The following is a 72089-nucleotide window of genomic DNA, read 5'->3' as shown; positions in this document are numbered from 1 at the left end:
GCCCTACTTTCTTGCCTATAAAGGCAACATCTCTTGCATTGAAAGGCAGACGGAAGAGACCCAAGAGAGATTTTTGGGAGCTGAAATCCAGAAAACAAAAAAGATTGCTACTGTTCCATTGAAATCGAGCTCTATACTTTGATTTTTCATTTCTGAAATAAATATTTGTTTCATCCTTGGTCCGGGCTTTGAATGGCTTGAAGTTTAGTTAGTGAGGGTAGATCTTGGTGTTTATCTAGTTGAGTAGGCGTTGGAGACTGGTTTCAACTTGGTAGGACTGCATTTTTGGGTTCAAATTGGGAATTTACTGTGCCATTGGATTTAGAACTGATTTTGCGTCTTCATCACTGAATCTGGGCTATTCTATTGCTGTTGTTAATTGCTGCTGAAATATCAATTGCTGATCCTTCATTGTTTACTTGTTTCCTTCAATTTCAGGTACTCATCCCCACTTTCAAATGTATGAAAATGGATAAATATGAAGGCTGATTCTTGTGGATAAGAGATTTGTATTAATGCAGTAGTCTATTTAACTATTCTGCACTTTCAAAATGGCCAGCTTAGTTTAGTTCATTTGTATTTCGTTTTGTTTGCTTTGAATCTGGGTTGTTGTAGTGATATGGGTTGGATAATTCATTATGAGGTTAAACGTGCATAAGAGATCATGTTGAGTGCCTGGCATTGTTGCCAGTTGTATAGGTCTCTAGAATTGAATCCTTATCCAATAGTGCACCAGTATATGCTCAGCATAAATTTAAATTTGAGCATGGATCTTTTATTTAAATCCTGAACATGCATCAATTTTTTTAGTTTGGTTAGAAATTGGTACTATGCATCACATGATTCAAGTTAGTTTGTGCATAGTGATTCGGCTTTGAGTTAACAATTGCAATAACGTGCTAGTTTGATTTCCGCCTGGGTTCTTGAGTGTTAAAAACAACTGTGAATCGCACAGATTTAAAAATTCAAAACTGGAGTTCAGCGGTCTGTTTACATTCACTCCCTCAAGGGCTAGTGTCGATATTTTGATTTCATGTATGGTATGTATGAATTGTGATTCAAATTCAAGTCGCTTCAGATTATGCTTTCAACGTCTTGGGTCATTCCCTGGTATTGGGCTGCGAATCCGTATGAATAATGCGGATCAGGTTTTCTCTTTGCCACGGCAGGCTGGGCCCCACGTCTAGCCCAATTCGACTTTCAGCTGTAACCTTTTCTAAAATTAATTGTATCATTGGCCTATATAATTGATAGTCCTTCAGTTAATTAATTAGAACTTTAGTTATGGCTAGTGCTATTTAAACCCTTAGTTAGGATAGGAATTAAACCCTAACAGACGTTAATAGTTCGATAAATTGAGGCATGTCAAGCCAAACGAAATCCTAAATGCTTGGCATCCATTTAGTTTTCCTTAAAATACTTAGAATTCGAGACGCTCCATTTAGCAAATTTCCATGGCTCTCGCAAAGCTGAAACGCGTAGTTGCTTCAGGCGCATATTTTAATAATATTATCTTCCTAAACTCGGGTGTGTATTTCATGCGACCCAAATCCAAATCCTAAAACGTTGAATAAAATGTATTTCGGATTGCGGGTGCATTTCATGTAGCGCGATTCAAAGGCATATTTTAAACGACGTTCAATCTTCTTTAAAATCGATTAAAAGCGGTTAAAAGGTTAAAATTTGCACATAGGTACATAATTGTTTAAAATCAGATAATTAAGCTGAATATAACAGTTAAGCGACCGTGCTAGAACCACGGAACTCGGGAATGCCTAACACCTTCTCCCGGGTTAATAGAATTCCTTACTCGGATTTCTGGTTCGCGGACTGTTAAATAGAGTCAAGCTTTTCCTTTATTCGGGATTCAACCGGTGACTTGGGACACCATAAATCTCCCAAGTGGCGACTCTGAATTTTAAAAAATAAATCCCGTTTCGATTGTCCTTTAATTGGAAAAACTCTCTTATACACCTCTTCCCGAGGGTGTAGTTAAAAAGGGAGGTGTGACATATCACTCCTAATTTAACTCAACAAAATTAATTCTACCTAACTTTTGCTGCTACTGTGTTGTATTCCATGTATTCGCACGATTGTATTTATAAATACAGTGAGGTAATCAAGAAATAAGGTGTATACCGTTCTATTCAATTCATCTGTATACATTGTATGCAATTCACAAATATCATTATTCACTATTATACATTGTGTTCAATTCACCGTATTCAAACAACAACAAAAATCACAAAATACAGTGATATTTGGATGTATTTAAAAAATACAAACCTTCAGAATACATAAATACAGGCGAAAAATAATATATTTATATAAAAATAAAATATATTTGAGTGTATTTGTACAGAATACAATGTAATTATATAATTGCATGTGACTAAAATAGTAAAGAAAAGAAGAAAGTTCACCGGAGATGGCTTTTTCGGCCAAGCAAAATATTATATACATTGTATTAAAATTAAAAATGGAGACAAACAAAAACTCGGTCCTCAAATATTCTCCGGCGTAGCCATGACCAGATCTGTTTGCCTAAGAGGATGAGCCAATAGTAGATGATGATGTTGACGATTCTGAGACGATCAAAATTGAGTGCATTAGTGGCTATACCTCGTATAACCCTCTTCGGAGTTTCTGAATGAGCCACTGAAGGCGAAATTTAAAGCTTCTTCCTTAAAACCTAACAATGGTGAAAATTAAAAAAAAAAGTGAAGAGAAAAAGGAGAATGGCGGAGTAATTTGGCATGAACTAGCCAAAAGCTTTACCAATTATCACAAACTTTTGGAGCAAAAACGTTGAGGATCAATTAAGAGAAATTTGTTCCTACAATTTTATTGTGAGAGAGAGATAATGAGAGAGATAGAAGAAAAATCTTGTTGTGATTTGAGAGAGAACGTGTAACTGAAAGAAAGAGAGAGAAAATATATGAATAGCATATTTCACTCCTATATGGTAGTGTATACAATAAATACCTATTTTGCTATAAAATATAAAAGGTAGCTATGGATAATAATATTTGTCACGACCCCAAAACTAACCTGATCGTGATGGCGCCTATCATGGAACTAGGTCAGCCGACACATTTCCAAGATAATTCGACATTTTATAATAAATATGTTTTTAAGCTATTAATTAATAAAACTTCATAAGTCTAAATAACAAAGTGCGGAAGAAAACAAAAGCCCAACATCGGAGTGTCACAAATCACGAGCATTTACTAAGGATTATCCGATAACAACTAAGACTATTACAGTCTAGAAACACTAATATAGTTTAAAGGGAAATAGGAGGGAGAAGAGCAAGGTTGCGATCGCCATGCAACTACCTTGCCGACTCCGAAATATCCGCGATGGATGAAAGATCAGCGCTTGGTATCACGTCCAGCAACCCCTGGATTTGCACACAAGGTGCAGGGAATAATGTGAGTACGCCAACTCAGTAAGTAATAAAGGTAAATAAAGACTGAGCAGTAAAAAACACATAAATTCACGTCATAAAATCTCAGTAAGTACAACGTGCTTTCAAATCAGTACATAAGTCAAATCATCTCGTTTAAAAATTTTAATTTCGGTAAAAATCATTTGAAAATATTTTTCAATAGTTTCAATAGATGTTCAATGAAATCTAGAGTAAAAGTGATGAAAATCGTAAACAGCCCCTCGGGCAAAACATGAACCATAAACCGCCCCTCGGGCATAATATCACTCAGAATCAGCCACTCTGCAAACCTCACAATCACTCATATACCGCCCCTCGGGCACAACATGAATCAACAACAGCCCCACGGGCTAAACATCATATCACTCACTCAGGGTACACGCGCTCACTGGGGGTGTACAGACTTTGGAGGGGCTCCTACAGCCCAAGCGCTATAACAAGCCACCTCGTGGCATAAATCAATCAGGCCCTCGGCCTCTCATAATCATAAATCAGTAAAAACATGTTGCGGCGCGCAGCCCGATCCCATAATATCCTCACAATACAGGCCCTCGGCCTCACTCGGTCAGAAACTTCTCAAGCCACTCAAGCTATCAGTAAAATAGAGTGCTCAGCCCAAAATATCATTTTATGCATCAAAACGGGGTAATAAATATTGAGTTATAAAATCAGTAAAATATAACCTGACTGGGTACAGATCTTAAGTCCAAAACAGTGAGGAAATAAAAAGAAAAGGCCCCTAAGGGTCCAAACAGCTTGACACAAGGCCCAAATATGGCATTCAGCCTAAATTATAGAAATTCTTTCTAAACGTATATGTATCATATAGTATCCAGTCAAATACGCAACTTATAGTTGCTATGGGATGGACCAAGTCACAATCCCCAACAGTGCACGCCCACATGCTCGTCATCTAGCATGTGCGTCACCTCAAAATAGTGATACGATGTGAAATCCGGGGTTTCATACCCTCAGGATAAGATTTACAATCATTACTTACCTCGAATCGGTCAAATTCCTATTCCGCAATGCCTTGCCTCTGGAATCGGCCTCCAAACACCTCGAATCTAATCAAAAAGCAATACAGTATGATCAATATAAGCCAAGGGATCAATTCCAAATGAAAAACTATCAACTTATACCAAAATCTCGAAATTCACCCAAACCCGGCCCCCGGGCCCACGTCTCGGAATCCGACAAAATTTACAAAACTAGAAACTCCTTTCACTCACGAGTCTATACATATCAAATTCATCAAAATCCGACCTCAAATGGTCCCTCAAAGCCCCAAATCAAACACTCCAAAACTCAAACCCTAACCCCTTCGACTTCACCCCAAATTCCTACTAACTTCATGATTAAACAGTAGGAAAATCATCATAAACACAAGTAATAAGGCCCAAGTAACTTACCCAACTGATAACCCTCCTCTTGAAAATCACTGCCCAAAGCTCAACACCCGTCTTAAAAAATGGAGGAAATAGGCAAAAATTCGCGAAGAAACCCTTTTATAAATTCTGCCCAATATTTTCTGCATCTGTGGTCCAATCAACCGCACCTGCGGTTTCCACTTAAACGCCCAAGACTGCATTTACGCCCCAGGCACCTCACCTGCGGTCCCGCAGATACATCCAGCACACCGCATCTGTGGTTTCTCCTCTTGGCCCTCAAGTCCGCATCTATGGCTTCCACATCGCATTTGCAACCTCGCACCTACGGTCTCCAATCCGCAGGTGCAGAAATAACAGAAGCAACAACTTCAGCTGTACCAACTAAATTTCCAACTCTTCCGTTAACCATCCAAATTCATCACGAGACCCTCGGGACCTCAACCGAAAATACCAACAAGTCACATATCAGAATTCAAACTTATTCAAACCTTCGAAACACTCAAAAAAACATCAAAACACCAAATCACCCTCGAATTCAAGCCTAAGAACTTCCAAATTCCGCAAACGATGCCGAAACCTATCAAATCAACTCCGATTGATCTGAAATTTTGCATATATGTCACAAATGACACTATGGACTCACTCCAATTTTCAGAATTCCATTCCGACCCCGATATCAAGAATTTCACTACCGATCGAAAAACGCCAAATTTTTAATTTTGCCAATTCAAGCCTAAATCTATCTTGGACCTCCAAACTACATTCCAAACACGCTCCTAAGTCCAAAATCACCTAACGGAGCTAACCGAACCGTCGGAATTCACATCCTAGACTTCTACACATAAGTCAACATCCGGTTGACTTTTCCAACTTAAGCTTCTAAATAAGAGACTAAGTGTTTCATTCCACTCCAAAATCACTTCGGACGCGAACCAACCAACACGATATGAAGAAATATAGTTGAACAACACATAAAAAAGCAGAAATGGAGGAAACGGTATAACTCATGAAATAACCGTCCGAATCGTTACAATATTTTAAAATAATTTTGGTTTATAATAGGGTATAACAACTTGCTATAGGAGGTAAAATACTACTATGGTGTTGGGAGACTCACTTATTCATAAGAGCGGCAGCTAGGGGTTGATTCTCTGTATCTTAGAGATGAATAGTAGGTTATGGAGAAAGGGAATTCATTTTCGACAACCGGCGAGACAAATTGTGGTTGTTACAAATCCCCTTCCGCAAAAGAGAAAATGTAGGTCTCCTAATCTAGTATTACTACACATGCAATTTCGATTAACAGGTTTATTAGTATAACTTTTCCCTGCAGAAAGCTGACGATGAAAATACCTTAATAATAATACTAAGTAAATAAATAATACAGTAGATACAATAATAACAATAACAATAATAATAATAATAATAATAATAATAATAATAATAATAACAATAATCGATTTACCTAAATGACAGTTTAAGAGTATTACGTATAGTACACGTTCAAGAAAGCCAACCCTTTTTCTTACTCCTATAAATAATTTATGATTTTTTTTTCTGGAACAATGAAAAGATTTCCTATTGATATTTACTATATATAATCTGTATAATCTAAAAATTGAAAGTTTAAAATATCATCAGCATCACAAATACAATATTCCTCATCTATTCTCGGGTTTAATAGAGAAACTATATATGGCATTTTAACTTTGTTTATACGGTTGACTTCACATGGCACAACTTTGCACGCCACCATGTGGAAACTCGAGAATACTCTATACTAATCACAAATAATTTTGTTAGATATTTGTACTAATTAGTGCAATAAAATAAAAATTAAATGATCATTCAAGAAATTAACCCCAAAATATATAATCGCTCCTGGTTGAGTTTGTAATTAAATTGTAAGGTAAAATAGATTAAGGGAAAAAGGTTATATGAAGCAAAAAAGAAATAAAACAACTCTAAACTTTGATTTCTAGTCACGTCTGAACTTTGGATACGAACCCCTTAATATTATGAAACACAAAAATAGCCAAAACATAAAAAAAAGAGAAAGCATTTGCTATTTGATTTGCTCATATTGTGAGTAGAGAATAAAAAAGAATAGCATTCAGGAAAGCAATGTTGACTTAATGCACTTGCCATTTCAATAGGGCTTCAATAATGTCATCATATCAATCAATCATCTCAATAATGTCTTGAATCGGCACTGCGCTGCGTAGAAAGAAGGAGCACTTATTTTAAATATGCTTTAGTTCTGATTCATACACTTAAGCTTGGCGCCCAGTTCAATTGGGGTAAGATATTATTATCAATTAGCCATCTTGCCAACCAACTGTATGCTTCTTGTGTCAAATGAGCTCCATCCCAGCTGATGTAAGTACTCGGGTCAACACACACTGAGACTCCTGGATCACCACACTTAATATGTATATCAAAATTATAGTCTCCTCCTGTTCCACAACAAGCTTTCTGTAGAGAGTTTTTCTCAAATCCTGAAAAGAAAGTTTGTAAATGCATTTACTTTCTTATATAAACACATAAGAATGAGGAGTATGTATTTTGAGCATCACTTACCAAGACTGGCAGCATTTTGTAAAAGCCAGAGATAGGCATTGTAGTAGTCACCATAAATGAGTGTAATGTTTGGGTACTCTTTCTTTAGGTCTAGAATGGCTTGTCGCAAATGATCATTGAAGAAGATTATTAAATTATTGAAATCTTTCAGGCAATGGTGCTCATCGTAAGCACTTGAGTTGTCCGTCATGAATATGGTTAGGGCAATTGGAAAACAACCACCTGGGAAATTGCCAGGAACTACAATTTGAGTAGCCCCTAAACTAATGACCCTCTGAAAGAGGTAAACATATAATTAGGTAATATGTATATAAAGTGATACAAATCTCACATCAACAAAATATGGGAGAGATGATAGGTATATAAGTAATTAAACATTAAATACCCGTAGAAAATAAAAAACTCACTCTAACACCATGAATGATGGCCTCAACAACTTCTGGCACCATTCTTTGCGTCTCTTCCATCGTTTTACCTTCCAATAAGCTAAAGATGAATTCATTTCCTCCTATACCTCCAACTAGGAAAAGAGCCTTCTCCAATTTGTCTGGGCGATCTAGCAAGCAAGAACGACAAAAAATATTCATCAATTCAACTTCCGTTAGAATATTAGATTATTAATAGTTACACATTTCCTAGGAACTAGGAAGTAATTGGCAAATTAAGTACCAGTATAGCCGTTCGTTTGGAAATGAGAAGACATCCAATCAAGTTGTACGCTTAATGAACTATTGGTTGATAGATTAACCATCTTCTCATTTTCCAGAATTTCAACTGGTAAAGCAGTAGCTCCTGCTACTGCAAAATCTGCACCATGTCTAAAATTTGCAGTTTGATCCTTGATTGGATTCAGGAGAGGAAGACCAGACTCCAGCGCTGTGTTGAAAAAGAAAAGAAAGCATATATATATAGCACAATCATCAGTACTCTTCACACCTATTTAAAAGGAAAAAGACATTACGAATTTAAAATATACTATCCCCTGGAAGTTGGAAGTTGGAATTTGGAACCATCTCTATTCTACTAATTCTACATCCGACAAAAGGCATATATGTGGCTGATTAACGTATATATATTTGTTAGAGCAGGTTGTCTGATTTATTTTCTAGACTAAGATAAATCTGAAAAAACACGAATGAAGTATCAAACCTATGAAATCAATCATGAGCATGCCATTAGAACAACGTCCAGTTGTTTTTTTCTGGGAAAAATTCATTCCATACGGAAGTCTTGCACATGCAGTACGAGCTCCACAAATGCTCTCTCTGATGCAATTGCCTGTATCTGCAAGTGAGTCACCGAACTGATATATTTTATCAAATTTGCAATTAATCAATCGTGGTTTTTGAAGCATTAGTACTTCTTGATCAGCATCACTTTTCTGTTCAAGAACCACCAAACTGATCAAAGAAATAACTAGAAGATGAAGCGCTGCTCTTATTATCGGTGCCATGGCCAAACTTTTGAAAAAGGAACCGAAACTTCAGCGTAATATATTCAGACAACAAATTGTTGGAAAAAAAGAAAATCGACAATAAATTTATAAGTATTGTTTTTCCTGCAAAAAGCTCTCAATGAAAATATTAGTAATAATAATAATAATAATACAAATAATAATAGTAACTACGAACCCTCGGGTAGGGATAAGGTCTACGTACATATTACCCTCTTCAGATTCCACTTGTAGAATTATATTGGGTCTTCGACGTTGTTGTAGTAACTACGAAATAATAACGAAAATTGCGGACCTAATACCAGCTAGATTTCATTGAATTATCACATGGCACAACTTTTCACGGCCATCACGTTGAGCACAATTCAACGAATACTCTGTCCTGTTCAGGTAATCTAATTTTTTAATATTGTGATGAATTAAAAGATTTCTATGTGAGAGACAAGAAAACAGAACGTTGCAAGGAGGCTAATAATAAAATGAAATCAATTATTTCTCCAGTTGACTACAGGAGGAATATTAGGGGTGTACAAAGGAAACCAACAAACCGCACCAACTCGATAATTCGAGTCAAACCGAGAAAAAAAAATCCGACTATGGTTTGGTTTGATTTGGTTTGGTGTTGGAAAAAAAAAATCCGACCATAATTGGTTTGGTTTTGTTTTAACTAAAAAAAGTCGAACCGAAACCAAACTAACCCGATATTATATATATAGAAATTTTAGATATATTTAATATATAAATGTATTTATTGTGATGTAATTTATAAATATTTCTTAAAAAATTTCATAATTTTATCTTTTAAGGTATTGTTTCAAGGTTGGACTTAGAACTTTTGAATATTTAGCCATTAATATTAGTAAATTAAATAATGCTAACAAAAGCCCAAACCAAAATCAAATCAATACTAATGTTAACAAAAGACATTCAATTTAATATTACGAATGTATTGAATATCTATTTTTTGTTTTGCAATAATTTAGATAAAAATGCATAACCTATTTTTATTTTTGTTTAGCGTTTATTCATGTAATTAATACTCCCTTATTAGTCTATTTATTCAACGTGACTTAGTACCTTTAGATTATATTTATTTTTATTATGGCTTTTTAATTAGCAATTGTCACGACCCATTTTTTGAACAAGCCGGGACCGGCACTCGATCACTAAACATGACCGAGCAGACCATCTCTGGTTATCAAATCTATTATAATCTCAAACTTTATATGCCACAAGGCACTACTGTAACCAAATACTTTTAAATGATTTAAATATCTAAAATAAGCCAATTTCAAAACTTTATTCGTAGTAACCAATAAAATGCTGCTAAGTTATTATCAAAAATATCTGAATCTTAACCCAACGACTATGTCTATGAAACCTCTACCGATAAACTGACGCATTGCTCAGGACATGAGATTTTCTGGCCAGTTCTCTAAGTAACAAAGAAATAACTAAATAAAGATGACTCTAAGGAATACTCCACGAACAAAAGCGGAGCTCACCAATAGCACTGGAAGAGAAGGAAGTCCTAACTCGTAGCCTGCTCGCCTGCAAATCCGGTTCCTACGTTGTACCGCAGACCAACGTAGGTTCCCAAAAGAGAATGTCAATACCATCCATTGTACTCAGTGAGTCTCAACAACAGGGGGCAAAACTTTAATAACATATACATTATGAGCAAAGGTTCTAAAGGCATGTAAAACATAAAGCTTATAAGAATAATTCTAAAATAATTGCATAATAGCAGCTCATGAATATTCTAAAAGAAATTCTTTTCTTTTTCTTACTCATAAAAAAAATACTTCACTTTATACTTTGGGAGTTCCAACTATCCTGACTTAATTCTGTCTTAGTCACCGTGTGATCGGCACGGGTTCGATTCCAACCTGATCGAATAGGCCCAATCCACGAGGTGTCACTCGCTTCATGGTTCTCAGCGCCCATGTCTCATACCTTAGCATGGCTAATTAAATTCTCAGCAACGAGACCCTCGGCTCGTGTGCTCCCTACTTTGGCACAAGTAGTTTCAGGAAGTCAACGCCTTGGTCAGGACCCTAGGCCTGGACGATGACCCCTTCTCAAAATAAAGGATACTCCCCAAAAAAAATTTCTTTCTAAAACTTCTTCTTGTGACTTTTCAAGTCTAAATCTTTTATACATACTCATACTGGTATCCTTAAATGTAAGGCATGACATAAGAATGAAATAAACATTCAAAAGTATTTATAAAGGTTCTTGATCCTTCATGAGTTTTCAACATGAAAATGGCATATAAGAATAACATAAAAATCTGAAATTTATGCACATAGATCCAAATAATCATCTAAATTTTAGCTAGAAAATAATTTTAAGCTAATAGGTACTTACTACTCCCATTAAGTATATACTCTTTTATGCAATTCATCAAACACTTTGTGTACGTGCTTTTGTGAGTTAAACCACTTTAGTAAAGGGTTATATCAACTCACCTCAAAACTTCTCGAGCCAATATGTAGACCCCAGTCTAATTGACACCAGTCAAACAATCGATTCTAAACTAGTGCATATTAATCAATTTTAAAGTTTCACTTATTATTGATATAGAGGAAAAAGAAGATTAACTATTCTATTCTTACCTACTACTACTTTAGGATAATTGAGAATAGGAAATTCTATGTACCTGATTTCAAGATTTAGTGATTTATGAAGAATCCTATAATTTTTCGTGAAATTTCTGCTGCCTCTCGTAGTACCGTGTGCCTGTTTCTCTGTTTTCTGATCTCTAAGGCATAAGCCCTTTTCTTTGTTCCCTTCAAACCTTTTAGCTTGAGTCACGTGACTCTCTTTTGCTTAATTCTCTTTTTTTATTTTTTGTCTGTATAAGGCTTCAAGCCTTTGTTTACAACAGCCCTTTTATGGGCTTTAGGGTAATTATATTTTTGACTTAACTAACATTTAATTATACTTACTTTTAATAATTAATAACATTAAAATTATTAATATTTCCCTAATTGTACATCCAATTATTTATAAATAGGGAAGTAACTCAAAATTAATCACAAGGGGTTTAGTCCGTAATAGAAGTAGAATTTAAGATTATAAAAAAATAAATAATTAAATTCTATATTTCGCGTGTCTTGAAACTTTTATATATTTGAGGAGTGTTACAGCAATATTTATATTACATAATTTTATTGTCTTTATTGTTGAATATTTTAGGATAATGCCATGACACATCTCGTATTTTGTATTATTTTCTTGGAAAATACTTTATATAGTTGCATCTTATTAGGATTAAAGAAATATTTTGAGCATACGTTATATGTTTTGTTCTACGAAGATTTTACCGGGAAAAAAACCGAAAAAATCCGAATAACCCGAAAAAACGAGATTGAATAACTCGAGCTTTATTGGTTTGGTTTGGTCTTTAGATTTAATAACCCGACACAATTGGTTTGGTTTGGTAATTGTAAAATCCGAACCAACCCGGCCTATGTACACCCCTAATGAATACGTTACTTCTGGAATTCGCTCATATCGAATTGTCCAAAAACTCATCAACCTGTCCGAAGGATGATGAAGGCGATGCCACAATTGAGGGAACCGCTCTCCTACTCTTTTTTAGATAAGAATGCGAAAGACCGAAATTAATAAAAGGAATATAATAAAGAAAGAAAGAAACTTCAAATTGAAGAAAGGAACTGTATGAGGTAAACTTGGTTTATAATAGATGATTGAATGATAGCATGACACGTGAAATCGAAGATAGGTGAAAGGCGAGTCAAGTAACAACCAGTATCGGGAATAACAACTGCAATCGATATCGGGTAAATCCCGAAGGGAGCGTAGTCAACGGGAGCAGATCGAGTGTTTGCCATCGGATAACATTCAACGAGAGAATACTCTCTAACATTAAATGAGCAACCGTTATAAAGAATATTTGCATTCATGGTCTACCGTTACATATTCATCAATGACCCCTTTATTATCATTTAAATGAGGTTTGATCCTAGGATCTTGTTTCCCTAAGTATAGCTATAAATAGTAGGCTCAACAGCCATTGTAAGACAGGAAATTCTTGGTATTTTACTTTCGCTCTCAATAAAACAACTTTATTTGCTCTTTTACATTGCTTTCATTCCTGTCCTCGGAGACATTGCGCTCGAAACCAGGTTTATCTTCTTCAATTTCAATTGCTAATTCTTATTTTTAATCTTATTTCTTTATTATTTTGGGATCAAGTCAGTTCACTTGTCTACAAAATCACGTAATAAATTTAATTATACTGTTTTACGAGTAAACAAGAGCACAACTATATAATTCAGACAGAAGGACAAAAAAAGAGAAAATTAAAAAGCTTGCAAAAGGGTTTTCTTTAATTTATTTATTTGCCGCATAATTTTCTCAAAATAAACAAAAAAGAATAGATAAAAATATATTACTTTCACATTTTAACTACTAAATTTAAAAGGCAGTGACCTCCCAAATTTGCAACCATTTGCCAACCCGATAAATAAATTTAGAATCTTAGCCATTTGAACATTCCAACTCATATATTTGTGAACTTTAAACCAAAAAAAAAAAAAAGTTTGGTATTTCAATTTGGCTAACTGTTGTCTTTCCGAAGACCAACTAGTTTTCTTCTAGATAGATTCCACCCATTCTAATTCATGACAATTGCTTCTCTCCACACTGCTCTATACAGAAAGAAATGAGAAGGTTATTCTAATAGACGTTCTATTGATGCACTTTGCCAAGAAAAAGAAAACTAAATTAAACATGGCATTTAAAATGGGGTAACATGTCATCAATTAGCCATCTTTCAATCAAAATATGTTTATTGCATGGGGCATTCTTTCACGGCAGAGCTACATGTATTGAAGGAAGTTTAATTAAATTTTTTTTTTTCCAAAGTTTATTACATTTTACGAGTTTTATTTTTTAGATAGAATAAGCTGATCTTCAAGAGCGGCGCTGATCTGGAAAAAAAAAATTGGTCGAAAAACAATCAATTTATCGAAAGTAAAAATTGTAAGTGGACAAATTTAGATATTTCAAGTAATGGTACTCATCGTACACGGTTGAATTATTAGTCGAAAAGGTTGTTACCAAATTTGGCATACAACCAATTGGGAATTTCCAGGAGTAACAATTCGAGCAACCCCAAAACCAATAACCATCTGATAGAGATAATGAAGTAATTAATACTCCAAAAATACGTATATTATGTATTTATTGATGAAATACAAATATTGATGAGTACACGTAAATTTTAATCCTCTCGAATATTTGTGGAAGGCATTTAAACATCTTTAGTAAGTTTCACATACTAAAAATAGAGGAAATGTAAAACATACTTTAACACCATTGATAATATGGTCTGAACAACTCTAAGCTCCTCCATTGATTTACCTTGCAATAAACCATAATTAAACTCATTTCCTCCTATTTGTCCAACCAAGAAAAGTGCCTTCTTTAAGTCTTCTGAGCAATCTAACCAAAAAAACGAAAATAAATAAGTTCAAAAAAAACCATTAGATTGTAATCAATTAATTCCTTTTAAATATAACCTTAACTCTCTTTTTTTTTTCTTCTTTTTTTTCTAATACGGTAGTGTTCGAATTAATTTAACTATTTTATCTCTTCTTACCATTAGTTTTATCAAGTAACTGCTCACCAATGATTAGACAAATATCATCAGCTATTTCTCCTTTTCCCTATTAAACTCTAAATAAAACATCATTGCACCATTGCTTCCATATGCCAACCTCCAATTAATGATTGGACTCGCCTGCATATACACAAAATTTCACATCCATTGGCACAAGGATTTTGTCGGACCTAGGCATTTGAAATTCTCTCAGTACTTTGTTGAATACATCTGCTTTGTTACATTAATTAGATAGAACCCAATGATATCGCATCCATAAACCAAATGAAACTTTTTAAAATGCAGTTCCACGGAGAGGAGTGCTCATGCACGTAGCATTAAATGGAAGTTACAACAATTTTATTGATTAAAATGGCATGAATGTCAGAACTCCTACACTACATAGCAGAACTGTTTTCTACAAGCACTAGAGCTCTTATTTCCAGACTCGTATCCTCGGAACCACCTGTTTTACAGTGTTAAAAGGGTGAACTGAACAAGGCACCAAAAGAGTGTTGCGTCTTGCTTCAAATGACTTAGGGCGTTCTACTTGAAAACACTGTGACATCTAGCACTAAAGATGACATGAACTACTACAATTTTACAACTTCCCTACTTGGGTGGCGAGATGATTGGCTTAAGGAATGGTATGCCCACTGTGGTGGTTCCAGCCATGCAGTGTGACCCGTGGAGTGACACCGGGAGGTACCTCAAAGGAAATGGTTACTGTCATCACTTCACCTGGTACCAGTGAGAAATAGTTGTCGGAGTAATGAACAGGAAGGATACGTGTGTCTTCACCTTTCTTGTGCTCCTTCTTTGACGCATGAACAGAGAAATGAAGAAAGAAAGCAACTCCTTTTTCTGTTCCATTAACTTCAGAAACCTTCGCCTTGCTGTGCTCCCTTGAAAGGTTCCTCCTAATCTTCTCGTACAAATTGATTTCATGTTTCTCCCCATCCAAAAGGTGAAAAGGTTCTGATGAATCCGATTCATCACAGCTACCATTTCTTCTGATGAAGTTATTTCTATACAGTGGAGTGTTAGAATCTGGCTTCTTTGATGTGTTCTGGATATGCATGTGCATTTCATAGGTCGATCCTTTTATAAAGGTTAGCGAAGTTATCTTGAGGGGTGGTCTTTTCTCCCTGAATGGTTCCAACAGCTTGTAATCACCACCGGAAAGGTGCAACCAGTAAAAGTTCCTAGAGTATATGCGATAATCGGACACATCATAGAGTTTGAGAAGAAGAAAGTAAACTGGCTTTGGATTCTTTGACTTAGGATACTTCATCTCAAACGTAGATAGAGTTTTTTTGGGTGGCACAGTAAGTTTTTCAGAGGTTTTATAGTATGGACATTCGCCTTCCAAATCCCAAACTGAGGCTTCTATAGCAACGTTAGAAAGTTCCTCTGACGTAGTGTTCACAACCTGTAGACAGTTAGAAAAATAATCATGAAAACAGTAAAATTCCTCCATTTTCCATTTTTTGGTGCAAACGTTGCACATTTAAGTCTGGTAATACATAATGGATGTGGAAGAAATAATAACTATTAGATTTCTTTCCCCGTCTGAAGAAATAAGCAGAAGGAATAGTTCCAAAGAAAAAGTCTGAACAATGCCACATAGTTCAGGTTCTGAATTCTTTTTGTTTTTTTTTAAGGTAAAGTTCAGGTCTAGCCTACTAAAATTCAAGTTTATTATTAAAGCTCAAGTATATCCACTTCTATTTGAAGCCAAATTATCAGATTTATCCTAACAGTGCTAGGCAAATGATTACCTCTATAGAATATTTAGCCAGATTAAGCTGAACATGAATTGGTTCTGCCGCAGAGCGGCAACCGTAGAATCCTGCTGTTTGGTCGTGGAGATGATCATAAAACTGGCCTCTTAGACCAGTCCATGGGTTTTGAGTTTTCCATATCAAAACACCTGTATATTTGCTCCACATTTGGGAAGTCCAGCCTTCTAAAAGAGCTCTGTACTGAACATAGTTAACAAGCTGTGCCTGATAAGATTTATAGAACACGTCAAATGCAGAAACAATAAAAGAGAATTAATGAGAGCGAATATGCACATCAGTGGAACATTTCACTCACCTTGAGACAAAAATCATCCAGATCTTTCGGCGTCCCGTATGATAATATCTGGTCATGAACCTTTCCTGGTTTGGAATATGGAATGTATTTATGGTAATTCCATATGGGATTAGGGACTTCTTCAATGTAGCCATTTGATAATTTTTTGAACAAAGGAATTTGCCATCCTTCGGGAGGCATAGTTGCTCTAATAGTAGCTGCTACTGGCATCCCCACGTTACCGACCTCTGGGTTAAAGCCATATTTGTAGTAGTCATGCTTGAAGAAGTCCTCAGGGTTCTGAATTTCATAAGGACCATCAGTGAAGTCCCCTTTTCCATCTGCGAACCCATCCCACATAGACCCCTGAATATAAACTCTAGTACCATCTAGATATTGACTTGGGTCCTTCAAAACGGGAGTAATTGCCGAGGTGTCACTGTCGTTTGACTTCATAAAATATGGATGGAGTTGTAGATCATTCTTCAAAGCAGCATTGATGTCAGGTGGTGGAACTTGTTCATTTCCCCCAACCCACAAGGCAAGACTAGGATGGTTCCTCAAAAGCTTAATGGTATCCCTTGCACAAAGCAAGAACAATTCATGGTCAAGTGGGCCATTTGGGTTTGACACAGGGTCACCTCGTCCATCACAGTCTCCAGTAATCCAGAACTCTTGCCAAACCTGCAAAATAATGAGATTTCATATTATCATCCTCTTTTGTTCCTATTCTATAGGAGGATACTTTATATCCGAGTAACTCCAGTTATAACGTTTTAAAGGGTATTTGAAGCAGATACCAATTTTGTGTATTCTATCCACTTTGCAAGGAATTCATCACACTGAATAAACGTAGCAAGTTTATATATTAAAAGCAAGCAATCTGTGATGACCCAAAAGGTCATCTCGTGTTTAGAACCCAATTCGGGGTTCCGAGGCCTTCAAACCCTCATCATACTTCTCCTCGATTTGCGTGCGCAGTCCGGGCGCATTTCCGGAAAGCCTTTATGTGAAAAATTTGAGAAAATAATAATTTTTGTCTTTAAAAGTGATTTTAGTTGACTTCGGTCAACATTTTGAGTGAACGGACCCGGACTCGTGTTTTGACGGTCCCGTAGGGTCCGTAGTAAAATATGGGACTTGGGCGTATGCCCGAATTCCAATTCCGAGGTCCCTAGCCCGAGAAATGAATTCTTGATGAAAATTGTTAAACTGAAATTATAATGGTTTTGTGAAAATGGTTAATAGTCGATCTTGTTGGTATCGGGCCCGTATTTTGGTTACGGAGTCCGGTACAGGTTTAATATGGTAGTTAAGTCATGTCTGTAAAATTTGGTGAGAAATGGGACTGATTTGACGTGATTCGGACGTTTGGTCGAGAAAATAGAACTATTGAACTTTCTTGAAAATTTCATGCAATTTCATGCTAAATTCGTAGTTCTAGGCGTTATTTTAGCGATTTGACTGAGCGAGCAACGTATGATGTTTTAAGACTTGTGTGCATGTTTGGTTTGGAGCCCTGAGGGCTCGGGTGAGTTTGGGGTAGGCTGTGGGATGTTTTGGACTTAGAAAATCTGGTGTGAGAGTGTTGTATTTAGTGTCTGTTGCATTGTGCTTCACAATCGCGTAGTCACTCTCGCGATCGCGAAGGGGAAACTGGGCTGGGGGAGGACTTCATTCTATGCGAAAGCGAGAACCGGGCCGCGAACGCGGAGCATTGGGGGGAATTGCTCTCCGCTAACGCGACCGGTCGACCGCGAACGCGTAGCTTTAGGAGGGTTGGTCAGGGGACCTGGGGAAATCCTATGCGAACGCGAGCCCCGTATCGCGAACGCGAAGGTAGGGCGGGCTAAACCTTCGCGAATGCGTAGCCTTTCCCGCGATCACGTAAGTCCTTAGGAGGCTGCTCTTCGTGAACGCGATAGTGCTCACGCAATCGCGATGAGCACTGTCGCCCAACACTTAAAACAAAAGGAGAAACGGGAATGGGCCATTATTTCATATTTTTTCAAAAAACTAGAAGGCATAGAGGCGATTTTCAAAAGACAAGTTCTTCCCCAAAGTGTTGGTAAATGATTCTAAACTACTTTCTTTCAATTATCCAGTGCATTTCATCAATTTTCAACTAAAAATCTAGGGTTTTCATGATGGAAATTGGGGGTTTGGGTAGAATTACGAATTTTTGCATAATTGGAATTTAGACCTCGATTTGGGGTCGGATTCTGAAACTAATTACATATTTGGGCTCGTAGATCAATGGGTGAATGGATTTTAGTCGGAACCTCGAGTTTTCACCAAGCGGGCTCGAGGTCGATTTTTTACTTTTTGGGAAAAATATTGGGAAACTTGTAATGGTGCATTGGAATTGATTTCTTTAGCGATAATTGATATTATTAAGTTAATTATGACTAGATACGGATGGTTCGGAGGTGAAAACTAAGAAAAAAGCTATGTTTGAGGCTTGAGTTCGGCCGTGGAATCGAGGTATGTATTGTGGCTAACCTTAGCTTGAGGGATTAGGTATTGTCGCCTTATTTGCTATGTGTTTGGTTGTTGAGTACGACGTATAGGTGAGGTAACGAGTACCTATACGTTGTTGTTGGGTCATAGTATGCGAGTGAGTCTTATCTTTGTGACTGTTGTATTCTTTATTCGTATTGTTCATGCTTAAACTGGTTATTCTTCATGTTAAACAAATCTTATCATGTTTTCCTGGAATTTGATATAGGTTGAGTATTGACTCAAGTTGAGATTCATATTGTGAATTAAATATTGAAACGAGGTTGGTTATTGATAATTCCCTTGCCGGGTTGTTATTGTTCTGTTTTTTAGGAGAGGAAGAGTGTAAGGCACGAAGGGTGATGTCGTGCAATGTTTTGTAAGTGAGTGATAATGCATGAAGGGTGATGTCGTGCCATATTCTGTGAGTGTTAATGTACGAAGGGTGATGTGTGCCATATTCTGAGAGTGTTAATGCACGAAGGGTGATGTTGTGCCATGTTATGAGAGAGTTAATGCACGAGGGTGATGTCGTGCCGTTTCTATTGTTTCTTATGGTAAGGACGAGAGTAAAAGCACGAAGGGTGATGTCGTGCACATGTTTGCCATGTTATTACTTCCATTGGTGCAAAGCATGATATTCACTGCGTTTCTTTACTGTACTATTTTCAGGACTTGATATTTCCCCTCAGCATGTTTTCCCCCTTCCCATTATTATCTGTTAAATTTCCGTTTGTTGTTATTTTCTCGTATATGATTTAACTGCACAGGTTCATGTTATTGTCGTGTCTTAGCCTCGTCACTACTTCGCCGATGTTAGGCTCGGCACTTACCAGTACATGGGATCGGTTGTACTGATACTGCACTCTGCACTTTCTGTGCAGATTTCGGTACCGGACCTCGTTGATCAGAGTTGGGTTGCTGCCTTCAGTCCATCAGGAGACCAAGGTAGAATTGTCGGCGTTCGCAGACCCTGGAGTCCCCTTCCATTTACCTTAGCTTTCCTGTTTTCTTTTAATTCGAGAACAGATGCATTTTCTTTACCAATATTTGTAGTATCTCTTAGAAGTTCGTGGATTGTGATACCAGATTTTGGGTAGTCGTGTAATAGTGTTTGGTCTATTATAAATTTCCGCACTTCTTATTTTGTTTTGGTTTAGATTATAGTTATTTACTGTTTTGAATAGTGATTAGCATGTTAGATCTTTATCTGTTGGTTTGCCTAGCATTCTAAGAGTTACACGTCATCACGATGCCGATGCTGGGAAATCCGAGTCGTGACAAGTTGGTATCAGAGCACTAGGTTGCCTAGGTCTCACAATTCACGAACAAGTTAGATAGAATCTGAGGGATCGGTACAGAGACGTATGTGCTTATCTCCCAGAGGCTACAGAGTTTAGGAATAACTTCACTTCCATTCTTCTCTTTCGTGCGATTTGATTTCTCAATGCTAATTGGACTTTCTACTCTTGTTCTTTCGCAGATGGCGAGAACACGTACCGCTTTATCGGCTGACCAGCAGCCCAAGCCCCAGCAGCAGCTCCTACGAGGGGCAGAGGACGAGGACGTGCCAGAGGCCGGGGCCCTGAGCTTGAGCAGCACCAGCGGCAGAGCCTCAGGTAGAGTTTGATGAAGAGGCTCCAGCCCAGGCCGTTCTAGCCAATGTTTTGGATAGCGTGCGGCGACAAATAGCGACGAGGCCCGCTTCACTAAGGCGAGAGGCACAAAGCGAAGCGCTCACCTTTTTGATGTAAAGCGACAATTTATACAAAAACATAAAATATTATATACATATAACTAAAAACTCAATGACAATAATATATTAATAAATATATCATTCAACAATTAAAGACTCAATAGATAGTCATAAACTCATAGTAAATTCATAAATTAAAGACTAATAGTCTAAACTCTAAAACAAGCAACATCTATTCTTCTTCAAGATTTTCAAATTCTACAACTTCATGAATGTTAACATTATATTGGCTATCATCTTCTTCATCCTCGGACTCTTCATCAATTAGGGACCGGCTTGAACTTGCTACGCCCTTTGCCTTATAACTTGAAGAACTCGCTCTAAGTCCATAGATATTCTCCTCAACTCCAACGGCCATAGAAACAGTACCCCAATCAAGATCATCTCCTTCATACACTAGTTCATCTTCACGATTTTGGGGGGCTCTAGTTAACCATTCATTTGCCTCGTCAATGTTGTCCAACATAATTGGATCAACGGTATCGCGAGCTTCGTAACGTCGCCTCAATGTTCTATTGTATTTAATATACACTAGATCATGGAGACGCGATAGCTCAAGCCTATTCCTTTTCTTGGAGTGAATCTGCGCATAAGTTATTTAAATTAATTAATAAATACTAATAATAATACAATATAGAATATATTAATATAATAAATCTACTTCTTACATGCTCAAATACACACCAATTTCTCTCGCATCTAGATGCACTACAAGTTAGGCTTAATATTTTGATGGCAAACTTTTGCAAGTTTGGAGTTTGATGTCCAAATTGCTTCCACCATTCAACTATAGAAAAATATTTTAAAAGATAATAAGTATAAATCACATAAATTAAATTAAAGTTATAAGGATATCTATATTAAAGTTAGTTACACCTTTTGTCTCTAGCTCTAATGGCAGTCGGTAAACCAAATAGGTCCTCTGCTTGTGAGTACTTACCAAACTCCTCCCCTATTAGATCTATCGTCGCTGAATTAGGGATCAACTTCTCAAAACATGCATGGTATCTAATCCACACCTCTTAATCCAAAGTTTCATCTCTAGTGTTGTAAAATAATCCCGGGTTCAGAAGATGGCCTGCTGCATGCAAAGGTCGATGGAGTTGATTGTTCCACCTGGTATCAATTATCTCAAAAACTTTCTCATATTTCCTAACATTTCCATCAAATGACGCTACAATACTCTCTTTGGCTCTATCCATAGCTTCATAAAGATAGCCCATTGGTGGTTTTTTCTCCCCATCCACCATACGAAGCACCCTAATCAAAGGACCACCAACTTTAAGAGCACGAACGACATCATTCAAGAATGATAGAGCAATAAGAACTTTGGCAGTTTCTTTCCCCGCAGCTTCCTTTGCATATTTATTATCTTTCCATTCAGTCGAAAGAACTAGCCTTCTCAAATTTTTCTTTTGCAAGTAAAAACTATGCAAAGTTAAGAAAGCCGTTGCAAATCTAGTCTTGGCCGGTCTCACCAAATTTCTTTCATTTGTGAATTTCCTCATCAAATTCAACAACAACGGCCTCTGACTGATGTAAGCATATACCTTTACGGCCTTAGTGAAAACTGTAAAAGGAACAATAACAATTTTATAGTTAATACTTAATAGGATAGGACATAAGTATAGATAAAGTTAAAGGCTTTAAAGATAACTATATTAAAGTTACTTGAGCATATGGGTTTTCCTTGAATATGTCACCAAACATCAAGTTGATACAATGGACAGCATATGGATTATGGAGTCCAATAAATGTTTGGATAGATAGCTTCCATCATCTTCCCCGCACTAACATTCTCACTAGCATTATCTGTAATAATTTGTACAACATTTTCCTTTCCAATTTTATCAATAGTATTTCTAAACAAGCTGTACATTTTGTTTCCATCCGTAGAAGAGTTGCTAGCATCATGAGATTCAAGAAAAACACTCCCTCTTGGAGATAATGTTGTATTGTGGTCCGGGCCCGGGCCTAAACGGGCCGGGCCAAACGGGCCTGGGCTTGAGGCGGGCCGGGCTGAGGCGGTCCTGGGCCAAATAGTCCCAATGTGTGGAACCGGCCCACGGCGGTCCTAAGCCCACATGGTCCCAAGCTAAATGGGTCGGGGCCGCGGGCCTAAACGGGCCTAATGGGCTTTTTTCGTTTCGGGCTATTTTTTTTATTTTTTTTATCTAAGGCATTTTCTTGTAAACTATATATGTATATACTAGTATAAATTGCTTATATATAGCTATATAAATATATATAGTATATATAGTATGTATATATAAGGGTGAATTATGTGTATATATAATTATATATTGCCTTATGTAATATATATTGCCTTATATATATGTATGTATGTATATATATAGTTTATATGTATTAGATATATATATATATATAGTTTATATGTATTAGAGATATATATATTGCTTTATATATATATGTGTGTATATATATATATATATATATATATATATACATACATACACACACATATATATATATAGGCTATTTTTTATAATTTTTTTTATCTAAGGCACTTTCTTGTAAACTATATATGTATATACTAGTATAAATTGCTTATATATAGCTATATAAATATATATAGTATATATAGTATGTATATATAAGGGTGTATTATGCGTATATATAATTATATATTGCCTTATGTAATATATATTACCTTATATATATGTGTGACGAATAACTTCTTGAAAATTGAATATCGTTGAAGACTTGAATACTTCAATCTTCACAATTTTTCACGAAATTGCAATAATAAAGTAAGCAATTATAGAAGAAAATTAGAGAGAGATTGATGAATTTGTGAGTAAAAATGAAAGAATAGGGGGGTATTTATAGTTGAGAATTGGGAAAAAGTGTAATTATAAAAAGTTTGGGGTTAAAGCAAAGTTTGGGGGCCAAATGGCTATTTTTTAAAGTGGCCAACGGATAAATTTTGAAGGCCAACGGCTAGATTTTAAAAATTTGACCGTTGGTATAAAAATTAGCCTTTGGAGCCCGTTGGGCCCGGTTGAACCGGCCCAGGCCCGCGGTCCTGGGCCGGTCTTAATGGTCCCGGGCTCACGGGCTAATTGTCTTGAACCGGCCCACCACAGGCTTTTGCACCACTAGAGCCCAGGCCCGGTTGAACCGGCCCGTTAGGCCCTCGGTCCTGGGCCGGTCCCGGGCCAGGCCCGGGCCACAATACAGCCTTACTTGGAGAGTTCATCAACACATTTATGATCATTTTTCCATTCTGTGCTGTCCATTTATCCATCATAATGGAACATCCAAACTTGTTCCATTCCACTTTATGCTCCTCAATAATTTGGTCTATCTTCTTCACCTCCTTTTTAAGATGAGTTACTCTAACTTCATGATAGCTAGGAGGCTTCATTCCTAGGCCATATTGTCCTACGGCCAAAATGAATTTATCAAAAGTTTTATAGTTGACACAGTTGAAAGGAAGCCCTGCATCGTACATCCATGATGCAAAGGCACTGACGGCGCGATCCCTCAAAATCTTCTTGCCTTCTAAACCTGAAACTTCTTCACCTTTTCCCCTTTCTTGTTGTTTTGCCGAGAAATAAAGATTGAGAGGACCTTTTGTCACCGTACGTGCCGTGGATGACCCATTAGAAGTATTTGGATTTATCTTATGAGTTTTAGCAGTGTTTAGAAAAGCGATCGCTTCGTCGCTTAAAGCGCGAAGCGACAGTGTATCGCTTCTGGCTGCTCGAAGCAATGTGATCTTGAAAAGCGCGCGCTTCACTAGCTGAAGCGACGAAGCGAGCAAATCGACGAAGCGATCGCTTTTTTTACAAAAGCGCACTGGCCCTTTTTTATAAAAAAAAAAACTTGGGGTCTGTTTTTTAATTATACAAAAAAGACCCCTAAATAGTCACAACAGACCACTGCTTCTCCCGTCAAAACAGAGACATCGACAAAGGCCTAGGGTTGACCCCTTCTCTCTCAAGCTCAAGCTCGACCACTGCTTCTCCAGTCCAGGTAATTTCTTTCTCTTTTCTTCTTCATTTCTTCTTCTCCTTTCTTATTTTTCTTCTGCTTCTTCTGCTTCTTCTGCTTCTTCTGCTTTTTTTTCTTTTGCTTCTGCTTCTGCTTCTTCTGCTGCTTCTTCTTCTGCTTCTGTTGCTTCTTTTTCTGCGTCTTTTTCTGCTTCTGCTTCTGCTGCTTCTTCTTCTGCTTCTTCTGCTTCTGCTTATTTTTCTTTTGCTTCTGCTTCTGCTGCTTCTTCTTCTGCTTCTGTTGCTTCTTTTTCTGCGTCTGTTTCTGCTTCTTCTGCTGCTTCTGCTTCTGCGTTATTATATTTCAGCATATAAAATTAATTATATATATGTATTATTTTTAGTTTATATGATTTTTTAAATGTTTTTTTCAGTTTATATAATTAATTACTATATATATTATTATTATATATAATAATATATATATAATGTTGGGCGGTGGAAAAGATGTACAAAAAATTGCTAAAGACATTTTGAGGGACGTGCGGTTAGAGCTTTTGCACGATGGGTCTATGATGTTGGGCTCCCCTTCAATTGTGTCAACTATGACACTTTTGGAGACTTTATTGAGGTCGTTGGTCAATACGGACCTGGAATGAAGCCTCCCACTTACCATGAAATAAGAGGTCCTTATCTAAATAAGGAAGTGGAGGAGACTAATAAAATTGTTGAGGAGCATAAAGTTGTATGGAACAAGTACGGCTGTTCCATTATGATGGATAAGTGGACGGCAAGAACGGGGAAAATGATTATTAATGTGTTGGTGAATTCTCCCCGGGGAAGCTTGTTTCTTGAGTCCATTGATGCTAGTGACTCATCCACCGACCACATCAAAATGTTCACCTTGTTTCAGAATACCATCGAAAAGATTGGTCCAAGCAAAGTTGTTCAAGTGGTCACTGATAATGCAAGTGAAAATAAGAAAGCAGGTGGCATGATTGAAGGAGCGTACAAGAATGTCTATTGGACTCCATGTGCGGCTCATTGTATCAACTTGATGTTCGGGGACATTTTCAGGGAAAAACCCTTCTCTACAGTTTTTGGCCAGGGCGTTATGTTACATCCTTATATTTCTCAGCGGCCCTTGTTATTGAATATGATGAGAAGATTCACCATGCAAAAAAATTTGGTGAAACCGGGCAAGACAAGGTTCGCCACTGCTTTCTTGACTTTGCATAGTATCCACTGTTAAAAAAACAATTTGAGAAAGATGGTCACTTCAGAGGAATGGAGCAAGAGTAAATTTGCAAAGGAAAGTGCGGGGAAAGAGGTTGCACGCATTATTCTTTCTTATTCTTTTTGGAATAATGTCCTTCATGCTCTTAAAATTGGTGGCCCTTTGGTTAAAGTACTCCGTTTGGTGGATGGGGAGCAAAAACCATCAATGGGCTACCTCTATGAAGCTATAGATAGGGCCAAGGAGGCTATTCAAGCATCATTCAGTGATGAGCAGAAATATGCAAAGGTCTTTCAGATCATTGATGCAAGATGGGATGAGCAACTTCATAGACCTTTGCATGCAGCTGGACTTATTCTGAACCCATCAATCTTTTATGAGCAGCATGAGAAAAATTCATTGGCTAAAGAAGTGTGGACAGGATTCCATCAGGTTGTTATCAAGTTGAACCCAGATGAAGACTTGCAAGAAAAGATAGTAGATCAGCTTGCTATTTACAAGGCAGCTGAAGGACTTTTTAAGCTCCGACTTGCTATTAAACAAAGAACGACGAAGTCGCCAGGTGACCAAGTGTTTCTATATTTTATAGCTCTAACTTCAATGTATTCTTTATACTTATTAACTCTTGAACATTTTTTTAACTTCTATAGTTAAATGGTGGGACCAATATGGTGTAGAGACTCCGGAGCTACAGGCTTTCGCCATCAAAGTTCTAAGCTTAACTTGTAGCTCATCCGGATGTGAAAGGAACTGGAGTGTTTTTGAACACGTGAGAAATAAAAAGAATTATTTCGTATTTTGAGATAAAGTAAATTATATCTCAATTGTCCAAACTCCTACTAATTAGTTGACACATCTTTTTTGCAGATTCATACAAAGAAAATGAATCGACTAACCTTGAAGCGCCTCCATAATCTAGTGTTCATAAAATACAATAGAGCATTGAGACGACGCTACAACCACCGCAATATAATTGATCCAATTCTTTTGGACAATATTGATGAGGCTAATGAGTGGCTAACCGGAGTCCCCGAAAATTGTGAAGATGAAGAAGTATTTGAAGGCGACTCCGATTTCACTTGGGGTGATGTTGCGGTTGGTAGTGGAGTTGGGGAAGATCCTTATGGTTTAAGGAGATATACTCCAAGTTCAAGCTCTATTAGGAAGGGAAAAAGTGTGGCTACTACAAGTCGATCCCTATCCCTAATTGATGAAGATGAAAGTGATCATGAAGAGGAGGGGGAAGAAGAAGATGACGAGCAATATGAAGATAATAGAGGAATTCAAGATTTTGACAATCTTGAAGAAGAAGAAGAAGAGTAGAAGAATAAGATGTTGATTCTAGTAATTTAGTAGCTTTGATTTTACTTGTCCTATGGTTTGTGGAAGGTTTGTGGATGATTTGCTGGTACCTAGTACCTACTTTTAAGTATTTAAATTGAAGTTTTTGATTATTTATAATTTTACATTATGTTTTTTAAGAATTGCGCTTCACTTTAATAAAGCATGCGCTTCGCTTTGCGCTTCGCTTTTGAAGCGAGGCGAGCCCTTGTCGCTTTTTTGCGCTTCGCGCTCTCAAAAACACTGAGTTTTAGGGGGGGAGGTCCCATTTCACCTTCTTCATCCATCTCATCATCTTCATCAATTAGATTCACCGATGCTTCATAATTCATTTGAGTTTTTGCCATATTTTTCTTTTCAACAAACGATTTTACTTCCTCCCTAACCCCGGGCGGACAAAGGGGACATTGTATTACATTTTTAAATCCACCTATCAAATATTGCTTGTGACGAGTTATCCCACCATTATATGTTTTTTGACAAAACACACAATTAATTGCGAATCTTGACGAGCCTTGTATAGCATAATTCCAAGCTATATCTCGTTTAGTATTATCGGATGATGCCATTTCAACGTTGTTTTATAGACAAAAATTATCAAGTCAATATGCAATTAATTCTACTATATAAGACTATAAGTTAATAATTGAAAAAAAGGCAAACAGAGCCAAAAAAAGGGCCTCAAAACAGCCTCTGTTTCTGAAAAAAAGGGCCTCAAAGCAGCCTCTGTTGCCAAAACAGAGCCAAAAAAAAAATTAAGAGAAGAAGAAAGAGGAAGTGAAGAACCTCTGTATTTTGCTCGAAAATTAGAGCACAAAAACAGACCACTGTTTCTGCTCTTTTCGTCAAAAAAGAGAGGAAAAAAGAAGAAGGAAGAAGAAGAGAAGAAGAAGGAGAAAGAAGAAAGAAGAGAGAAGAAAGAAGAAGAAAGCAAGGAAACTCAGAGCTCATGCTTATACCTGGTCTTTCAATGGCAGAAGCTTGATGAAGAAGAAGATGGCACTGGGAAGAAATGAAGAAGTTGAAGAAGTTGTTTTGTTCGAGCCCTAATCGCAAGTTCCGGCCTTTTCTTGTTGTTTTTTGTTTGAAGTTGAAGAAGCTCTGAACTCAAGCCCTAATCGCGACCTATTATTTTAAGTTTTGCCCTTTTTCTTTTTCTTTTTTAAAATAGCAACGCTACAGCCGCTACTCGCTACAGTGTTGCCTCACGCAACACACCTTGAAGCGACCGCTATTTTGAAACGCAACGCAACAGTTGCCATGTAGCGACACTGCCTTGCCTCGTCTCGCCTCACGCTATTAGCGCTGAGGCGGGCGCTATTTATAACATTGGTTCCAGCATGACCAGCTCAGGTCCCGGAGGGGTTCATAGCTACCCTGGTACTTTAGGATGCTTTGGTCCGTCTAGAGGGCCTTATGGAGAGCATAGCTCAGACTGGCACATTTCCTGTAGCACCAGCCGTCTCTCAGGCTAGGGAAGGAGCCCAGACTCCCGCTACCCACACTCCGGAGTAGATGACTCCTCAGTTTCAGACTCCGGCAGCTCAGCCAGTTGGAGTAGTTCAGCCAGCTACTGCAGCACAGGCCGCTGGTGGATCAGTCATGTCTTCTGAGGCTTTGTTGAGGTTGGACAAGTTCACCAAGCTTTTTCCGATTCATTACAGTGGGGCAGCTTATAAGGACCCATAGGATTATCTTGACCGCTATCATGAGGTGTTGCAGAACATGGGGATAGTGGAGACCAATGGGGTCGACTTTGCTATATTCCAGATGATAGGGTCCGCCAAGAGATGGTGGAATGATTTTGTGTTGACTAGACCAGTTGGTCGCCTGCCTTTGACTTGGGACCAGTTCTCTCAGCTATTTCTCGAAAAGTTCCTTTCTGTTACTCAGAGAGAGGACTATCGTAGGCGATTCGAGCATCTTCAGCAGGGTTCTATGACTGTCACTCAGTACGAGACTAGGTTTGTTGATTTGGCCCGTCATGCTCTTCTTATACTCCCCACCGAGATAGAGAGGATGAGGAGGTTTATTGAGGGACTCACTCAGCCTATCAGATTGCAGATGGCTAAAGAGACAGGGAGCGAGATTTCTTTCCAGGATGCGGCCAATGTGGCCAGGCAAGTTGAGATAATTTTAGCTCAGGGGAGTGGTCAGGGGTCTGACAAGAGTCCTCGTCATTCTGGTAGGGTCAGTGGTGCCTCGTCTGGAGGCAGGGATTCTTTTGGTAGAGGCCATCCTCCCAGGCCGTTTCATTCAGCACTTCAGGCTTCTCACGGTGCTTCAGGTGGTCCTGGCTCTCATATATTCTGATCAACTACCTTACAGTGCACCACCAGCTCCTATCAGTGCACCTCCGCTCCTGAGTTTTCAGAGTGGTTACCTAGGCCGTCAGGGTTAGTTTCAGGGTAAGCAATCTCAGCAGCCGAGGTCTTGTTATACTCGTGGCGATCCGAGGCTCATTGCCAGGGATTGCCCTCGAGTATCGAGCAGTTCTTAGCATCAAGGTTCTCGTGGCATGGTCCCGGCACCGGGGGTTCCACCACCCGCCCAGCCAGGTAGAGGTAGGGGTCAGATAGCTAGAGGTGGAGGTCGAGGTATTAGAGGTGGAGGCCAGCCAGCAGGAGGCCGTCCCAGGGATATAGTTTAGAGTGGTGGGGCCCAGCCCCGATATTATGCTTTCCCAGCCAGGCCTAAGCCTGAGGCACCCGATGCCGTTATCACAGGTACGGTTTCAATTTGCAGTAGAGATACTTCAGTTCTAATTGATCCAGGGTCTACATACTCCTATGTGTCATCTTACTTTGCTTCGTATTTGGTTGTGCCTTGTGAATCCTTGAGTGCTCTTGTATATGTGTCCACACCGGTGGGTGATTCTATTGTTGTAGAGCGTGTCTATCGCTCGTGTGTGGTTATTATTGGGGGTCTTGAGACGAGTGTGGATCTCCTACTTCTCAATATAGTTGATTTTGATGCCATTTTGGGGATGGATTGGCGGTCACCTTATCATGCTATATTGAACTGTCACGCCAAGACCAACCTTAGCCTTGCCGGGGTTGCCTCGATTGGAGTGGAGAGGGACTCCTGGTCATTCTACCAGTAGGGTTATTTCTTATGTGAAGGCTCGGCGCATGGTCGAGAAGGGGTGTTTGGCTTATTTGGCTTATGTTCGTGATTCCAGTGCGGAGGTTCCTTCCATGGATTCCGTATCAGTTGTTCGTGAATTTCCAGAGGTATTTCCTGCAGACCTGCCCGGGATGCCACCCAATAGGGATATTGACTTTTGCATTGATTTGGCTCCGGGCACTCAGCCCATTTCTATTCCGCCATACCGAATGGCCCCACCAGAGTTGAAAGAATTGAAGGAGCAGTTGCAAGACTTGCTTGATAAGGGCTTCATTAGGCCTAGTGTCTCGCATTGGGGTGCGCTAGTGTTATTTGTAAATAAAAAGGATGGATCGATGAGGATGTGCATAGATTATCGATAGTTGAACAAAGTCACAATCAAGAACAAGTATCCATTGCCAAGGATTGATTACTTATTTGACCAGCTTCAGGATGCCAAGGTGTTTTCAAAGATCGATTTGGGTTCTGGCTATTATCAGTTGAGGATTAGGGCGTCTGATGTCCCTAAGACAGCTTTTCGGACTCGGGATGGGCATTATGAGTTTTTAGTGATGTCATTTGGGTTGACAAATGCCCTAGCAGCGTTCATGGATTTGATGAACCGAGTGTTCAAGCCCTATTTGGATTCTTTCATGATTGTTTTTATTGATGATATCTTGATCTACTCCCGCAGTCGAGAGGAGCATGAGCAGCATTTTCGGATCGTTCTTCAGACTCTGAGAGACAGCCAGTTATATGTTAAGTTTTCGAAATGTGAGTTTTGGTTGAGTTCGGTTGCATTCTTGGGTCACGTTGTATCAGCAAAGGGTATTAAGGTGGATCCTAAAAAGATTGGGCAGTCAAAGACAGGCCTAGACCCACATCAGCTACAAAAATCCGGAGTTTCTTGGGCTTGGCAGGTTAATACCGTCAGTTTGTGGAGGGGTTTTCATCTATAGCAGCCCCGATGACTAGGTTGACACAGAAGGGTGCCCCGTTCAGGTGGCCGGTCGAGTGTGAGGCGAGCTTTCACAAGCTCAAGACTGTTTTGACTACGACGCTGGTGTTAGTGCTGCCCACAGGTTCAGGGCCCTATACAGTGTATTGTAACGCATCTCGTATTGGACTTGGTGCGGTATTGATGCAGGGTGGCAAGGTTATTGCGTATGCCTCGCGACAGTTGAAGATTCACGAGAAGAATTATCCAGTTCATGACTTAGAGCTAGCAGTCATTGTTCACGTACTGAAAATTTGGAGGCATTATCTATATGGCGTGTCGTGTGAGGTGTTCACGGATCATAAGAGTTTGCAGCATTTGTTCAAGTAGAGGGAGCTCAATTTGAGGCAGAGGAGGTGGTTGGAACTATTGAAAGACTATGATATCACCATCTTGTATCATCTCGGGAAGGCCAACGTAGTGGCCGATGCTTTGAGTAGGAAGTCAGCTAGTATGGGCAGTCTCGCGTATATTCCAGTCGATGAGAGACCGCTTGCTTTAGATGTTCAGGCTTTGGTCAATCAGTTCGTGAGATTGGATGTTTCTGAGCCCGGCCGTGTTCTAGCTTGTACAGTCGCTCGGTCTTCCTTGTTTGAACGTATCAGGGAGCGGCAATATGATGATCCTCATTTGCTTGTCCTTAGGGACACAGTGCGGCACGGAGATGCCAAGTAGGTTACAGTTGGAGATGATGGAGTTTTGAGGATGCAGGGTCGTGTTTGCGTGCCTAATGTGGATGAACTTCGTGAGTTGATTCTAGAGGAGGCTCCCAGTTCCCGGTATTGTATTCATCCGGGCGCCGCTAAGATGTATCAGGACTTGCGACAGCATTATTGGTAGAGGAGGATGAAGAAGGATATTGTTGCATATGTAGTACGAGCATCAGAGACCTGGTGGTTTGCTTCAGAAGATTGAGATACCTGAGTGGAAGTGGGAGCGTATCACTATGGACTTTGTTGTTGGACTCCCACGGACTCGGAGGAAGTTCGATGTAGTATGGGTTATTGTGGATAGGCTGACCAAGTCGGCGCAGTTTATTCCTGTGGCAGTTTCCTATTCTTCGGAGCGGTTGGGAGATTTACATCCGTGAGATCGTTCGTCTTCATGGTGTGCCCGTGTCTATCATTTCTGACTGAGGTACGCAGTTTACCTCGCATTTCTGGAGGGCAGTACTGCGTGAGTTAGGTACGCGGGTCGAGTTGAGCACAACATTTCATCCTCAGACGGACGGACGGTCCGAGCGTACCATTCAAATTTTGGAGGATATGCTCCGCGCCTGTGTTATTGACTTTGGAGGTTCTTGGGATTAGTTCTTGTTGTTAGCGGAGTTTGCCTACAACAACAGTTATCAGTCGAGCATCCAAATGGCTCCCTATGAGGCGTTGTATGGTAGACGGTGTCGATCGCCGGTTGGATGGTTTGAGCCGGGGGAGGCTCGGTTACTAGGCAGAGACTTAGTGCAGGATACCTTGGATAAGGTTAAGATCATTCAGGATAGACTACGTACAGCTCAGTCCAGGCAAAAAAGTTATGTTGATCATAAGGTTCGAGATGTGGCATTCATGGTCGGAGAGAGAGTGTTGCTTCGAGTGCCACCCATGAAGGGTGTGATGCGGCTTGGGGAAAAGGGCACGTTAAGCCCTAGTTCATCGGGCTTTTTGAGATTCTTGATCGAGTGGGAGAGGTGGCTTACAGACTTATGTTGCCACCAGGCTTATCAGCGATACATCCAGTGTTTCATGTGTCCATGCTTCGGAAGTATCATGGCAATCCATCCCATGTGTTAGATTTCAGCATTGTCCAGTTGGACAAGGATTTGACCTACGATGAGGAGCCGGTAGCTATTCTAGACCGGCACGTTCGTCAGTTGAGGTCGAAGAGTTATCCTTCGGTTCGTGTGCAGTGGAGAAGTCAGCCTGTCGAGGCAGCTACTTAGGAGTCCGAGTCCGATATGCGGAGCAGATATCCCCATCTTTTCCCTAGCTCAGGCACTTTTCTATGTCCGTTCGAGGACGAACGGTTGTTTTAGAGGTGGAGAATGTGATGACCCAAAAGGTCATCTCGTGTTTTAAAACCCAATTCGGGGTTCCGAGGCCTTCAAAACCTCATCTTACATCTCCTCAATTTGCATAGTTCGAGCGCATTTCCGGAAAACCTTTATGTGAAAAATTTGAGAAAATAATAATTTTTGCCTTTAAAAGTAATTTTAGTTGACTTCGGTCAACATTTTGAGTGAACGAACCCGGACTCATATTTTGACGGTTCCAGAGGGTCCGTAGTAAAATATGGGACTTGGGTGTATGCTCGGAATCGAATTCCGAGGTCCCTAGCCCGAGAAATGAATTTTTGATGAAAATTGTTAAATTGAAATTATAATGGTTTTGTGAAAATGGTTAATAGTCGATCTTGTTGGTATCGGGCCCGTATTTTGGTTCTAGAGCCAGGTATAGGTTTAATATGAAATTTAAGTCATGTCTGTGAAATTTGGTGAAAAATGGGACTGATTTGATGTGATTCGAACCTTTGGTCGAGAAAATAGAACTATTGAGCTTTCTTGAAAATTTCATGCAATTTGATGCTAAATTCGTAGTTCTAGGTGTTATTTTGGCGATTTAATCGCGCGACCAAATTCGTATGATGTTTTTAAGACTTGTGTGCATGTTTGGTTTGGAGCCCCGAAGGCTCGGATGAGTTTCGGGTAGGCTACGGGATGTTTTAGACTCAGAAAATCTGGTGTGAGAGTGTTGTATCTGGTGTCTGTTGCATTGTGCTTCGCGATCGCGAAGGGAATAATGGGCAGGGGGAGGACTTCACTCTACGCGAACGCGAGACCAGGGTCGCGAACGCGGAGCATTGAGAGGAATTGCTCTACGCGAACGCGACCGGTCGACCACGAACGCATAGCTTTAGAAGGGCTGGTCAGGGGACCTGGGGAAACCCTATGCGAACGCGAGCCCCGTATCGCTAACGCGAAGGTAGGGCGGGATAAACCTTCGTGAATGCGTAGCCTTTCCCGCGATCGCGTATGTCCTTAGGAGGCTGCTCTTCGCGAACGCGACAGTGCTCACGCGATCGCAATGAACACTGTCGCCCAGCACTTAAAACAGAAGCAGAAACGGGAATGGGCCATTATTTCATATTTTCAAAAAACTAGAAGGCATAGAGGCGATTTTCAAGAGACAAGTTCTTCCCCAAAGTGTTGGTAAATAATTCTAAACTACTTTCTTTCAATTACCCATTGCATTTCATCAATTTTCAACCAAAAATCTAGGGTTTTCATGGTGGAAATTGGGGGTTTGGATAGAATTAGGGATTGTTGTATAATTGGAATTTAGACCTCGATTTGGGGTCGGATTCCGAAACTAATTACATATTTGGGCTCGTGGGTGAATGGGTGAATGGGTTTTGGTCGGAACCTCGAGTTTTAACCAAGCGGGCTCGGGTCGGTTTTTGACTTTTTGGGGAAAATGTTGGGAAACTTGTAACGATGCATTGGAATTGATTTCTTTAGCGATAATTGATATTATTAAGTTAATTATAACTAGATACGGGTGGTTCGGAGGTGGACACTAAGGGAAAAGCGGTGTTTGAGGCTTGAGTTCGGCCGTGGAATCGAGGTAAGTATTGTGGCTAACCTTAGCTTGAGGGATTAGGTATTGTCGCCGTATTTGCTATGTGTTTGGTTGTTGAGTACGACGTATAGGTGAGGTGACGAGTACCTATACGTTATTGTCGGGTCATAGTATGCGAGTGAGTCTTATCCTTGTGACTATTGTATTCTTTATTCGTATTGCTCATGCTTAAACTGGTTATTCTTCATGTTAAACAAATGTTATCATATTTTCCTGGAATTTGATATTGGTTGAGTATTGCCTCAAATTGAGATTCATATTATGAAGTTAAATATTAAAACGAGGTTGGTTATTGATAATTCCCTTGCCGAGTTGTTATTGTTCTGTTGTTTGGGTGAGGAAGAGTGTAAGGCACGAAGGGTAATGTCGTGCAATGTTTTCTGAGTGAGTGATAATGCACGAAGGGTGATGTCGTGCCATATTCTGTGAGTGTAATGCACGAAGGGTGATGCGTGCCATATTCTGAGAGTGTTAATGCACGAAGGGTGATGTCGTGTCATGTTATGAGAGAGTTAATGCAGGAAAGGTGATGTCGTGCCATGTTATGAGAGAGTTAATGCACGAAAGGTGATGTCGTGCCGTTTCTATTGTTTCTTATGGTAAGGACGAGAGTAAAAGCACGAAGGGTGATGTCGTGCACATGTTTGCCATATTATTACTTCTGTTGGTGCAAAGCATGATATTCACTGCGTTTCTTTAGTGTACTATTTTCAGGACTTGATATTTCCCCTCAACATGTTTTCCCCCTTTCCCATTATTATCCGTTCAATTTCCGTTTGTTGTTATTTTCTCGTATATGATTTAACTCCACAGGTTCATGTTATTGTCGTGTCCTAGCCTCGGCACTTACCAGTACATGGGGTCGGTTGTACTGATACTGCACTCTGCACTTTCTGTGCAAATTTCGGTACCGGACCTCGTTGATCAGAGTTGGATTGCTGCCTTTAGTCCATCAGGAGACCCAAGGTAGATCCGCCAGCGTTCGCAGACCCTGGAGTCCCCTTCCATTTACCCTAGCTTTCCTGTTTTCTTTTAATTCGAGAACATATTTTCTTTAAACCAGTATTTGTAGTAACTCTTAGAAGTTCGGATTGTGACACCAGATTTTGGGTAGGCGTGTAATAGTGTTTGGTCTATTATAAATTTCCGCACTTCTTATTTTGTCTTGGTTTAGATTATTGTTATTTACTGTTTTGAATAGTGATTAGCGTGTTAGATCTTTATCTGTTGGCTTGCTTAGCATTCTAGAGTTAGGCCATCACGATCCCGATGGTGGGAAATCCGGGTCGTGACACGATCAGTGCAAGACTTCTAAGGAAATCAGATTGTGTATATACTCTGTACATAAAGACCAATCAATGCTTCTGCTCTAAAGAGCCAAGTGAATAAATCAATGCTTCATCTGCCTAGCAAGATATATGGATATTCACTACTGATATTGCAAAAATCACCATCACTAAAGAAAAACCACATTAATTGCCAACAAAACCACCTAGAGATTTTTTTCTCCGAACCCTTTGGAAGCGAACAGCAAGTTGGCTTCTGTTTTACTTTCAACCCACATGCTCAGGAAATTCAAAGGACAGCCGCACAGGCATACAAAGCAGGGTAAGGAGGAATGCTCTACAACTTAAAAGTTTAGACAACAAGAAATTCGAAAGGGGGTTTAATGAGTGATCAGATTCTATTCAGGAGAACAATGAAAATATGGGGGAGTTCTATGGCAATAATTGTAACATTTTGGTCCACCTATGACATTTCAGTTAATATGCCCAATTGGATGATATCTGTGAAAAATCCAATATCTTGTCTAGATTTTCTACCTTTTATATACCACCAGTATACACTTTACAGTGATTACCTTCGCATCAATAACGTAATCCTTAAAACAATGGCATCTGGTTCTGCAATCAAGAAGTCACCTTTTCAAATACACAAATTAGAACACGCCCATGCAAACCATAGCACACCAACACGTAAATAACATAGCCAGAACCACAAACACAGAGAGCGTCGGGTAAGAGGTGAGTTCTTACCAGTAGACCATATAAGTCACAATAATGATAAAACTCAGGTCTCTCAGCCAGTCCCCCACCCCAACAACGCATCATGTTGAAGTTCATATCAGCATGGAATCTGATATCTGTCTTGTATCTTTCCTTTGAAAGCCGCAATAATCCATCTGAGAGGATCCAATTACCCCCACGGATGAATATTGGTTGTCCATTTACCTTAAACAACCTGGTAAGAAAACAAAGCCAAATTTACATCATTATATCAACTCACGAGACAACCTACTATTACTCTGGAGAAGACAAAGGGAGAGGAGATTTCAAAGTTAGATTTTCACCTTCCACCTGTAGCACTATCTATATGACTCTCAATTTTGCGAAATCCAAAATGGTGACTCCATGTATCCGACTCTCCATAACCTTGCACATCAACAGTAATATCAACATTGTAAAGATGTTGCTTTCCCATTCCGTTAGGCCACCATAAATTGGGTTTGTAGAAATAAAGCTGCAACGGAAAGATTTAACCCACTTAGACAACAATCAACTGGAGATAGGCTGCCGAGCAGTGCAACATAGAAGATAGATTTTCAAAGCAAAGACTTGACAGATTTTACAAAAACTCAATAACAGAGATGGAATAGACACATCCAGAAAAGGGAAACATAAAAAACAACAAAAGTAAGGAACTTCATATATAATACTCGATTTAGAGCATCCAGAGGACAAAGTGCCAATTCAGTACATGAACAGGATCAAACATCCCAACAGAATATTTTTTCATGAAGCAATTTGTTGTCCTATTTCATTGCACCATTGTTCACCAAATTGAAAGAGTAAATAAAAAGTCAATGTTCTCAGAACGGAAACACGAGGAAAACTTGCGAAGTTGGACAATTTAGGTGAAACCAACATCCTCATTGAACATTAGACATTTTTAACTGGTAAACTAAGATAAAGCATAACAAATTCTCGGATTACCACCTCAAGCGCTCAAGCACCTTCTCTCAGTATTGTACAGATCTCTGCTTTATTCAAATGGCAGAATTATAAGAGGTACATTGAAACTCAGCAACAGAAACCTTCACACCTGCCACCACACTTGGGTTATTAATATTATTAAATCACCAAGGAAAACCTCCAGTAGCCTAAAGTCAAATGGTGTGTGACCTTTACTTGGAATTTTATAAATATGCCAATATAATCTGGAAATTTCTTTTAAAGTAGTACTCTAAGTCTCTAACAAAGGAGTGTACTATTCCATCTGCTACTCAAGGTCTTCTCAACTATAGACCCAATTAGGCCATTTAATAGTGACTTTGTCTACAAGCTTGAGAGACTACAGTATGTTTTTTAGCCTGTGGGAAGCCACATATGTGACATTAGAATTAAGATCTCCCACAAGTTTTTTTGATTAATTTATGAAAAGGAAGTAGAAAAAACTGTATTAGTGTTATTATTAGAATCTGCTAGAGTAGATTAAAGTGCCACATTGGTTAGGGGATGGACTTGTTGTCTCCTTATATGCAATTGCGGAATCTTCCCCTCATAAGTTAGCTTTTGGGTTGAGTTAGGCCAAGGGCCAGATCCGTCCTTGCCCATGTTATATTTTCCAAGCTCCAGTAGGCAGGTATGGGCATTGGATTTTGTGGGTGGGGTGGGGTGGGGGGGGGGGAGGGGATGTTGTTTAAGAGTGGGTTAGAGTCCTGAGTCCCACATTGGTCGGGAAATGGGTTGGTTATCTCCTTATATGGACTTGGGCAATCCTCCCCTAATGAGCTAGCTTCTAGGTTGAGTTAATCTCAAGGTACATTTCTTAACAGAAGCAAAGGAAAAAAAAAAGGTAAAAGAAAAGGAGAGAGAGAGAAACAAGAAACTAACCTGAGGAAATGTATAATGAATGCTGGCACCTGGAGAGATAGACACATGTTGTGTCTCAAGATGCTCAATTAAGAAAGTATTTTCTTCAAGTTCAGTTGACACTTGGATGTTCAGCGAACAGTCAGCTACCCAGGCACTTTTGTTGACCAACTCTATCGTAGAGTGTAAATATACCCTCTTGTAGCCATCAAAAAACGTTGAGGCCAAGTGGGGATCTATTATTTTCACTGGCTGCACCAGAATTGATATTTAATCTGAATCAGGAACTATATATTAACCACAAAAAGAAAAACTCAGCACATAAAAGCTCAGGGCTATGAACTCATTGGCTTTCTTGATGAATTGTGAAAGCCGCACCACAACATCACATAACAAAATTCAAAAAGAAAAAAAAATATAAAGGAAAAGAAAAGTTGACCACTAACACCCAAAATCGTAAAAAAACGAATAGTTGCCAGCAGTTTTGTGGTTAAAAAAGATACACAAGTCTGGAAAACAAAGGTCACAATAGAAACTATAAGAATTTCCTATGATTGTTCAAAGAAGCGGACTAAACATTCATGATCTAGTATAAGATTTTGATTGAAATCTTACCCCTGTAACAGTAGTGGAAACCTCATCCCAGATGCCAGTGTTCCTATCCCTGTAATAATGAATATCATACAGCGGTTTAACATTTAAGGTGAGAGAGTCCTGCTTTATTTTGTTTTAGAAAAACTGCACTTGGCAATATGGTGTTGTGAATTTATCTAAACAGATCCAAGAAAATTGGAGGAACAGTATGTTTGCATTTTCCAAGTAACAGTCTTTTCCGACTATGCAAAACATTAATATATGAGTTGTCGACTTGATATTTACTGAATTAACTTATAAGATGACAAAATGATTGCTTATTATTTACAGCAAAATTTCTCCTCGTTGACTTCATAAAACATGATTTTTTTTGTGGGCCTGGAAACTACAACTTATATGCAAGTGATTTATATGAATCTTTCATTTACTAGTTGCCGAATGAAGAGCCCATCACCCATAAACCTCTGACCAGAAATTTAGAAAGACAAACAAGTAAATAGTGCACTATTCAATTGGTTAATGTACTTTTCTGAGGAGCAGAAGGGATAGCCTCAGGTTACTTGAATCTGATCTCAATACAAAGATTTGGCATTTCTTAAGATTTGAGATTATCCAGCAGGCACAGTTCAGACACATCAAGTTTACAGCATAATAAAATATCCAAGCCACAAACTTTTAAATCGATGACATTATATATGTTAAACATCTTGGGAAGGTTTCTCTTCTTTTTGGTATAATGCTTGTAGACGGAATGTTTTCCCACATCAACAATATTTTCCTTTAACAGAAACAAACATATATGTAAAAATATCAATCCACCAACTATGCCTCAAGACCAAATTATCCTCTATATGCATTCTACGCAATTCAAGTCCACTTCAAGGGATGCAGACCTCAACCTACCGCATTCCTTCTCCTTTATATGAGCTTGGGATGGCTATGTTTTGCGAAACTCACATATGCAGAGTTGAGATTATGCATGTAAAAATACAGGTTAAATTCTCATTACCGATGTTTCAGCCAAGTGAGATACTTTTAAATATGATCATATGGCAATTCTAAAAGTCAAAAGAGAAGTGTTACACAGAAGAAATCGATGCAAAAACTGGCTCAGAAACAGTAAGCTGTCTTCACCTTATTGGAGTCATCCAATCCCAACCTTCGACATATTGTGCAGCAACATCTTTCCCAATCTAAGACATGCAGAAGAGAGATTTAGTGACCATGCCGCACAATATAGAGAAGCTTGTATTTGCAATATTGATCTATTGTGAAATAGGCAATCAGTGAACACGAACACATTCTTGTTGAAACAATTTTATTGTAAATAACACAACTGTCAAAGAAACACAACCAAAAGTTGACAATACCTTCACATAAAGTCAGGAGACAGGAATACAGTAAATCTAGAAATTAATTTACGAACTTTACTAATTCTCTCTCCCAGATTACAGAAAGTACAGGCTTAAGTTTGTGCCTTCAAAAGACAATAATAAATACTTTCCAACATGATTTCCACACTTAAGTTTAAATTTGAATAATACCTCGTGATCGCCACCTTGACCACCCTGAGGAGGAATTCGCCCTGGATGATCAGGAGGGTAAACAAGCACAGCCAGCAGATTCTGACCATCCGGATGCAGAATGCCAGTAATATCAATAGAATGCCTCCTAAACATTCCCTTTGGGAGCACCTCCTTGTGCCCATTCAGATAGACTTCAGCAGAATAGTTAATAGCCCGAAAATTAAGATCCACGTGTTGATTATTTGACTGAAACAAATTTAATCAATCACTCATTTGTAGCAACAAACACAGGGAATAGTTGCAAAAGCAGCTAGGAAAATGAACAGATTGTAACATTCATTCAGTTGACTAAATAACTATGCTCGAGCTATTCAATGTGGAAAACTTTCCACATGAGAAGCGTAAACTCTTATGAGTAAATGAGGCACCCAAGGCAAGTGAAACAGATCAGGTATTTTTGTGAGACATACCGGCTTACAGTCAAATGTGGTGAAAAACCAGAAAGTATAGTGTTCCCTCCCCGAATCAGCAATATCAATAATTGATTCATTCTCCAGCCCATAGAAAGGATCAGGAACAAGCTTGTTCTTTACCAGAGTTCCCAAAACACTGCAATTTGAGTTACAAAATGAAGATATAACAACAGAAAACATAATCTCCAGAATGCTTGATTTTAAACTTTATATCAGGCAATTTAAGAAAATATCAAATCTGATTTTTTTAATCAACTCTCCATCTTTCACCAACTTAAAATCCCGACGGAAGCTACCAAATGGGGCTTATGAAGTTTAAACTACATATTCCAAAATCCTTCCTAGCGGCGAATACCAGGATTCATTGATGACCAAATAAAAATGAGAATCAAGTCATTTCATCACAAAAGATTGTATCTTTTATAAACTACAGAGACATACTAAAGTAACATAACCAAATCAATAGTTCAAACCATAAGAATCATCCTAAAATTATCATCAAAATAACAAAACAACAACACTGATGAACATGATAATAATTACAATTTTAAAAAAAAAAATCAGTTGGTTGTACACTCTTTACTAATTAAACTTCTCAATATCAAATTCCAACTTGCCTACAAGTATTATTACTGTGGAGAAAATGCAGAATCCCAAAAAAAAGAACATTTTATTTTAACAATTTAGTCTTGAATTCAAGCTTTCCCATTTCAAATCTAACAAAAAGAACACTACCCATCACCACATTCACTACACTCCCCACACATTGGCTAAAACTTAAAAGAAAAGGGCCATTATTTTGTATAAACCAAAAAGGAAAATAAAGGAATAAGGAAACATTACGTTCCGGGAACAACAGCTTCCATCCAAGGAGATTCAGGTTGAGTAGGAGGGTGAGTAGTAGTCAACTCTACTCCATTGATTTCTACATCTGTTGATCGAGCAGCTAACCATCCTGTATCCAACACTATCTTCCCTATTTCCACCATTGAAGAACAAGAAACCCTAGAACAACCTTAATCTTCTCCAGTGATACAATGGATTCGGAGGAAATAATGATTGAATCAGCAGTTTTAGTACGTAGTACTAGTGAGAGGTTGAATTCGGTTGTAGTTGTCGCTTTATTGGATAAAGTGACAAGATTTTAAAGATAACTGGGTCCCGCCATCTTGTGGTGGGGCCACTCGGAGGTTCTCTATTTACTTTTTTGGGAAAATGTTAAAAAGCCTTTGGAATGATGCTAAAAAGAATGCGGGAAAACATCACCTATCGTGTTTTCTTTCGAACTCGTGTATTTGTCGTGAAAAAAATTTAAATATGAAAAAAATTATTCTCCTGATTTTTATGATTATTTTAATATTATTTCATACCCTTCACCCATAAACATCATATGAAAATGACAGAGATGTTTTATAGCCAGTCTTCCACTGCATTACATGTCTCACAAGGATCGCATCTATTAAGACGTTTTTCGTTGAAAAATTTTATTTTGTGTCTACCATAACTAACATTAATTGTGTGAGACTTTTTATTTGTCTTGTAATTTTATGATCAAATATATAATATATGAATTTATTGTTGTGGAAGCCAAATGTATATAGTGTGAATAAGTCACAACTATTATACCAAAAATTATGACAGTCACCAAATAATAAATAAGACAATAAAGCAACAATAAAGGGAACACCAGAATTTACGAGGTTCGGCTAATTTTGCCTACTCCTCGGACACAACCAATATTTTATTTCACTCCAAAAATACAAGTGAAATAATACTAAAGAGAGAAGATACAAATGTCTTAAACAGATGAGAAGGCAAATGAGAGGTGTGTTTAAATCCTAAACATTAAGCCTTCTTTTATAGGGGGAAAATCCCCCCAAAACTCAAGAACCCACCGATGTGGGACAAATTTGCCAAACTTCAACAAATCTCCACCTTGGCAAAATTCCACATCTTCAATTTTCTCTCAATAACAAATTTTGATTGTGTCTTCATCTTTAATCTTCAGTTTTCAACAATGTTGATCAAATCCAAACAATGTTGAAACTTGACCGCAGTCACCACCTTTGTCAGCATATCAGCAGGATTCTCTGTAGTATGAATTTTCTTCACCGTGACTCCACCTTCTTCTATGATTTCTCGTACGAAATGATACCGAACATCAATGTGCTTCGTCCTTGCATGATAAACTTGGTTCTTCGCTAATTGAATAGCACTTTGACTATCACAAAAAATTGTGATACCTTTTTGTTCAACACCAAGCTCCTTTAGCAATCCTTGAAGCCAAATTGCCTCCTTCACAGCCTCTGTAATAGCCATATACTCTGCCTCTGTTGTAGACAAAGCAACTGTTGACTGCAAAGTAGACTTCCAACTAACTGGTGCCTTTGCAAAAGTAAACACATAACCAGTAGTTGATCTTCGTTTGTCCAGATCACCCGCAAAATCTGAATCACAATATCCAACTACAGACTGATTGTCTTCCTGCTCAAAAACTAACCCAACATCTACAGTATTATGAATATACCGTAGAATCCACTTCACAGCTTGTCAATGCTCCTTCCTGGATTGTGCATATATCTGCTAATAACTCCAACAGCTTGTGAAATGTCAGGCCTTGTGCAAACCATTGCATACATCAAGCTACCAACAGCATTTGCGTATGGTACCTTTGACATATACTCTCGTTCAGCTTCATCCATTGGCGACATAGTAGTACTTAGCTTAAAATGGGAAGCAAGTGGAGTACTAACTGGCTTAGTCTTGTCATCTATGCCAAAACGTTGAAGTACTCTCTTCAAATATTCCTTTTGAGATAAACAGAGTTTCTTTGAACGTCTATCTCTAATTATCTCCATGCCAAGAATTTTCTTTGCCTCACCCAAATCCTTCATCTCGAACTCCTTCTTCAGTTGAATCTTCAACTTATCAATTTCTTCCAGAATTCTTGGAAGCTATCAACATATCATCAACATATAGGAGAAGATATACAAATGAACCATCTTTAAGCTTGTGCAAATACACACAATGATCGTATTTGCTTCTCTTGTACCCTTGCCGCAACATAAACTCGTCAAATCGCTTGTACCATTGTCTAGAAGATTGTTTCAATCCGTACAACGATTTTTCAAGTTTGCACACCATATTTTCTTTTCCAGCAACTTTGAATCCTTCTGGCTGAGTCATGTAGATTTCCTCCTCCAAGTTTCCATGTAAAAACGCAGTTTTTACATCCATCTGAACTAGTTCCAAATCCAATTGTGCTACCAAAGCCAACATAATTCTAATGGAGGAATGTTTTACAACTGGAGAAAATACTTCATTGTAATCAATTCCCTCCTTTTGAGCATATCCTTTGGCCACCAATCTTGCTTTGTAGCGAACATCTAATTGGTTAGGAAATCCTTCTTTCTTTGCAAATACCCATTTGCACCCAATTGCTTTCTTTCCCTTCGGGAGATTGGCCAATCTCCATGTATGATTCTGATGAAGGGACTGTATTTCATCATTCATGGCAATCCTCCACTTATCTTCTTCTGAACTTTGGACAGCGTCTTTATAAGTGGTAGGAACATCATCAGCTACAATTGAGGTTGCACAAGCAACCGTCTCTATGAGACGAACAGGTTTCGTTATTGTTCTTTTTGGCCTGCTGGTTGCTATTGATTCAAGTTGTTGTTGAGGTTCCTGAGTTGGAATCTCCTCTACTGGCTCTCCTTCCAGAGGGTAATCTTCATTTGTTTCCTCCTCTGTTTCTTGTGTAGGAAAAATAAATTTTCCCTCAAACTCCACCTGCTTAGAAGCACCTTTATTTTGTTTGGTATCTTCTGTTACCTTATTTACCATAGATTCATCAAAGGTAACATCCCTGCTGAATATTACTTTCTTTGTCATAGGACACCATAAGCGATATCCTTTGACTCCAGAAGTAATTCCCATAAAAATAGCCTTCTTTGCCCTTGGATCTAATTTTGACTCCGTCACATGATAATATGCAGTTGAGCCAAACACGTGCAAAGAGTTATAATCTACAGCAGGTTTTCCATACCATTTTTCAAATGGTGTCTTGCCATCAATAGCAGCAGATGGTAGACGATTAATGAGGTGGCATGCATATGTAATTGCCTCAGCCCAAAATTCTTTGCCCAAGCCAGCATTGGACAACATACACCGTACCTTCTCCAGCAAGGTCCGGTTCATACGTTCTGCCACTCCATTCTGTTGTGGTGTATGTCTAACAGTGAAGTGTCGGACGATGCCATCATTTTCACAGACCTTATTGAAATGATCATTTTTGTATTCACCTCCATTGTCTGTGCGAATACACTTGATCCTCCTTGCTTGTTTGATTCTCCACCATCGTCTTCCATTTGAGAAAAATTCCCAGCACTTCATCTTTGTTTTTCATTGTATACACCCACACTCTTCGAGAAAAATCATCAACAAAGGTTACAAAATAGTGTTTCCCACCCAATGAAGGTGTTTTGGAAGGACCCCAAACATCAGAGTGTACATAATCCAAAATGCCTTTAGTATTATGGATCGCTGTACCAAATTTAACCCTTGTCTGTTTCCCTTTGACACAATGCTCACAAAACTCCAAGTTGCAAGTCTTTACTCCTTTTAACAATCCTTGATCTGATAGAGTTTTCAAGGATTTTCCTCCAGCATGTCCCAAGCGCATGTGTCATAGCTTGGTTGCTTCTGCCTCTTTGTCGTCACTGGATGTCACTGTCGCTGTCCCAATAACTGTACTGCCACGATAGCGGTACATATTATTATTCTTCCGATTAGCCTTCATTACCACTAGTGCACCGGAGCATACTCTCATCACTCCATTTTCTGCAATGATTTTGAACCCTTTTGATTCCAGGGCTCCCACAGAGATGAGATTCTTCTTCAAATCCGGTACATATCGAACATCTGTTAATGTTCTGATCATTCCATCATGGTTCCTTAATCGTATTGAACCAATGCCATATGAGGTAAGAGGGCTGTTATCCGCTGTGTGGATGACTCCATATTCTCCTTCTTGAAATTCCACAAACCAGTCCCTGTTGGGACACATATGATGGCTACAAGCCGAGTCCATCAACCATATGTCTGATGATGTTAATGACTCTGTTGTAACTAATGAGAAGTCTGAATCATCACAATCAGCTACATTTGAATCCATAATGGCCTTTCCATTGTTATGTTTGGCCTTATTCTTCAACTTCGGACAGTCTTTCTTCCAGTGCCCTTTTTCTCGACAAAAGGCACATTCATCTTTGCTGGGTCTGGATCTTGACTTGGATCTTCCCTTCTTTGTCCTCGTTTGATTTTGAGGACGACCCCTCACAAATAGTGCTTCTCCTTCTCCGCCCTTCTGTTTTTCTCGCTTTCTTTGTTCATAGCTGTACAAAGCCGAACAAACTTCTCTGAGAGAAACTTCGTCATTTCCATGGAGTAGAGTAGTTTCAAGGTGCTCGTACTCATCAGGAAGTGACGCCAACAACATCAAGGCCAAGTCACCATCATCATAAGTTGTATCCATATTTTGCAAATCTGTGACCAACTTATTGAAACTGGTGATATGTTCATTCATCGTGGTACCAGGAACATAGGTGAAGTGAAACAGTCTCTTCTTCATGTACAATTTATTTTGACTGTTTTTCTTCAAAAATTTATCCTCCAGTGCTTTCCATAATTTACTTGCAGAAGTTTCCTTTGTGTATGGATATTTCTGCTCTCTAGCAAGGTAGGATCGAATGGTACCGCAAGCAACACGGTTGATAATTCTCCAATCTTCTTCTCCAATAACATCTGGTTTCTTTTCTTCAATGGCCAGATCTAGCCCTTGTTGAAAAAGGACATCTAGAACCTCGCCTTGCCACATCCCAAAATGTCCGGACCCGTCAAATATTTCTACCGCAAATTTCGCATTTGACACAATTCTTGTCATAAGCGAAGATGCCAATGATGACGTGTTGTTGACACTTGATGTAGATTCTTCTTGTTTATTGTCTCCCATATTTGACACAAATATTATTTAATAGCTGACGACACAAATCAAGATTATTTCCTTTCTGATGTAGAAGATCACACTAAGCTGCAACCACAGAGCATACTCAGACAGAACCTTGACTCAGTTACCAAGATAAATCTTTTCTGATGTGGAAGATCAAACTATGCTGCAACCACAGAGCATACTTAGACAGTACCTTGGCTCTGATACCAATTGTTGCGGAAGCCAAATGTATATAGTGTGAATAAGTCACAACTACTATACCAAAAATTATGACAGCCACCAAATAATAAATAAGACAATAAAGCAACAATAAAGGGAACACCAGAATTTACGAGGTTCGGCTAATTTTGCCTACTCCTCGGACACAACCAATATTTTATTTCACTCCAAAAATACAAGTGAAATAATACTAAAGAGAGAAGATACAAATGCCTTAAACAGATGAGAAGGCAAATGAGAGGTGTGTTTAAATTCTAAACATTAGACCTTCTTTTATAGGGGGGAAATCCCCCCAAAACTCAAGAACCCACCGATGTGGGACAAAAATTTGTCAAACTTCAACATTTATAAATATGTGAGATAAAAAAAAGCATCACACAATTAATATCAGTTGTCTGACGCATACCATAAAATCATTCGGCCCTAGTCTTCCACATGAAGTCAATATATGCATCACATAGGGAAAAAATAATTAATTACGCTTGATCTCGACATTAAAGAATCTCTTGGGCGTCTAGTCAACTGAAGCGTTTTAGTTATGCTTTAAATTTGAACGCATACAAAGCAAATTTTATTTAATCTATTAGAGACTTTTAAACTGAGAATAATACAAAAAGGAAACACTGTTTGTTGGACTTGCTAATGAATGAAGACGACTGGTTGTTTGATTCTGTTTTTTTTAAATGAAATTAAGTTGAATTTATTTAAATGAAATTAAGTTGAATTTATTTAAATAAAAAAGGATGAGGAAAGTACTTGCGTAACCGAAATTTTGTTAGCATATTAGTGAATTATAAAATAATTATTAGCATGCCAAAAATGTATTAGATACTTTTTCATACATTGATATTCTTATTTCAAATTGGAAATAGCAATAATAAAGCAGTTCCTTCGTCAAAACATATTTATTGTCAGAGGCGGATCTAGAATTTTAGGATATGGGTACACTACTAAAGAAAGGAGGAAAAAAAATATTAAGTGAGAATTGATCCTTATTTTTTGAGTAAATTATTAACTTGTGAACCAAGTGCGTCATTCAATCTGTATAGAGCAGGAGTGTCAATACATAATATTAGACTAATTTTAGAAAATACATACATAAAAAACCTAGTTTGAAAGACAGACCATGAGTTCATGTGTTCCATAACTAAGGTTAAAGATCCGCACTTATCTGTCGTAGATAGTACACATAAAAGGGCCAAAATGATTTGGTCCCAACTCAAATACTTAAAAGACCAGAAAAGAGGATCAAGATTCTCTCCAAAGTAATTTTGTTTCACCACTCTATCCATTGAAGATGACGCAAACTCAACATATGAACAGAATTGATCGTAGAAAGAATAAAAAAGCTACTCGTGTTTGGTATGAAGAAAATATTTTAAATTTTCTCATGTTTGGTTGGTTTAAATATTTTGCAAAATATTTTTCTTATGAATTCATTTTTCTCCAATTGGAGGAAAATGTTTTCCTTATCAAGATAAGGAAAAATATTTTCCAAAACTCTTTCTCAACTTTTCCCACTCTCACTAACCCACCCCACCCCCTCTCTCCAAAAAATACTTCTTTTTTTTCAAATTTCAGTTTTTCCATTACTTCCGATACTACCCACCCTACTACCCCTCCACCACCACCACCACCCCCCGCAAAAAAATATTTTTTTACCTTAATTTTTTTTTGCAATTTTAAATTTCTGTTTTTTCGTTTTTCTGCACCACCCACCACCCATCACCCACCTCAACCCCCCCCCCAGAAAAAAATATTTTTTAAGTATATTTTTCAGTTTTAACTTTTTTATTTATCGATTTTAACCACCCACCCACACTCCCCCCCCCCCGAAAAAAAAATTAAATATATTTTTCAATTTTAATTTTTTTTATTTATCGGTTTAAAGGTTCAAAATTTTGCAAGTTTCAAAATTATGAGTTCGGAGGTTTATGTGTTTGGAAGTTTACGAATTTAGAAATTATAAAGTTTACGGGTTCGAAATTCGCGCTATTAAAAGTTTAGCGGTTCGAAAGTTTTTAAAATTATGGGTTCGGAAGGTTGTTGGTTTGAAAGTTTATGGCTTCATGTTTATTATATTTAAATTATTTATGAATACTCTTGAAAAGTCATTTTTCTTAATTTGTGTACCAAACATCGGAAAATGAATAAGATTACTACTTGTTTTTCAAGATAATATTTTTCGTTATACCAAACACACCCCAAATATTAAATCCATAAATGTTATTTGATACAATTAATATAACATCTATTTTGTCCTTCATGTGTATCCGAGAACTCAATCGACACAAAATATTGCAAAATGGCCATAAGATACCATTCGGAGAAACATATTGTCGTTGAATTATTGGAGTCGTGAAATTGAAAATGCCAAAAAAAAAAGAGGAGATCAATGCACATAAAATACTTATTACTGCTAAAACTCCTACATCTCCGAGATCTAGTGTAACGACCCGATCGGTCGTATTGAGTCCTAGCGCGTCGTTCAGTAGTTTGAGGTCATGAGCTGCTTCACTTTAGGTATTATGACTTGTACGCATGGTAGGAATTGAATTCTGGGGAATTCAGAGTTGATTTGGAAAGGGAATTCTCATTTCGGAAGCTTTAAGTTGAAAGAATTGACTAAGATTGGATTTCAGAGTAAACGACCTGGGAATCGGGATCTGAAGGTTCCAGTAGGTTCGTATGATGATTTCGGACTTCGGAATGGGTTTTGGATGACCCGGGAGCGTTTTGGCGCCTATTGTGGAAGTTAGCATTTTGGAAAAAAAATTATAAGTTTGGGTTGAAGTTCATTTCAGTGTTATCGATGTCCGTTTGGCATTTCGAGTCTGGGAATAGCTCCGTATGGTGATTCTGGCATTGGGAGCGCGATCAGAAGTGAATTCGGAGGTCCGTAGGTCATTTTGGAGTCATCTAGCTAAAGAAAGAAATTTGAAGGTTTTTGGGAAGTTTGACCGAGAGTTGACTTTTTGATATCGGGGTCGGATTTCGATTCCGGAAGTTGGAGTAGGTCCGTAATGTCGAATACGACTTGTGTGCAAAATTTGAGGTCAATCAGACGTGATTTGACGAGTTTCGGCATCGAATGTAGAAGTTTGAAATTTCAAGGTTCATAAAGTTTAGATTGGAGTACGATTCATGATTTCGACGTTGTTTGATATGATTTAAGGCCTCGAGCTGGTCCGTAATGTATTTTGGGACTAGTTTGTATGACTGGATGGGGTTCCGGGAGCCTCGGGTGAATTCCAGGTGGTTAACGGATCGAATTGGAGTTGGAAAGAATAACTGAAGGAGTTGATATCTGGTATAACCGCACCTCCGAAGTTTTGGCCGCAGGTGAGGAGCCGCAGAAACGACCAAAAGGACGCAGATGTGGTGGTGAAGGGTGAAGGGTGAAGGCTGGAACCGCAGATGCGGTCAGGTCACCGCAGAAGCGGGACCGCACCTGCAGAGGAAGGAGTGCAGAAGCGGAAATATACTGGGAGCCCTGGACCGTAGAAGCGGCAATTGGTCTACACCTGCGGGACCGCAGGAGCGCTCAAGAGACCGCAGGTGCGAAAGTGCTGAAGGCAGCAAGTTCTTTTAAAATCGGGGGTTGGTCATTTTCCCCCCATTTTAATTTTGGTGTGGACAATTTTGGAGAGCTTTAATTGGGGGGTTTTCATCATCAATGACAAGGTAAGCCAACCCCACCTATCTTGAGTTAAATATATTGATTATGTATGGATTTTAGCATGTAAATCGGTAGAAATTTGGTGACTTGAGGAAAAACCTAGAAAATTCGTATTCTTGGATTTTGACCACGATTTTGGGTATGAAATTAAGAGCATATCATATATTTGAACTCGTGAGTTCATGGATAAACTTTATCTTCGAAAATTTTTGGAATCCGGACATGTGGGCCTAAGGGCAATTTTGTCATCGGGGTTAGGAATTGTTATAAATTGGATTGTAATGAGTAATTGAACATATATTAATGGATTTGCATAATTATTGGCTAGTTTTGGAGCATTGTGCATCGATTCAAGTCTTCAGAAGAGCGTGGAATATCAGTTATGGATCTTCGGAGCGAGGCGAGTCTCCTTTCTAACATTGTAAGAGGGAATTGTCCCCATAGGTGAAATAATTGGTTATGTGCTCCTATTTGCGGGGGCTACGTACGCACGAGGTGACGAGAGTTCGTGCGTAGCTACTATAATGCTATTGTCCGGGTAGTCTAGGACCCAAAAACATGTTGTACTTGGATATATTTGTAATCCTATTGACGGGTTGAATTGCTTAAATCACATCGGATTAGTAAGTGAATTTCTAAAAGATTGAGCTTCATTTTCTTGAATTCTAAAAAGAGAATTGGATTTTCCTTGGATAGTTGTTCCCTGATGAAGTCTTGATTAACTGTTTGAATATGTGATTATATGTGTACCTGCGTCGCATGTATGATTCGCGAGCAGGGTGTTTGTTTATTTTATGTTGACCGCGTCGCATGGATGATTCACGAGCGGGGTAATAGATGTATCTATGGTTTGGGCCGCTCGACCCTCGGCAATGCACATTTTACATTCCTGTTGGATCGGGCCGTACAGCCTCGGCAGGATTTGCGCATGCTGATATTGCTTGCCTTGAAGTTTATTGATATTGATATTTGCCCTCCTAGCCTTGAGATAATTGAAAATTAATAGATTATGAATCCGGAGACTTTTAATAAAAAAAAGGAACTTTTACCTGTTTGTGACCTATTTGAAATTACTGTTGTTCTTAATAACTCCATAATTACTCGTATTAATAATATATTACTATTGGACCACTAGTAAGTGTCGAAGTCACCCTCTCGTCTCTACTTCTTCGAGATTAGACGGGATACTCATTGGGTACACGTTGTTTTCGTACTCATACTACACTTGTTGTGCATTTTTGTTGCACATGTTTATGTGTGGCTAGTGGCGTAGCGGCATGGTTGATACGGAGACTTAGATGAGTTGCATTTATCGAGACGACCGTAGCTAGCAGAGTCTCCTTCAGAGTATTGTATTGTATTTTGATTTCTGTCCACTTGTATTTCGGACAATTATTGTATTTTATTTCATTTCTAGTAATGCTCATGCACTTGTGACACCGGGTTCTGGGATGTCTATGGGTTTATTCAGAAATTTAAAATTATTAAATATTTTATTATTTATTCAGTGGAATTTATTATGTATTGTTTAAATGTATAAAAGAAATGATTTCAAAAATATTTAAAACAAAAAGTTACTAGTTATTTGTTGTTGGCTTGCGTGACAACGGTGTCCAGCGCCATCACGACCCATAGTGGATTTTGGGTCGTGACATCTGGAATCCGTAAACTAAAAGTAAATGTCCTCCTCAGATTGTAAGCACGTGATTTTCGCCCTATATGAGAATCACTCCCAAAAAATTCAAAATAAAATGATTTTCCTTGGTGTGCAATTTTGAGAATTTTTGTGACATTTTTTGGATAATTATTTATATTTGTCTGTGCATATTTATTTGTTAAATTAATAAAAAATACAAAAATATGTCGCATTTGCATTTAGGATTTAATCCTACAATTGTTAGTAATTAAGTTTGTTTTACAAAAAAATTGAAAATCACAAAAATAGGCATCTTTTGCATTTTTTTTTAATTGTGTGAGATTACTTCTAATTAATGTTTAATATTATGTGATAATACTTATTAGGAATTAATGAGCATTTTAATTAATTTTAATTGGTTTTATTAATTAGTGAAAATGAAGAAAAGAACAAAAAATAGGAAGGAAATTGGACTAGGCCATTTTAATTGACAAACAATCAGGCCCAAAACAAAGCATTTACCCGACCCACGTCTGTCAACCCAAAGACCATCAAACGACGTAGTATAGGGCAAATACTACGTCGTTTGATGGTGCCCTGTCAGTTATTTTCAAAGACAAACCATACGACGTTGTATGGTTGAATTTGATCGGGGTCGTTCGTTGTTTCTGATCCAATGGCTCCCAGGGTTTTGACCAAACTCGATTCCACAACCCGATCCACATTACCCGGTGAACCCAGTCTCTCAAAGAGACCAAACGACACCGTTTGTTTAAATGAATTAATCCAGGCCATTGATCTCAACTGATCAAACGGCCATGACCAAATCTTTCCCCTCATATATAAGCCTAACCCATCACCCTCACACCCCCTAGGCCATACCCCATCATTCTACCTTCGTCTCTAAGCTTTAGAGACCAGATGAACCTCCACCGTTAGCCACCGTGCACCGCCCACCGGAAATCGCCTCACGGCGGTTCCGGTGGTCCAAATGACCCCATCTTAACACCATACCTTCCCCACGACATCCTCTTTCCAGATCTGATGTTAGTTTCCCTTGAATCAGGCCCCAACATCTCGAATCTTTGATCAAAGTTTGGTCTGAAAACCCAACTTTCTCCTATGGCTTCCAAATCAACACTGTGGTTTCTCTTGACCACCCTCGTTATGGATCCGGTAGTAGTTTAGGTCGAATCTTCCTGGAACTGCTCGAATCTTCATTCGAAGATTCGAGCAAAACCTAAAACTACCCCAATCCACCCTAAACTCACACCCTGGCATCCCCTGACCTCTCTTATACCTAAGACACACTGGTTTCCTTTCGAACTGGGTTGGAATCATTCGAACCCTAAAATCAAACCAAGAACTCTGGAAAACCAAAGCTGGAACCAGTCCGAAGGGGAGAAATTTAGGTGTCTAATGGACCTTAGTCGATGTGTTCTCAGTCGAGAACACTCGATTAAGGTCCCTTCGACCTCAAAAGAGTCGAGTCAAGTGTTCAACCTGGTTTCGTCTAGTCTTGTATTTGTTTAAGGTACTCCTTTCCTCCTCTCTTGTTCTTAGTGTTACGTCTAATTGTTGTTTATACGGTTATAATTTAGCCTCGTTTGATTGATCCCATTGTGCCCCGTCAGACCTTTTTATTGTATCCAATTTTATTATAATTTTTCTGTTTATTGTCATTTTTTGTACGCTGTAATGTGTTATCGATTAGTCTGATATGTTTGAATGATAGAGTAGCATGAGAATTAGTCTGATGTTTAGTTCATTCTTGGCTGTGACCCCTCATGCTTCGTTTGTGTTCTGAATGATGTGTTAACATGTTTTCCTGGGTAATATTTGAGTTCAGATTTGAGCCTGTGGTCATTTTCAGTTCATTGAGCCTAACTTATGGTTCGTTTGTTCAACCTGATTTAGTGGACCCCCCCCCCTTTGAAACTCTGCTGGTTGTTCCCTACTTTTGTACTCCAAATCTGTTTAGGGCATGTGCTGGTCAAGTTGCTCTCAGTCCATCTTGTCTTGCTGAGTTTAAATATGTTTGTTTCCCCATTTATAGCTAGTTCAATATATGTTGCCCTGAACTCTTAGGTTTCATTCTAAATGCCATCTGATTTAGTATTTTTGAATTACTAGCTAATTTGAATTGATTGTAGCTGTTGTAACTAGTTGGGTTCAGTTTAGTGAATGAGTAGGTTTGAGTAGGTCATTGATCAAAGTCTGTATCCAGCACTTAAGGGGTTTGGGTTAGGACAATGAATCTCAAGGGTTTTCAGGGGCAAATTGGGAATGAAACAGTTAGGATAGTATTTTAGTGTTAGTGCTTTGTTAATGGGGGTGTTAATTAATACATTAATGAGGAACAAAAGGAAATGAGGGCTGATTAATTGGAAAAGGCAATCTTAGTGGCAGATTTAGTGGAAATTTTTGATTTTTCAAAAGAGAGGGGTCGGGCAGCACTAAGTTGGAAAAGGGGCAGACTTGTATAAAGAGAGATAAGATCAGAAGATAGAGGGAGGAGACCCCTGGAAAAAAAGAACAAGAAATTTCAGCCATCAAAACTTCCTCTAAACAACTCTTTTTTTTTCTGATTTCCAGATTGAAGTTTGATATTCAAAATCCAAAACAAAACATTAGAAAACAAAAAAAAAAAATAGAGTTGGGTTCTGTTTGAGTTGATTTTCTGTTTAAGTTTACTTTGGTGAATTTTTCAAAGCATTTAAGTTCAATTTTGAAGGCACTTGGGTGATTTTCGAGTTATTGTGCTGTTACCCGAGTTATTTGGTTCGTTTGCTATTGCCGTTGGTTCTTTGTCGAAATCTTGGAGTTTTGGTTGGGTTTGAATCATTCTTGTATTGGCTGGTTGTTGCTGTGGTGTTTGCTGTTGTTGCTTCGAATTACTGCTCGCTCTACTGACCTTTCTTCTTCTTCTTCTTCTTCTTCTTCAATTGTAAGCATTTCCAGGTACACATTTCTGAAACTATGTTTGTTGAAAGCTTGAAGCTGAAGTAAAAATGAAGAAATGAATGTAGTTTGCTTCACAATACTCGTGTTCAAAATATAGCAAATAGCTTGAATGATAGTTAACCCATATTTGTTTAAGCTCATTCCAACTACATTTATTCCATATGAATTGGAATGTACTCTAATTGATATGGACTGTTAAATAGTATGCTGTTTAAATCAGATGTATCTCCATATATATAACAATTTAGCCTGATTTGGTGATGATAGTATAACAGAATCAGGGCAAGCGTCTGTGTGTACTTATGTTGGGATCTTTGAACTATCAAACTCGTTATATCCGGTCTAATTTGATTTCCAGAAAATGTATTCCAAACAAATTTTCATATTGTGTTATGTTAGCACCAACGATTTAGCCATGTATGCCAACCCTCTTGTTGGACTCCTCGTTTCAACATAGTTTTAATGAGGCAGATTAATAATTAATATTGGTATCGGCCTATCATTTAAACGAAGTGGGTATTAATAAGGTCGGCAGGTTTTACATATTTTGAAGTACGAAACAATGCAACAATTTTAAGAACACTAATCTAATAGGCATGAGTTTTAATAAGATGGTGCGACGCTTGGATCTAATAAACTCCCGAATAAACATTAATAATTAAGGTTAATTTCAACGCTAATAGTCGTGAACAATTATTCGTTTGTTTATACAATTAGGAGGAGTGTTAATTTAGCTATAGGATAGTTAATCACGTTCGAATATATTATTTTATCTTTCTCAATTTTGTTTATAATTTCTAGTAATGTTCCTTTCAGTTAATGTTCATCTCAATCTAGCGTTTAATATAGTACGCCTCTTTTAAGCTCGTAACAAGTTAGGATTTTCTCTCATTCATTTTAGAGACGAACATAATAGAAAAATGTAGTCGCTATAGGTTCACCCTTTTAAAAATAATGAGACGAGCCTCGCCAAATAAAAATGCAAATTGCGGGGCCCTCAATAATTGGCCATAATAAATATTTAGAACTTGGGATGGACTGTTTAGCGAACTTCACTGCCTCCCCAAAGATAACAATGCGTTAGACTCTTTAGGAGCGACTTAACTAAATTACATTCTTAAGATTCGGGTGCGCATTTATGTGACCCAAATTCAAATCTCGACGGAGTCGGAATGTATTGACGACCACGGGTGCATTGATTGTGACGTGGTTCGAGATGCATTTTCACAACGTTGCAATTCTATAAAAGAAAATAATAATAATAAAAGCGGCTTTAAACTTAATAAAAGCACATAAGTAATAACATGTATTAAATCAGATATCTAGCCATTATAACAATTTAAGCGACCGTGCTAGAACCACGGGATTCGAGGGTGCCTAACACCTTCCCTCGGGTCAACAGAATTCCTTACTTAGAATTTCTGGTTCGCAGACTTCATTTGGAAAGTCGAATATTTTCCTCGATTTGGGATTCAAGATAAACCGGTGACTTGGGACACCAAAAGCCAAACATTTCCCAAGTGGCGACTCTGAATTAAATAAATAATCTCATTTCGCATAATGTCACTTAAATTGGAAAAACTCCATCGCGCATTTTACCCTTCGGGACGGGGCGCGCAAAAAGGAGATGTGACACAGATAAGCAAATTAATCTCCACGGAAAGCATACAGTTTCAAGCATTCCATCAGCTTCCTTCCTTCCCATGAAAAAGAAACATCACTATTTCACAGAAAATCTAATTCATCAGCTATTTTCTACCTGTGACGTAAACCCGTATGATAGTAAAGCCATAGCCGGAAGATGGTAGTGATTTTTTATCCTCCATTAATATGGAAGCCATGTGTAACTGGTAAAGTTGCCTCAATGTGACCAGGAGGTCACGGGTTCGAGCAGTGGAAACAACCTCATAAAGAAATGCAGGGTAAAACTGCGTATAATAGACCCTTATGCTCCGGCCCTTTCTAGAACCCGCGCATAGCGGAAGCTTAGTGCATCGGGTTGCCCATTAATATAGAATATGAAAGGTTATAATGGTAATAGCCATTCTTAAGACTATCTGTTGATCTCATTACTCAGATGATCACCCAACTATTCAGAATTATAGACTAAAGTCACTTTTCTTTCATTTGTAACAAAAAAGTCATTCAATTATTCTTATTCCACACTGATGATCACTCAAACTTTTAAGTGAAAAAAGTGACGTGGCAGTCCACATAAACATTTTATATTTTTAGACCAAATAAAATAATTAACACCCAAACAAATATTGACATTCTTGGGACTATTTGTTCATGAGTTCGTGAATATTCCGTTAAATATTGACAAAAAATGTAAAAAGCCATAAAAATTGACAAAAAGATAAAAATTATTGCTGGCCAAAAAAGGTGTCAACACCTCTTCTTAGACAAGCTATATGTATCTTGTGATATTTTACTCCAATAGACTAACCACAACTAACTCACAATGTAAAGAATGCACATTATTCAAGAACTAGAAAGATGCCAATGGTATTAAGCGCGAGAATATCGGTATACAAAATATTAGACTTAACCTTCTTTATACAGAGGACATAGAGTGCATAAGCCAAGAGAAGAACCTTGAGGAGAGCAAAAGCAGTTTTCAGGAAAATTTAATTTGAAAAAACAAATGAGGAGAGGAGGAAAGGAGCGAGAGGCATCCCTGATTTTCATAACAGACAAATATAAATCAACAATAGAAGTCTTAAAACGAATCAGTTCAATTTTATTATTTTGTGGCTTGAATTATTTCCTTATAGTTTTAAAAAATTTATAATCTTATAGGTTTAGGAAAATTCATTGTCCTAATAGATTTGGGAAAGGAAAATATATAGTCCCTATCAAATTGGAAAACCTTTATCTTATAGGTTTGGAACTATTTGGGATCTATATATAGGGGTTATAGTTGGGGATTCTTTAGATTAAATTGTGTTTTTCTTCTCATTTATAGTGGAAAACTCTTTCTGCTTCTGCCCGAGGATTAGGCTTAGCCAAACCTCGTTAAATCCTTGTGTTGACAATCTTCAGCGCTATGCCCATGGATAGAGTGGTACATGTACCGTACAGTAGGATCAAAACCTTTTACATATGGATCAGGAGTATAGCCGAGGAGCGGCTCAATCAGGACACGATGTTTTAAGTTTTCAAACAATCTTGTGTGGGAACGAGAAGTTTGCGACGTTGGTGCTCGCCAGAGAGAGTGACTCAATGATAAGACAGATGGTTGGACTTTGTACGAAGGACAATACTAAGGTGGATTATATGGAGTTTGGGTGTAGGCTTGGGTTTGTGGTCGAGGCTGAGAGTACTGGTGAGGCGGACCCCTTGGGCCATGCCATGGTCCAGAGACAACTATTGCAACATCATACTTTTTCTTCTTGCTTAACAAACTTCCCGTGTCGTTCTAGATTGCCTGCATAGTTGCTTTTACAGCGGAGTAGCTCATGACCTTAATTAACTTGAGTCCTACCTCTACCATTTCTCCCATCTTTACTACATCATTAAAAGGCTTTCCCCTGGCTGAGATCAAGTGGCCAAAGTAAGTAGGCTCTAGGGCTTGTAGAAAATACTTAACCATCTCGTCTTCTTCCATCGTGGGATTGACCCGGGCAGCTTGTGTCACGCCCCAACCTCAGGAGGCGCGACCAACGCTCAATCTAGTGATCCCAACTGAGAAAGCATTTTAACATTTTCTACCTAACTCAATATGATTAAGGGAACCATGTTTTCGTTTACTTAGACAATAGGAAAGATGGTACATTCAACATTGATAGATCATTTTATATTACAACCTTAAACCGTAGTTAAGTTCCAAGATTACATACGATCACAATTTAGAGAAACAAGAGTTTGAGATTACAACCTAGTTCATATACCCATCCAACACCCGTACATAATCCACACAAACGTCTATGGAGCTTCTAAAAATACAAAAGACAATTATGACAACGCCGGCAACAAGGCCCCGACTATACCTCAAAGTGGAAATCTACAACAAAAGATGTGCAACATAACCCCTTGAAGGAAAAAGGGGCTCACCAAGACTATGAGAGGAGGATACTCCACTATGCGCGATCGGCACTGTCAGCTATGGAGCCACCTACATTCATTTAAAAAATATAGCGCCCCCGACAAAAAGGGACATTAGTACCATGGAATAGTACTAGTATGTATAACTAAATACCATCTTATTAGAAAGAACTATCATACAAGAATTCAAGGAATTCACAAGAGACAATCAAAGCTTTAACCGAACACCACATTATCAAATAAAGAATCATACTACTTTCACATGATTTCCATAACTTTAGTTTGGGGCATTTCATATGTTCATCATTGTTCTCAATACCACCACTATCTTGAGCGGAGTCCGATCACAACCTGATCGGCTAGGTTGCCTCATTTGAGACATATACCTCAATCACCATCTCATTTCCCTTTTTCGGAATTCAATATTAGCATATTACCTCCATGTGTGCGGTATGGTGTCCGATCACGACACGATCGGCTAGGCCGTCTTACCTAGGTGTTGTTCCTTCAGTAATCATCTCATTTGAATCTTTATTCCACATATATCATGTCAATTCATTGGCGCTTAGGGCCACAATTATCACATCATTTCCACTTTTAATGTCAACCTTGCAACTTATGATCATAGGCACATACAAAAGCAATTCAAGTTGTAAGAATAGGTAAGATTTCACATAATTAGCATGACAATCTCAGTTTTAAAATCTTGACGTGAAGTCTAGGCAATTTCAACACATGGTTCATATTCTTTGCACACCTTTAAATATCTAGAAGTACTTTTCACACAATGAGGCACACCTTTCATGTATATATATACAATTTCAAAACCAATTCATGTAAAATACCAATCAATACATCAATCAAGTTTTCGGTCTTACCACTTTTGCACATACACATACCAACGGAGCTCAATTTCTAATAGAAGGAGGTTTTAGCCATACATACCTTAATAGAGCTTTCTTTAAATTCTTACAAAATTACGGGACCTTATCAACTCCAATCTATTTTAAGAAAATTACAAATTGAACCAAGAATTAGAGACATGATTAAGATTCTAGCTCGCTTAGGCATACTATCAAGCACTAAGTGTGCATTGTGATCTTAGGATCCTCTTGTAAGAGATTTCATCATCTTTTACCCCAATTGCTATCTTTTTAGCTCACAACTTTTCCATACCTTGTTATCTCTTATGCATGCAAGAAAATCCATTTTTATACCCATGAACCCACAAGCTAATTACTCAATCTAGTGTGAATTTCGAAACCATAGATTAGGGCTCAAGTTCTTACCTCTTGGGGTGAAAGCCTAGCAAATTTTGCTTGAAAGTCTTCAAAGATTTGGCAAGGTTTGAGAGTTAGTTTCTCCCTCTAGAGTTCCCTCTCTCACTCTATTTGCAGTAAAAATAACATAAAAGAGGTCTAATGGGTGTTTTTAACGAGATGAGGTCGAGTTTTAATAGTTAGAAAATATGAGCCTCGACAAAATCTGTGATCGTATAATGGACATGCGGCCCGCGAAATGAACCATAAAAATGGTCCCGAAACCTGAACAAACTGTCTGGGTATGCGACAGAAATGTGGTCCGCATACCTGTTCTGCGGTCACATAATGCACCGCAAAACTGTTTCTCACAAAAATTCCAAGGGGATTCTATGATGACTATGCGGCCCGTATATTGATTATGCAATCGCATAATTGGTCGCATAGTTATCCTCAAATTAACTATCAAACTGCCTGACTCTGCGGCGACTATGCGGTTCGTATAACGCATAATGGACCGCAGAAATGCGCTTTTCTGGAAAACATAATTCTTTAACTTTTTAATGCGCAGATCAATCTATTTTATGAATTTCTAACACATGATCCTAGCTTGGCACTACGAGATTCGGGGTTTTTCGTAGAAATTTTCATGGGGCCTTACAGCTTGTTCTCTCCATCTAATCCTGTACTCCCTAAAGCTTTCATTAGGCTTCTTGTCTATCTTGTTCAGGGACAGACGATTTGGGACAATATATATATTGTACTGAAAATGCCGGGCAAAGGCCTGAGCCATATCATCCCATGTATATCACTTATTAGTATCTTGCCAGGTGTACCATTCCAGGGCGGCCACACTCAAACTCTGACTGAAATAGGCCATCAACAACTCGTCTTTTCCGCCAACACCTCTCATTACTGCAATAACCTCTCAAATGGGCCACAGGATCTTTATGTTCGTCATATAAATCAAACTTCGACATCTTAAATCTAGAAGGCAGTTGGACGTCAGGGAACAAACATAAGTCCTTGTAAGACACGCTTACTTCCTCCCTATTCTTTGTATGTTCCTTAAAGACTCCTCTAGAATTTTCATCTTCCTGGATATCTCATCATGCTCCACATTCTTAGCAGGCTTTTTCATTTCTATGAGAGGGTCAAAGTGGGTGGGGGGTATAGCAATAAGGATTCGAGACTTTGAAAGTTAGTTCTTGAGCATAGTATTGGGCATCAGGAACTTTGAACGCGGGTTCACTAGAAAATCGAGGGATGGTGGCTTGTGCAGGAGCTACGAAAACATGAGTGGTTTAATGGAGCGGAATATGAGGTAGTTTTTACAGGTGGAGCGTGAAAAGGCTGGGATGAGGTACCAGGGTAGTTGTGGTAAGGGGTAAAGTCTGGTGCATGTTGTGGGAAAAGGTCCGCAGTAATGGGAATCTAGGCTTGTGATAGTGGTGGGATGGTAGTAGGGTTTTCTGTGTAGTTAGCCGGGAATGAGGGTGGAGGGTGCCCACTGATCCAAACTTGGTACATCTTTTCCATATGTTGTTTCAACCTTTGGATCTCTTCTTTAGACTCAAATTCCGATTCCACAATCTTCTTTGATGGATCAACAACACCTGTGTCCAATTCCTTACTAGTCATGGCTGCCTTGCTATTTTTTACCTAGTGTTATATGGATGACTCGCCAGAATGCCACAAACTAACCACCTTCCTGAATGAGAATAATATAGATAACAAAGAGGAGCAAAACAAAGACAGCATGTTAGCGTTAGGGCATTTATCAGATAATAATATCACATTACGTGCAATGCACCTAGCAACAATTAATGGTTCTAGAATGACTTTGAGGGTCACAAGGTCATATTGCGATAAAATGTTCGTAAATGCGAACTGTCCCACCTTCACAAATGCAGACAAATTTTTCGCAAAGGCGAAGCTCATCCCTAAGAACACTGAGTCGCAAATGCGACTTTGAGATCACAAATGCGACCTCTGATAGTTCACAAATGCGAACTCATTCCTTGCAGTTACGAGATACCCAGCCCAGGCCTTTGCTCGCAAATGTGATATCTTGATCGCAAAAGTGAGGCTCGAATTTGCGAGCCAGGACGCACAAATGTGAGATTTGCAGTCTACACCAGCAAAAGAAATGCACCAGCTATTCAAACATCAACCAAACTATTCCGCAACGCATCTGAAACTCACCCGAGCCCCTCGGGCTCTAAACCAAATATGCACACAAGTATAATAAATTATATGAACTCGCTCACGCAATCAAATCGCCAAAATAACATCTAAAACTACAAATTGAACATCAAAACGAATGAAATTTCAAAGGAAAACTCAAGAGCAACAAGAATCACACCTAAGCGTCCGAATCATATCAAACCAACTCCGAATTGAACCAAATTTTACAAAAAAGTTTCAAAAGGCAAAATAGACTTGTACCAAGTCCCAAAATTAAAATCCGAACTTGTTAATCATAAAATCAACCTACGGTCACACCTAGCAAATTACTAGCTTTCGGCAAAACAAGTTAAATTAACCTAGGGACCTCCGAATTCGATTCCAGGAATATGGAAAGTATAAAATCACGATACGGACCTATCAGGATCATCAAAATACCGATCCAAGATCGTTTACCAAGAAAATTGACCGTGATCAACTCTAGCCTCATTTTTAGTTAAAATTTCTATTTTTATAAAAAAATCATATGAAAGCTTTTCGAAAAGTGACAGGACCATGAACGCAAACGAATAAACATCAAATGAATCTATGGGAGATCTTGGAACACAGAAATAAGGGCTAACACTCAAAATTATCTATCAGGTCGTCACAACAAAATGACCTAAGTATAGTGCCATTCATTTTATGTGGTACTCATTTCAAATATAAGAAGTTTTTATTTATTTATATTAATGTAGATCATCCATGTGGTAATTCATTAAGAATGTATGTAGTATTTTTTAGATGAGCAAGAAATTCGAATTTAAAGATAATATTCTATAGGCGCATGATTCTATCATTTTAAACTTGTATCTTTTTCTCCTTAAATTTTATGTTATACATCAAACTCATATTTTAATACCAAGGGTAATATTTATGGTATTGCAAAAAAAATTAAATTAATTAATATAGAATACATGCAACGTATACAAAAATTAGTTTATTATAATGGGCATAATATAAGCTAGAGATGGCCCCATTTCTTTCCACAACTATTTTTCATCAAATATAATTTAACGTCGTCTTCTACACCATACCCAATAATTAACAGTGCATGTATTCTTTTTTACCTTCTTCAATCAGTTTCTTTATGGCTTTAATTTCTAGCTTGGCGAGTCCTATGTACACTTTCTGCAAATTTTTTATTAAAAAAAATACAACACACAATCAAAACATATATCGTATTAGTTATAGCTAAAAGAATGAAAAAGAAAGTTAAATGTATGTAGTATTTTTTAGATGAGCAAGAAATTCGAACTTAAAGATAAGTGTCTATAGGCGCATGATTCGTCATTTTAAACTTGTGTCCTTTTCTCCTTAAATTTTGTGTTATACATCAAACTCATATTTTAATACCAACGTAATATTTATTGTATTGCAAAAAAAAAAAAAATTATTTAATATAGAATACACGTGCAACGCACGCGCATAAAAATTAATTTAATATAATGGGGTAACATAAGTAGAGAGCACACCACATTCAATCTTCGCATAACCATTGTGGCCCATTTCTTTTCTCTAACTATTTTTCGCCAAATAGAATTCCACGCATCTTTTACACAATACCCAACAATTAACAGTGCATGCATTCTTTTTTACCTTCTCCGGTCAGTTTCTTTATGACTTTAATTTCTAGCTTGATGGGGCCGATGTAAACTTTCTGCAAATTTTTTATTAAAAATACAACAAACAATCAAAACATATATTGTATCAGTTATAGCTTAAAGAATGAAAAAGAAAGTTAAATGTATGTAGTATTTTTTAGATGAGCAAGAAATTCGAATTTAAAGATAAGTGTCTATAAGCGCATGATTCATCATTTTAAACTTGTATTTTTTCTCCTTAAATTTTGTGCTATACATCAAACTCATATTTTAATACCAGGGGTAATATTTATGGTATTGCAAAAAAAAACTTAGATTAATTAATATAGAATACATGTACAATGCACGTACACAAAAGCTAGTTTATTATAATGGAGTAGCATAAGCTAGAGAGCACACCATGTTCAATCTTCGCATAACCCTTGTGACTCATTTCTTTTCCCAACTATTTTTCACCAAATAGAATTCCACACCATCTTCTACACCATACCCAACAATTAATAGTTCTTTTTTACCTTCTTCAATCAGTTTCTTTATGGCTTTAATTTCTAGCTTGGTGGGGCCTATGTATATTTCTGCAATTTTTTTATTTAAAAAATATAACACACAATCAAAATATATATCGTATTAGTTATAGCTAAAAAAAATGGAAAAGAAAGTTAAATTAATTCACCTTGTCGAGATGACCGTTAAGACTTGGAACAAAAGGAACATCGCAAGTTATAGGTTGTTGCTTAATCAAATCTTCTATTACTTTCTTTTTCAAGTTCTCTTTTGTTCTCTTTAATCCTTTTATCTTCACAATGTCCTACAACAAAATGTTACAAACTATTTTAAATTTCATTTGAAAATTAAGAATAAATTAAAACTAAGAATATCAAACAGTAAAACTTATACTGTTTTAATAAGGACATTTTTTTGTTTTATATTATAACTATCACAAAATATAATATTAATATTTATATTGATTTTTTTTTTGTCTGCAATTTAGTTATCTTATAAAATATAATACGGAGTACTAATATTTATATTGGTAAGATTCAAGTTAGTAAAATGTTAGCCATGTATTTACAATGTGTTACCATGAATCCTATTGTAAAAAATATTATTTACCAATTTGTAGATTTGAGTAGCTTAATTCAAAGTTCTAAAATATTTTTATTGTTAAAAAATAGATAGTCTTTCTTTCTACTTTTATAAGGAGTTTATATGAACTTCAATATTGACGAAGCAAAAATAAGATAGAAAATCCACAACTAAAAATATTTTTGAGGCCTAAAGAAAAGGTTTTACTAGCCTTCCCCCTCAGCCGCCCATGGAAAGGAGAACTATCTCCCTATTTTTACGAGCACGCGTCGCGATAATAGCGTCTGTTGCAGCGAAAGCCCAACAACAACCTACCAATAAAAAGATTATTTGTTAAGAATATCAAAGAGAAAGACAATCATAACAATCATATTTGAACTGAAAAAAAGTGATAAGGAATTAATGAAACATACAACAATGTCCTTGATCATCCACCTCTAAATGGCAATTTTTGCCCACCCAACTAAACTCGATCTGAAACATAAAATAATATTAATATTATACCAATATAAAAGATTTTCAATTAATTAAATATTATACACAAGGCATGCATGCAATAGATGCAACAAGCTAATAAAGCTAGATAAACTAGGGCACATTATCTAAAAACAATGATATTCATACGTTCTTTTGGAAGAAAGAGTCTTCTGCAGCCAGTTGTTTATCTTCTGGTTTCGAGTTGCTTCGCCGTCCGAGGATGCTTAGCCATTCATCTGGCAACTTCTCCTTAGGGATAGAGCTTGCCATCAAAGCTATCTGAATGGCAAATGTTAATTAATGAAGTGTTTTCTTTTGATATGATTATTGAGTATTACAAACTTAACTTACTCTTACTTTTAGTAGTACTTTTTAATAATTTTTTCATTATGTTAGCCTTCTAATCCTTTTCGAAAGTGAATACATTTTGTCACGATCCGAATTTTCCACTGCCGGGATTGTGATGGCGCCTAACATTGCACTCGCTAGGCAAGCCAACGTTAGAGTGCTATTCACCCTTTTCCTTTACATTTTATAATTAAGATTTAACAAAACTAAATCAACGGAAATAAAAGCGGAAGTACAAAATTAACTTATTATCCTTATGCTATTAACAAAATCGAAACAGTTACCACCCAGAAACTGATGTCACAACTCACGAACATTCTATGAATAACTACAAGTATGGGTTTGAAAGAAAAATACATCTGCCCCGAAAGAAATTAAAACAGAAATTAGGAAAACATAGGAGGGGATGCCAGGGCCTACAGACGCCTGCAGGACTACCTTGGGTCTCCTAGATGAATGCCTGCAACCGACCTCTCGATCAGCCACAACCAGCTCCAAAATCTACACAGAAAGTATAGAGTGAAGTATCAGTACAACCGACCCATTGTACAGGTAAGTGCTGAGATTAACCTCGATGAGGTAGTGACGAGGCTACGACGGGGCATATAATATATAACCAGCAATAGTATATAATAAAGCAAAAAGGTAATACGGTACAAAATGGAATAGTAACTTGCAGCAAATAAATACGAAACCCAAATAATTTGTCAGTACTCAACTATAACCAATCCTTAAAAGAGTTACAATACCACGGAATAAAATCACAACAGAGTAAGAATATATAAACAACAAAATGATACGGTGCGCATCCCGATCCCACCAATCCACCCTTATTACTCCTCAATATATCACCCTTATTCCTCCTGTTGCGGCGTACAACACGATCCCACCTGTCCACCCTTATTACTCCCTGTTGCGACGCGCAACCCAATCACACCAAACAATCACATTTCACCCTTATTCCTCCTGTTGCATCGTGCAACCTGATCCCACCATATCAGTACCAATCACAAAATAAGAACAAGTATTTCACAATTTAGCTCAAAACCCTCCACAACATTTATACCTCAAACCAAAACAAAGGGAAATCTATACAATTATGAAACTTTATCAGTTATATTACATAGTAAGACCAACCAAAGTGTACCATAAAGCACCAATAAACCAACTTAAACTAACAATGTAATATAATGAAACTACGGAACAAGTAATACCTTCAATAGAGAAAAAAAATTTAACAAGAAGCAATTAAATATGGAAGCATCAATAAGCAAGTAGCAGTTAAGACAGGAAAACAATATACTAGGAATAGGGAAGGGAACACGCTAAACGGATAATTTGGCGGCTCATAGGTACTCGTCACCACACTTATATACCACACACATAGAATTTCACATAGCAATTAAGTTGGGGATCCCTAATCCCTCGAGTCAAGGTTAGACCAAACACTTACCTCAATTCAACGGGCAATTCAAAGCTCAATTACCGCTTTACCTCTCGATTCCACCTCTAATCCACTCGTATCTAGTCATAATTAACTTAATAATATCAATTATTGCTAAAGAAATCAATTCTAATGCATAATTATAGGTTTTCCAACATATTTCTCAAAAAGTCAAAAACCGACCCCAGACCCGCTTGGTCAAAACCCGAAATTCGGACCAAAATTCAATTACCCATTCACCCTCAAACCCGGATATACAATTGGTTTTGGAATGCGACCTCAATTTGAGGTCCAAATTCCCAAAGTTCGAAATCCCTAAGTTCTATCCAAAAACACCCAATTCCACCATGAAAAAATCTAGATTCTAGGATGAAATCTTGTAAAAAGATGTAATAGATTGAAAGAAATAAGTTAAGAATCATTTACCTATGATTTAGGGAAGAAATGGTCTTTGAAAAATCGCCTCTTGAGGTTTAGGTTTTGAAAAATGGGAGAATGAATGAACAATCCCGTCCAAAATCGCTTTTGAACAGTTGCAGGTATCGCATTTGAGATCAGGATTCGCAAATGCGAACTCGCAAATGCGGACATTACTTCGCAAATGCAAAAAATGGCAAGGCCTGCCAACATCGCAAATGCGAACAAATGTCCGCAAATGCGGCTTGTTCACATCGCAATTGCGATCCTGAGCTTTGCAATTACGAAGGTCCCCTCCCAGCCCTTCTTATTTCAAATGCGATGCTCGCATTTGCGAGCCAGACATGCGAGCCAGACTTCGCAAATGCGAAGTCTGCAGGCCTGAAGCATACTAGAAAAAATTTCTTAAGTCTAAATCACTCCGTAGCCTATCCAAAACTCATCCAAGCCCTCGAGGCTCCAAACCAAACATGCACACAAGTCTTAAAACATCATACGAACTTGCTCGCATGATCAAATTGCCAAAATAGCACCTAAATCTACGAATTTAGTACCAAATTGCATGAGATTTTCAAGAAAGTTACAAAACTTCAATTTTTTCAACCAAGGGTCCGGATCATGTCAAATAAACTCTATTTTTCATCAGATCTCATAGACATGACTCAAATATCATATTAAACCTGTATCGGGCTCCGGAACCAAGATACTAGTCCGATACCAACGAGATCACACATTAATCAATTTCATTAAATTCTTATAATTTCAGTTTAACAATTTTAATCAAAAATTTATTTCTCGGGCTAGGGACCTTAGAATTCGATTCCGGGCATATGCCCAGGTCCCATATTTTGCTACGGACCCTCCAGGACCGTCAAAAAATTGGTCTGGGTCCGTTTACTTAAAATGTTGACCGAAGTCAACTAAAATCAACTTTTAAAGGCAAAAATTATTAGTTTCTCAATTTTCCACATAAAGGCTTTCCGGAAGCACGCTCGGACTGCGCACGTAAATCAAGGAGAAAAAAAATGACATTTTGAAGGCCTCGGAACCCCGAATTGGACTCTAAAACACAAGATGACCTTTTGGGTCATCACATTCTCCACCCCCTAAAATAACCGTTCATCCTCGAACGGACATAGAAAAGTACTTGAGTCGGTGAAAAGATAGTGATATTTGCTCCGCATATCGGACTCGGACCCCCAGGTAGTTGCCTCAACAGGTTGGCATCTCCATTGCACACGAACTGAAGGATAACGTTTCGATCTCAACTGATGTACCTGTCGGTTTAGAATAGCTATCGACTCCTCCTCGTAGGTCAAATCATTATCCAACTGGACAGTGATGAAGTCCAATGCGTGGGATGGATCGTCGAGATACTTCCGAAGCATAGACGCATGAAACACTGGATGTACTGCTGATAAACCTGGCGGCAACACAAGTCGGTAAGCCACCTCTCCTACTCGATCAAAGATCTCAAAAGGCCCGATGAACCTATGGCTTAACTTGCCCTTCTTACCAATTCTCATCCCACCCTTCATCGGTGACACTCGAAGCAACACTCTCTCCAACCATGAATGCCACATCATGAACCTTGCGATTGGCATAACTTTTTTGCCTGGACTGAGCTGTACGAAGCCTCTCCTGAATGATCTTAATCTTATCTAAGGCATCCTGCACTAAATCTTTACCTAACAATAGAGCCTTCCACGGCCTCTCTTTTCCGCAGCTTTGTTGTCCTCTTCGATTCTCAACCGAACAATGAGATCTCCAAGGTACATCTCCTTGCATTTGTGTTTCAAGTAGTTTTTGAAGTCCTTCCACAAAGTAGGCAACTTCTCAATCATCGCTGCTACTTGGAATGCTTCATTGATGACAAGACCTTCAATGAAAATTCTGTTAGTAAAAATACTTAGATTACTACTTTCAACATTAGTATTAATTTTATTTATACTTTCAGCAAGGAGATCGTGAATAATCACTTGCAATTCCTGGATTTGGGTAATAACAGACTTGCTATCTACCATTTTGTAGTCCAAAAATTTGGCGACAACGAATTTCTTCAACCCGACATCTTTAGTTTTGTATTTCTTTTCAAGCTCAATCCACAATTCTTTTGGCATCTCCACGCCACTGTAGACATTATACAAATCAACCTCGAGTTCGCTAAGAACATAGTTCTTGCACAGAAAATTAGAATGCTTCCACGCCTCAATCACGAGAAAACGTTCATTCTCTGGAGTTTCATCGGGCAAAACAGGAACATCTTCCTTGATAAACTTCTACAGACTTAAAGTAGTTAAGTAGAAGAACATCTTCTGCTACCACCGCTTGAAATCTAACCCAAAAAAGATTTCGGGTTTCTTCGCCGGTGCCAACGCCGGTGTTCGGCTTATTGATGCCTTGGCAGTCACCATTGGAAAAGCCTGGTTCCCGTTATCATTAGTCATTTCTGTAAAAAAAATGACAGAAACAAACGTTAAAATCACATAGATTTTAATCTCCAACGGAGTAAAAAATCACAAAGGTTTTAAACTCAAAAACAACGAATATAACACAAATACATAATACAAATTAAATTCCTTAAGCTTGTTAGTAATCTGTATTTCTAAGCTAATTCTGAAAAAAATAGAATAACATATAAACAGAAAATGTAAAGAAACAAAAGTTAATCTGAGCTCACTGAATTCATAGTGTTTCCTTAAGGAATTTAATCCCCTCCTAGTACCCAAGGTTATGGATTATTTCCTCCCAGGATAGAACGAATTACACACTGGTGTAGTGGTACTTCAAACCCCAGTGTTTCAGCGAACACAAAGTTTGGTAGCAAATCACACTTACTGTTGCTTTCTTTAAAGTTAAAACAATGCAGAAGGAGGAGAAACTCAGAAAATCGTATGGAAAATCTGAGAGAATGAACTTGTATTTATAGCCAATGTTGGGTTGAAATTTGAAGAGGCGCAACTCTTCAGAATGGCTGCTTATGCAAAACGATCACAGCATAATTGTCATAACATAAATGACTATTTACTCAACAATAAAGAGGGAAAATAAAGAGGAAAAATTGAAGAGGGTAGTTAATTTTCTGTTACCAAAACAGAA

At 38.0% G+C, this 72089-nt stretch overlaps 3 protein-coding genes across 3 annotated transcripts; 1 reads left to right on the top strand and 2 right to left on the bottom strand.

The window, feature by feature from the left end:
- Positions 1-6932: 6932 nt before the first annotated feature.
- Positions 6933-11707, bottom strand: LOC104218594 (acetylajmalan esterase-like). The gene is made up of 7 exons (XM_009769125.2): positions 11538-11707; positions 10381-10441; positions 8572-8725; positions 8092-8298; positions 7830-7978; positions 7423-7696; positions 6933-7340 (listed from the first exon to the last, which is right to left on the bottom strand). The coding sequence occupies exons 3-7, from the start codon at positions 8636-8638 to the stop codon at positions 7108-7110; spliced, it is 930 nt and encodes a 309-aa protein (XP_009767427.1). The 5' UTR covers positions 8639-8725; positions 10381-10441; positions 11538-11707; the 3' UTR covers positions 6933-7107.
- A 3138-nt stretch (positions 11708-14845) lies between these two features.
- LOC104218593 (mannosylglycoprotein endo-beta-mannosidase) lies at positions 14846-42772 on the bottom strand. Its single transcript, XM_009769123.2, has 11 exons — positions 42418-42772; positions 41572-41710; positions 41120-41347; positions 40710-40768; positions 39597-39645; positions 39003-39233; positions 37460-37629; positions 37146-37350; positions 16608-17270; positions 16289-16516; positions 14846-15939 (listed from the first exon to the last, which is right to left on the bottom strand). Exons 1-11 carry the CDS (start codon positions 42561-42563, stop codon positions 15145-15147), a joined length of 2913 nt encoding a protein of 970 aa, XP_009767425.1. The 5' UTR covers positions 42564-42772; the 3' UTR covers positions 14846-15144.
- On the top strand, positions 25812-26913 carry LOC138886557 (uncharacterized). The gene is made up of 2 exons (XM_070168475.1): positions 25812-26803; positions 26902-26913. The coding sequence occupies exon 1, from the start codon at positions 26068-26070 to the stop codon at positions 26686-26688; it is 621 nt and encodes a 206-aa protein (XP_070024576.1). The 5' UTR covers positions 25812-26067; the 3' UTR covers positions 26689-26803; positions 26902-26913.
- Positions 42773-72089: the final 29317 nt, after the last annotated feature.

This window comes from Nicotiana sylvestris, chromosome 1 (assembly GCF_000393655.2).
Source record: "Nicotiana sylvestris chromosome 1, ASM39365v2, whole genome shotgun sequence".
Lineage (NCBI taxonomy): Eukaryota > Viridiplantae > Streptophyta > Magnoliopsida > Solanales > Solanaceae > Nicotiana > Nicotiana sylvestris.
This window is presented reverse-complemented; position numbering and strand designations above follow the sequence as displayed.

Excerpts from the sequence above, each read along its gene's own strand:
- LOC104218594 (XM_009769125.2), bottom strand. The coding sequence starts at position 8,638 with ATGAATTTTTCCCAGAAAAAAACAACTGGACGTTGTTCTAATGGCATG. Across the intron at positions 8,299-8,571 it reads GCTCATGATTGATTTCATAG|CGCTGGAGTCTGGTCTTCCT; the intron begins GTTTGATACTTC and ends TTTTCAACACAG. Across the intron at positions 7,697-7,829 it reads CCATCATTCATGGTGTTAGA|AGGGTCATTAGTTTAGGGGC; the intron begins GTGAGTTTTTTA and ends TACCTCTTTCAG.
- LOC138886557 (XM_070168475.1), top strand. The coding sequence starts at position 26,068 with ATGGTCACTTCAGAGGAATGGAGCAAGAGTAAATTTGCAAAGGAAAGT.
- LOC104218593 (XM_009769123.2), bottom strand. The coding sequence starts at position 42,563 with ATGGTGGAAATAGGGAAGATAGTGTTGGATACAGGATGGTTAGCTGCT. Across the intron at positions 41,348-41,571 it reads CCACATTTGACTGTAAGCCG|TCAAATAATCAACACGTGGA; the intron begins GTATGTCTCACA and ends AATTTGTTTCAG. Across the intron at positions 40,769-41,119 it reads GTCAAGGTGGCGATCACGAG|ATTGGGAAAGATGTTGCTGC; the intron begins GTATTATTCAAA and ends TGCATGTCTTAG.